Source organism: Macrobrachium rosenbergii, chromosome 43 (assembly GCF_040412425.1).
Source record: "Macrobrachium rosenbergii isolate ZJJX-2024 chromosome 43, ASM4041242v1, whole genome shotgun sequence".
NCBI classification, from domain to species: Eukaryota; Metazoa; Arthropoda; class Malacostraca; order Decapoda; family Palaemonidae; genus Macrobrachium; species Macrobrachium rosenbergii.
In genome coordinates this window covers 10,316,685-10,388,773 of record NC_089783.1, presented here as the reverse complement: position 1 = coordinate 10,388,773, position 72,089 = coordinate 10,316,685, and positions in this window count along the sequence as shown.

Sequence of the window (72,089 nt, the reverse complement as noted above, 5' to 3'; positions counted from 1 at the left end):
TACCAAAGGATTTTTAACAGTGTCAGACAAATTTAGGTGAGGCCTTTGCAAGTTTACAATGCTGGGATATGAATCACAAAAAATTTCTTTGCAATCTTTTAGAGTTTATACATTAAATGAACCTAATGTTTAGTGTCTATTTAGGATTGACTCCTATGCTATTCACCTGCCATATCAATCTAATTTGGGACAGTTAAATTGGTGAGTGTTACTTGAGAAGTTTACCTGAAGGACCACACAAACCTTTGAGAGCCTAAAACTGGGTCCCTGTTAACCTTCTTCAGGAGGGAGTTCTCAACTGTAAATTTAATGCCTTTTTTTTACACTTATGAACTTGGTTCTTAGTTTTCTTTAGCCCTAGTCTCAGTTTGTGGCCATGATACTCAAAAGATGGTATGAAGACCCTATAATGTTCTATTGTATGTTGCACTTTTGACCTACAACTTCAAATTTATTCTGTTTCGTATTTTGGTTTTTTTTTTAGTTAAAAAAACTATATTCTGTATAAAGAATTTCCAATGCTTTAAGATATGTTGCTCCTTAGGCCTATAGGTTCAAAATTGTTAATTTTTCAGTCTTTATTTTTAAAAAAATAACTATTCTGAATAAATTTGTAATGCTTTAAGATATTGCTCCTTTGGTATATAGGTTCAGAGTTGTTAATTTTTAGTCTTCTTTCTTCACAGACAGCTTTATATTTTGTCCTAGGACTGCATTGAGGTTGGAAGAGGTCTGTTAATGTCTGTGGCCACTTTATAATGTTTTGATTTTAAACTTTTAAGGTCTGTTTCTTACAGTAAAATATAATTTGGACTTGGCCTAAGCTTATAATACCAGTTAGAGTTTTTAGACATTGCAATATTTCCAGCATATGAATTTAGTTTGCATAACTTCTGGCCTGCAATTCTTTCAATTCTGTTTTATTTATTGCATAGCAGAGGAATAATTTATGTTGAAAATGCTTAGATTTATAGTAACTTGTTTTTTGAAATGATTTAAATTTTAAAATCCTTTATAGTCAGTGAATTTGGCCATTACTGCACTATGGTACATCTCTAAAGTGATTTATATATGGTTGGTGTACATTTGAAAAAGGTTTCCTGTATGTAATTTGGTTGCTGTTAAAGAGAACTTTTTACAAGTCATAAGTTAGCTTTGCTCTGTCGTCAGAAATTCCTTTTGACATAAACATGGACTTCCATATTTAATTCTTGAGCAAGAATTCTTTTGTAGTTACAAATTATCAAGGAAGGCTTAGCATAGGACTTTGTATTGATACGGTAATACAGTGCATTAAGGTGGGTAATTGGTAGACCCTTTGGAATATTTTAGATATTTTTACTTGATTTTGTATAGAAATTTATTGTACAATATACAAAATACAGTACAAACTGTATTGATAAATTAGTTGAGGATTATGAGGGTATTTTTTAGATATTTATATATTTTTTACTTGTATCTTATATAAATTTAGTATAAAATGTACAAAATGAAACTATTTATGCTTTAGGTAAATACTGCATTATGAAGGCAGGTCTGAATAGTGTTGTTTACATTCCAATGTCAGAGTAATTTTTTTGTAAAAATATCTTGGGTCGACAATTTTCACGGGTGCTACAGTGGACCCCCACTTATTCGCGGTTCTGGATTCTCTGCTTCACCTATTCATGGATTTTTCTGTGGAACATATACTGTATACACATTATTCATGGAAAATTTGCCTATTCGAGGTATTTTTCATAGAGAAGTATTCACTAATTACTGTATTTTCATATTTTTTATGATCAAACTATTAAAATACTCAGGTACAAGCATTTTTGGAGGGTTTTTTGGTGTTTGAACTATCAAAATAGGCAGTTATAAGCATTTTTAGAGGGGTGTCAAGTATTCGCCAATCGTTGAGGGTTGTGGTAGGCCTATGCATCCCCTGCAAATACCAGGGGTCGACTGTAAGTGAATGAACTAGTACTTTAAATCATGGTATATAGAAAAACATTTAATTCTTAATTTAAATCCTGGAGTTTGATTAAAGTGATTCAATTTAGTTGAAAGATTTATATATTGAAAGTATTGATATGTCAGTTTCTATTAAGACAGTTCGAAAGCAAAGGAAATTTTCATCATTTGAAGACCAGTGCCATATTGTCAGAAGGATGAATGCATAAAAAAAAGTATTTAACTTAGGTAATTTAAGATAATTTGAGAGAATCTTGCTACAGGATTAAATGTGATTCCATGATTATGCCAAAGGGAAATCCACCTTGGAAAGTTGATATTGCCATTAATAATTTATTAATAACTGATTGTAAAGTTGATTCTCTTCCAGAGCGTAGTTTAGTTGAGCTGAAATCTTTAAATGAATAAGAAAGCCTGTTTTCCCATCACCCAAAGGGCTGGTCTTGTAAGACTTGTGCTGGTGCTAATTGAGTCTCTTAGCCACTGCCCTGTTACCAGAGGCGTTAGACCTATAGGAGCCAAAAAGCCCGGAATGATAATTGTGGTTTAGTGTCAGTTTTCTCTAAATGGAAATGATAATTGTATATGACAGCTTTTTGGTTGCTGGAAGCATTTTGTCATCTGGAACAGTCTTCAAGTTGGTTGATATTGACTGGAATAGGTCTATAAAATCAGTTTCATAAGACTGTAGAGATGGCTGTAGCTTAAGACTGTGTTTTTTACATTTTTGTATCTTGCTTGTAAAAATTTGTTACTTAGTTGGTTTATGTAATTCTCAAAGATGTTTTTGTCAGGAACCAAAGATAATTTTGGACATGAGCTTGATGTTGAAACTTGAGTCACAGTTGTAACTTGGCAAGTTGTTAAAATTTTCAAGTTTTGCTTAGCTAATTTTGAGGAAAGTTGCCTTTTTAAATGATGACTGGTAAGGGAACAAATGGATTAAGATTTTTTAAGGTTTTTTAAGACTCTTTCAGTGATCTAAGACTATTTTTAGTAATGATATTTCTCATTCTCTTTGAAGAACTGTTGCCTTAAAAGTTGGTTCCATACTTAAATTCTGACAGCCATGCAATAGTCCTGCACATGAAAAGTAATGTTTAAAAACATGATTACCTAAAAGAACTTAATTAGCTCTACCATGTAAAGTAAAAGGCTTCCTTTTTATATCAGGTGTCTTACAGAGGTTTAATTAGTTGTTGCTTTGTAACCTGATTTCTATAGTGAATGCATAAACAAGATGGTGAGTCTAGTTCTATGAAGATGGAATATTCATATAAGGTAAATAATCAGCCAAAGATCTTCCACACGGCTTTGTGAATAAAAGTATTTGGATAAACTTGTTATGTTCTGCCGTTAAGATGCATAACTCACTGAAGTATGAATTTATTCCAAGTATACCTTTTCTGGTAATCATACCTGTATTTATAACTAAATGAATTGATTACATGGAAATATTTCTGTTTTTTTTGTAATATATCTTTATTAATTTGATCTGAAGTTGAAAAATTTTAATGTATGCTCAGTGAGACTTGAAAGATTTTCATGCAGTACCGTATTGAATTGTGATGAGATTGGAGTAATTCACTTTTAAAATCTATTTACTGTATACCATTGCATCTATGGGAACTCTGAAAAGCACAAAGAGTGTGAATGTTAATATAATTAATTTTAAGGACTTTATCAGTTTATAATTGTACCATTGTCCCATTAAGGAAAGGAGAGTTTTGGAACAGAAGTTTTTATACTCAGGCTATCAAAAACTTTCTAGAAGGGAACTCAGTATCACCTGATACATGTCCAAGTGTTTTGCACGTCTTGTGCAATTGACCGAGGAAGAGTGAACATGCATCTGGTTGCATCATTTCACCAAGAAGTGGTGCAGCAATCTTTGTGTTTTATTAATATTGTCTGTGCATTTATTGTTACTTCCTGCTAATCTGTGTCAAATGGTTTTAGCAAAATGGCCATTATCTGAAATAGAATTGATGGTCCCAGTATAAAAAATTAAGGATCTGGCAAAGTTCGGGGTCGTTATCTGAACTAATATTTCATGAGATTATTTTCTTTATGATATTTACAGTCTTTTGTTTATGCTTTGAAAGTCATCCCCAATGGGCTTTTACTAAACACACCGCAAAGGTGGATACATACAGGGTTAAAACCCTGTTGGGGAGGTCACTATCTAGGGAAGATAGAAGTTAAGTTACCATTCACTGTTTTGTATAGAAATTATTGTTGTGAATTTATATGAATGTCACAAAAAGCTTTTACAGTGTAATGTTGTCACAGGTGTGTATTGATGTTTCTGAAGATAGGAGATGAAATATGTGCATATGTTGTTGGACTTTTCAAAACCTGAGTTGTTGTTCTCTACAAAAAATGTTCACTGGAATGTCTGTCTCTGGGAAGTTTTGATTATAGCCAAATGTTGTGGTCTCCGATTCCTAAGTCTTAATAATTTGTCTTCAGTGTTCCATTTCCTCATATTATTGACGGTTAGACCTAGTGAGTGACAGTGTTTGTGTTAAGTGAAGCTCTCTTTGTAGTTTGGGCTTGCTAAGGTTAGTGTCATTTTCATGCAGACTTTGCTACTCCTAGTTTAAGACTGACAGGTGGCCAGGCTTTTAGATGGAAGCCTGGTGCTCTGGAAACTTGTTACTCCCTGTTTAAGTCTGACAAACTGACTAACTCTTAAGTGTTTGGAAACTTAAGTTGAAACTGAGTTGTTGGTTAGTTCTTTCAAAAAATAAAGCGTACTTTGGAAGCCTGTAGGCAAGGGTATTCTTTAAGCTAAATTATAGAATGATAGCTGTTCATGTTGTCTTTGTAAGAGAAGTCAGGAAATCTTATTTAGTCTCTTTTGCTGTTGTAGTTTGGACTTTATAAGACTTACTTTATGAATTCCAGTTTATTTAGACTTTCCTTATGAATTTCAACTGATTTTAGACTTAATTTATGAATTTCAGCTGGTTTTAAATCATATGAAGTTGGTAATGATAAGAATTTCATGACAATTATATCTGACATTATGTTGAGGTTCTTAGAGCTACAGATTTTATGAAAGAGGAAATAAAAAAAAAAAAAATTTCTCTTAACGGAAGTTGGATTGGCATTGGTATTGATAACAATTAATAAATTTTTAATCATATTGTCATCAAAGTAAGACTAACAGATTATAATTAATACCACAGATGTTCATGTTTTAATTATTATAATTAGAAAGTAATTCAAAATAAACCACTGAGTCTTACTGCTAGGCTCATAGACTCTGCTGAAGGATTTGTTCATAAAAAAAGATTTGAAAATAAAATATGTAAAGTTAGAGAGGTTTAGACTACTAAGTGACTAGGGATGACCAGAGCCAGAAAGGTCTTTGAAAAGGTAGTAGGCCTAGATAGAAAGTCATAGAAGATGGGGATTTAGTCTATGAAAGTCTACGAGGCAGGAGAGATTAAAAGATTTCAGTCTATGTCTTACCTCAGAGAGAAAAAACTAACATAAAAAATGGATAATTGTGGTTATTACAATCACTGGAATCTGTTAGGATTTAAAGAGCTGACCATAAGCCTTTGTCAAAGGATTTTAAGAGGATAAGAATTCCACCCATTTACAGAAGGCTTTAGTGTTAGGCACTCAACATGTACTTGAATATTTTTGAGTTGAAAGGTTGCTGTAGGCATTCATTCAGCTGTACCTTTTAAGAACTTGGCAGAACTTGAGAGATTTTTTGGGAACTTATCTGAACTTAAGACATTTTTATCAGAGCTTGAGACATTTTTCAAGAACTTATCAGAACTTAAGACATTGTCCAATACTCTATCAGAACATTTGACATTTTTTCAAGAGCCTAACAGAACTTGTGACATTTTCCAAGAACCTAAGAGAACTCGAGACATTTTTCAAGAATTTCACAGAACTTAAAGACATTTTATAAGACCCTGTCCGAACTTAAGACATTTTTCAAGACCATATCAGAACCTAAGACTTTTTTCAGGAACCTATCAGAACTTGAGACATTTTTCCAGGGCATTTTTCGGAGACATTTTTCCAGGACATTTTTAAGGGACCTATTAGAACTTGAGACACTTTCCAAGAACTTATCAAACTTACGACATTTTCCACGAACTTATCAAACTTAGACCCTATCAAAGTTGAGACATTTCCTAAGAACTTATCAAAACTTAAGACAGTTTCCAAAAAACCTATCAGAACTTGAGACATTTTTCAAGACCCTATCGGAACTTAAGACATTTTCCAAGACCGTACCAGGATTGAGACATTTCCCAAGAACCTATCAGAACTTAAGACATTTTCAAAAAGCCCGTCAGAATACATTTTTCAAGACCCTATCAGAATTGAGACATTTCCCAAGAACTTATCAAAACTTAAGACAATTTTAAAAAAACCTATCAGAACTTGTGACATTTTTCAAGACCCTATCAGAACTTGAGACATTTTCCAAGACCCTATCAGAACTTAAGACATTTTTCAAAAACCTATCAGAACACAAGACATTTTTCAAAAACCTATCAGAACACAAGACATGTTCTAAGACCCTATCCAAACTTAAGACATTTTCCAAGAGTTTAACAGAGCTTGAGACATTTCTCACCAAGAAGTTATATGAAAATTGTCAGATTTCATCCATTACTAATATCTTAAGAGGTATTGGTTCTAACCCAATGCTGAAGGATTAAAAAACACTTCAGTCATTGTTTTGGTTTAAAACCAGTGACACTTTTGAGACCATACAGGATTATTGGTTGAAATCAGGGACATTTTGAAACCATACAGACTAATTGAGATGCTTCATCAGTAATTGTATGATATCAAATTTCTTACCAGTTCTATTTACATGGGTATAGCTCAACATCTCTCTCTCAATGATTCTTTGTGTTGTATTGGTGGTCTTTCTTGGTGTGATAGAGCTTGAGGTCAGGAAACCTTTAGATTTTAGTGAATATATTTATTCAAATGATCTCAAGACTGCCATTTTTTCCTGTAGATTCTTGTTCAACAATTTTGCTGTCCATATCTGCTGCTGTCGGTACAGAAACTTTTTATTTAAAGATTATATTGGGTAGAATATTTACTCAACTTATATACTGACACTGTCATTTCTTCAGTAGAAGTTCTTGAACAGCAAAATTTTAATGTCAGTAGCTCTCTTTGGCCTCTTAGAATCCAAACTCATAGAGTAATGTGACCTGTTCCTATCTCAAGGGATTACAATTTCACAGCTCTCAACAGTGTCTTCGCAGAGTGCACTTTCACCTCCTACAAAGGATGCAAGGATATCTTGCCTCTATGATTGAGTCCTATTTCCACTCGCCATTTTGAAGGACTGGTTGTGTCCTCCATTCCAGAATTCACACGACGTCCCTCTTTGAGATGGTGTTTCAACCTGTTTTAAAACTTATTTTAATTGTCTAATATTTATGAATTTTATGCTCTATATTTTATAGGATTTAGTGTCCTCCATTCCAGAATTCACATGAGTTTTGTTCCTCTTTGAAGTGGTCTTCTTCAGTCTGTTTTAAAATTGACTTTAATTATGTAAGATTTATGAATTTTATATATCTTATATATCTTAAATCCATTCTGAATTCTCTCCCTCCATTTTGAAGGACTTATTTGGTACTTTGCTTACATATTTTTGCCCTGGATTGACAAAAAATCGGAGGGATTTATTCTTGCTGTAATTTGTAATTCTGTTTAAAATCTCTCTCTCTCTCTCTCTCTCTCTCTCTCTCTCTCTCTCTCTCTCTCTCTCTCTCTCTCTCTCTCTCTCTCTCTCGAAGGATTTATCTTGCATTTGTGATGGTAAATCCTTCTAGATCTATCTTCTCTGGCATGAGGGATTTAATATTGCATTCTAGGTACCTTTCTGTCTGTTGTGAAGGATTTATTATGTGTTTATGGTTGTAAATCCTGTCTAGATTAACCTTTCCTGTGATGAGAGGTTTAATATTGCATTTTGAGTACTTTTTTCTATGTTCTGTACCTTCACTGGCATGAGGGATTTAATATTGCATTCTGGGTACCTTTCTCTCTGTCCTGAAGGATTTATTAGGTACTTAATCGCTAGTAAATCCATTATGGATTTCATTCTGTCTTGTGTAAACAAGCTGGAAGTCCCTACATTGTTAAATCCAGTTTAAAAGTGACCAAAGTCTGCCTCAAATAAGTTTAATCTTCTAACTCTTTTGTAATCCATCGTAGATTTCATTCTGTGTTGTGTAAACAGTCTGAAGTTTGTTTTAAGTAGTTTGAAAGTTTTAAAATCTAGCTAAATAAAGCGTTTTATGTTGGTTGTGTGACCAACTACTACAAATCTATACTAGGACATACCCAACTTTGTGTTAAATTTCTGTTCTTTGAACTCTCAGCAGAAACTCTTTCTCCTTACTTATTAATTATCCATTTTATTCAATGGGAGGTTGAAGTCAGTGGATCAAACATTCTGCAATGTTGTGCTGGATGGTATTTAACATCTATTCTGAAACAGACTTAGGTCTAGATGCTGAGTGCAAGTTGTGATTCAGGCATCAGCTGATAAGATAGGTCTATTGTTATAGCTTCTGTTGTATGGAAATTCTGTTTCCTGTTTGTTTTTCTACAGATGTTGTAAGTTTTCCTTGTTTAAAGAGGTTGTTTTGTCACAGTTTCTTTGTAAACAAGAGTGAACTTGCTTACAATGCAAGTTAATAAGGTGTTACTCTTGTTCATGAGCCAATACAGTTGCCAAGACTGTGTTTTATTCAGTTGTATTTAAGTACTGGCTCATTTTGGTCAAGTTTCCTTTAGTTTGATATGTAATCCCCCCCCCCTTCTCTCTCTCTCTCTCTCTCTCTCTCTCTCTCTCTCTCTCTCTCTCTCTCTCTCTCTCTCTCTCTCTCTCTCTCTCTCTCTCTCTCTCTCTCTCTCTCTCTCTCTCTCTCTCTTCTTGCATGGTCTGTTCCTTTTTTTACAACAAGGAAAGCATTTATTGCAAGAACTTCAAATTTCTCCAGAGGAAAGATTTGCTTTGAATAGGCTGTCATAAAATTGTTATATATAGCCTACGTAACAGTTCGTCTCTATAATTTCCATGTTGTTTAATGCGTGTTTGTATTTCATTTGATATCATTTGGTGGATAATGTATCTTGCTCTGTCTGTTTTGTGGTTGGTTCTTGAATGAACTTGGTTTTTCCATAGTAAATTTGGATTTATAAAGGCCTGTCCTTTGTTCAGTACTATTGGCCAACCTAGTCTTGTCAACAGAATGAGTATTGACTCTGTTCCTTGAACAGTATATATTTTCTGACTTTTATCAATCCTTTTCAGTGTCCAAATTCTTGATGGAATGGAAAAAAAGGGGTGTTTGGTGAGGTTACCAAATTCTTTCATACAATTGCCCATTTTGTTAGTGAGAAAGTTTCCAACGATGATTCCTTCAAGCCCTATTTGTAGAATAGGATGGAGATTGATTTGCATAACAAATTGTATGACAAAAATATACTGTTTTTATATATATTTGATTAGGAATTGGCATAAATGCCATTAGTAGGAAGTGTTTGGTTTATCTGGCCAGCACAAGAAACCCAGAAAAGTTTTGACACAAATACATTATCCAATTTCAGTCTTGGGTCCACATTTTAGTGACTAAGATATCGGCTTGTAGTTCTGGGATGGTATAATTCTCCTATTCCTGTCCTTCAAAGGCCTGTTCCTTGATTGGCTTGTTAATTTAAGTTCTGTGGAGCTCATTCATAACTCTGCAAGCTCAGAGAGAATGTCTTATCTTTGGGGGAGTAGATGAAGATTTTAGGTCTATGCTCTGTGAAAATATGCTGTCTGCTCTTTTGTAAATTTGCAGTAGTGAGGATTTACTTGCAATAGTAGAATCCATATTTGCTGACAAATTTGTTCTTGAATTATTTGAGCCATATCTTTCTTGGAATATGCTGGTATGTCAGAGTTAATTAGGACAAAAAAATATGTCTTTAGTTAAGTATTTATGCATTTCTTGAGGCAAAGTAGCCGCTTGTACAGAAAAATGATTAAAGAACCAAGTGCAAATATTTTTAAGCCTTTTTGATTCACAGAACCGTGAGAAATGACTTTAATGCACAGACGTTTTAATTCAATGCCAAGGTCAGGTTGTCCCACAAGAGAGGAGTATTTGGACCATTACTTCTGGTATGGTGATGATACATTCGTATATCTTCAGAGCCTATCCTTGATAGGCCCCTGTTTACCATGCTAACTCGTCAATGTAGAGGAATGCGACAGCAGTCCAATCAGAATCAGGTACCTTATTGGCTGGGGTGGAGCTTTAGGTGTCAGGGTAGTACCCTGCATTGATGTCATCACCTTTTCCGAAGTCTCTAGCTCATACGAGAAGCACTGTGTGAATCTAACTCTTGGACGTATTTGGTCTTACTGCTTTCTAGGGAACTTTTGTTATCCTGATATAATAAAATGCACTTGAAATAAGGACTCCTGCCTACAATGGTGACTTGGGACATTTAAATAAACTGAAAAGTGTCTGATTATTAATGGTATTTCATTCACATTTAAAGTACTCTTTTGAAACTTTCATTTTGGTGTATCATTTTGTAATTTTCCTTAAATAAATGACCATATTCACAAGCTTCTGCTTCAAATGTCAGTCATAACTAGTCATTACCAGGCCTAAAGATATTTCACAGCCAAGATAACGTAAGATAGGCCTATGTTAATTTTAAGAACTTGCATTAAATAGGTGAAGATATCCACAAAAAGTATTGTAACCTAGATGTAGGCTTAGTATTGTAATAAGTGACTTTCAAATGTTCCTGCTGATGTAGTGATATTAAATAGGCTGAAGGTTTACTACTGCGTAAATCACACGAATTTGAATACAGTATTACTTCATTCACATGTCTGATTGAGCACACACTTAAAAGTAGTTCATATTCAGGTGAGCTTAAAAGAGATATATATACTTTAAAAGCTTTGAAATACTCTCCTTATAATCAAAATGTTTAACATAAACATAGGGAAATGTTTGCTGAATACAGAAGGCTATATTTGAAATAGTCCTATGTTCTTTGGTGAATTTTGTATCACTGTAGATCAAAGTTACTCTGTTTGCCAAATTGACACTCTCAGTCTGTGAACGCTGGCTAATTCTAAGCTTTCAAATATTTGTCCTCATAAAGCTGGAGCTTCGGTCTAGGCCTGTGCATAACATTATAGAAGTTTGGGTTATATAACAAAACTAGAAACCCTTGACATTGTGTAAAAACATCTATATGAAACCTTTCGGTTTGGCAGTATTACTTAAGGACTTTAGTAATGTAGTCTTGTTTTTAACACACTTTTCATGTAAAGTAGACCTATTTTTAGATGTCATAATGCTAAGTAGGAACCATTTTGGCTGTTCTTCAAAGGGATTACGAAACTAATCATCCAAAAGTGGTCTTAGATCATTGAAATGAGTTCAAAGTCTTCATTCCACTTGTTAGTTGAAGCAGTCACTTACGAGGTAGATTTGCTCTCAAGTTAGTTAAGTTGAACTTTTTTTCCGAGGTAAAGCTACAAGTGTGATGCAAATTTTCCCACAGTTCTTCTGTGTCCAAGATTATTTCTGGTTCTGTGGTTTGAACACTTACGAATTTCAGCCAAAGTAATGCTTAAGTTCATGATGACTTTACAAGTAAGAAAACAAAATGTAACAGTCTCAAGTAATAAATCTACCTCCGACTACAGACTTTTCAATAAACTATTGCAGTCAAGTTGAACCAATTGAAGATTCCAGAGTGTGAAAGCTGTGACTGGCAGTTGTCAAAGTGCAATTTAACTTTCCATTGGGGGAAAACAAACTATGAACCACTTAAATTTTCTGTGGACTTTGGTTACACATATAGGTCCTCTGGTTTACAGGGCTGAATAAAAGTGCTCATTTTTGCCAGCATTGTGTGTTTTATGAGGCCAGCCCCTATTTTGGGGGGGACACTAATGTACAGGTGAAAAAAATTTTTTTAAAATTTTTGTATTGTATTTTAATTTTTGTATTGTAATATTCTTTGTTTTTGACTTACGGGGAAATAATGTATTGTAATATTCTTTGTTTTTGACTTACAGGGAAATAAAAGAATGTTTCAAGTTCTGTTTTTTTAGAATGTTTTTTATTGGTCTATTTTGTTGAAATATACATTTTCTTACACTTGTTGAAATACTTTCTGACAGAGTACAATAATGGAAATTTCATATAATACAGGATTACAGCATCTATGAAAATCCATAACAGATATACATCATAATATACTATAATTACAGCATAGAAAATAGTCTATATATCAGTTACAAGCTAAAAATGTCCATTCAGAAAAATGTTTTCTCAAATTACAAAATATGATACAAGCTCATTTTCAACTGCAATTTAGACATTAAAACCAAATTTGAGGATTACAGTATAGATCAGTTCCAAGAGAGCCTCTCTTTTCATTGTGAACTAACTTATCCACAAAAAGAAAGAGACAATGTCTATGTCTTGAAACTGAGTATTATACTATAATCCAGAAACTTTAGTTTTACATTATAAATTACGTCTTAGTTACAAAAGTACTTGATTGTGAAAACCCCTAATTTTCAATAACATATGACAGCTAATTTTTTTTTTTTAACCTGGGCACTTACAAATGAGTCAAATACCCATGCTGACTCAAATATTAAAAGCATATGTCTAATTATATAGAAAAATTGCAAAATTACTTTGAAGCTGAAAATTTTGACAATTGCAAAATTACTTTGCAACTGAAAAATTTGACAATTTTAATAGAAAAATTCCAAAATTACTTAGAAACTGAAAAATTTGATAATTTTATACAAAAAAATTGCAAAATTACTTGGAAACTGAAAAATTTGACAATTTTAATAAAAAAAAATTGCAAAATTACTTGGCAACTGAAAAATTTGACAATTTTAATAAAACTGCAAAATTACTAAACTGAAAATTTGAAAATTTTAAACTGAAAAAAAAAAAACTAAAAAATAACCAATTTAACATATAAAATTCAAAAACATGGCTTAAAAATATCTGGCAAAATTGCAATCTAAAAAAAAAATCCAGCAAAATTGACAAGTCTAATAACACCATTTTAGTAAATTTTTGGTCAAAAACAAGAACCTTTGTAGTCTCTTCTATGTAAGTTCCTCACAGCCTTAGGCTTCACTGAAACTGTCAATGATTTGAGAAGAAATTGCTCATTTGAACTACAAAATGGTGCAAATTTGAAGAGGTTTTAACCAATACTATCTCTACTAGCTTCTTAACAAGGTTTGATGTACTTCTTAAAAAAGATTAAGTTCTCTATGGGGATATTTGTTCCCCAATGTATACTACTACTGGGCAAAAAAGCACTTTTCCATGGTTTTCTTAAATGGTTCTACTACAGTAAAAACTGTTCACTTTACTCACACATATTGAAGCCACTTTGAACCTGAATTCCTAAAAATTGAACGACTGAATCATAGCAACAAACCACCTTTTAGATTCTGTGCAGTCGAAAGAACTAGAATTTAAAACCTGTCAACAAAAATGTCAACTGACAGAAAATGGACAGTTAAATTTATATTACTTGACAAACTTTAATGAAGTTATGTTTTGATGAGGAAAATGGATATTTAAAGTGCAATACTTTCACCATTTCAGAATATCCAACAGTAATGACCTACTGGACAAAGTTGGTTTAGCAATTTTTTTTTTTAAAGCCTTTTCTTTGTACATTTCTACCTGACTCCAGCAATTTCTTTTAGACTGAATTTGCTACAAACTTCAAGACTTGAGAGTGTGTGTTTCAGAGCAATTTTTCAACACTGATCTTATGTTGTGGCTTTCATTTACATCAATATACTTTTCAGCAAGTACTGTATGAGATAGATTTACATAAAAATATATTTAAAAGTTACGAGCAATTTCTTCTACACATTTACAAACCAAATAAGGGTATTTGTGCATGTTTTGGCTTTTCCCAGATTCTTCACAAAACAAGGAAGCTATCAAGTGGAGTTTATCACTTATCAAACATTTTTTTTTTAATTACAAAAAACCTGAGCACCAAATATCAATTCTAGAGGGTTTGAATATGTACTTTTTTTTTGCAACTTTCTGCCACAAGTTCAATTTGAAGTTTTATAGGTTTGTGGGTTTTAAAAAAGGCATTGAGACAGGGCACCCAATGGCCTGATCTGGCATAGCCCAGGGTAAGCCAAAACTGAATTGGGAAACTTTTACTTCATGAAAAGAAAACAAAAGGTTATAACAGAACAGTAAAAGAATATAACACATCTGTTGCTCATTTTTGCCCGAAAAATTACAATTCTGGGCACTAAGATTAACCCAAGAGTTTTATTAATCAATGAAGTAAAACTTCCTAAGTTTTGTTCTTTACCAAAGACTATATTTGAAGATTTCACTTCTTCAGTGAAGTGGAAATTCAAAAGTTTTGTTCAACGAAGTAAGTGAGTGCAGTAAAAAAGATGAGTCCTACTCTTCAATGAAGTAAAAAAGATAAGTCTTACTCTTCAATGAAGTATAAAAAAAGAGCAAGTCTTACTCTTCAATGAAGTAAGAAAGATAAGTCTTACTCTTCAATGAAGTACGAAGAGTAGGTCTTGCTCCTCAATGAAGTAAAAATAGAGTGCATCTTATCTTACTCTTCAATGACATAAAAAAAGATAAAGTTTTACTCTTCAATGAAATGAAAAGATAAAATCAAGTCTTGTTCCTCAATGAGCTAAAAATTTGGGGCAAAGCAGAGTACAAAATACTATGACATCTAGTTAGGAAGACAAAATGGACTGGCCAAACAGCAAAAACCTGAAAGCAACACACCTTAGGGCCCAGGGACCTGCTGCAAAGACACAAGTTCTGTTGTCTAAGGTCTGCATAAGGTAAACTGCAAATAAGATCCACTAAACAGTACAGTTCCCCTTTTTTGACAGCCTAAGAGTCAAACAAGGGGAAAGTATACTATGACAAACATAGAACCTTATGAAAGAGGGAAAGAAATTGTCAACAAACCAAAACTTGTGGCCTGGGAAGACCTGTATCTTCACAGAAACTTTTGACCAAGTTTCAACTGTGACAACTTGGTAAGTCATCATGTAGAAACGTTGAGGAAAAAATAAGATTTATACTACCTTACATATATTACATATGCACCTCATGACAAAAGATATAAGAAAAAGACAGAAAACTGACATCAAATTTTAGACTTTGTGCCTTGGTCAATATGTATATCATAAAACAGCAAAGAGACTGATATTATACAATACCATGAGTAAAATCCACAAGAAGCAAGAGTCATTTGTGGACAGAAAGAAGATTACTATCATGTACACCACATGCAAACTGCATGTGGTGGTCTAAATGAAAATGAAAGTAAAATATACATAAGTTAAGTAATTTTACAACAAAAAGGAACAAACAGACTTCAAAAGGGATTCCAAAAACACCAACTATAAAAATACTATGAGAATTATTTTCAGTATCAGTTTAACCGGACCACTGAGTTAAGAGGAAAATTTGAACGAAAATAGCAAAAGGAATTTAAAAAACTAAGGTACAGTAAACGGGTTACTCAAGCAACTGCATGAGAACAACAATTACTGTTTGCCATTACCACACATCTGTGTGGAGCAAGGCAAAACCCACAAAATAAGAGGGTCAATTATTCTTACAGCATCTTGGTAACAATGAGTATGCTCTGTAATTACAGAATATTTATCAAGCGAAAGGTCACTCCTCTCCTACTTTGCAAAGGGAACGAAGATGGCTAAAATATTTTACAGATGCCTCAGAAAAGAGCACAAAGCTATACCTACTGCCTCTCTCTCTCTCTCTCCCTTATCACAGAAGGCCTTACATTTAGATACACATAATGGACAGCGTTCCATCCATATTTTGCCCCAATAAGAATACCACCACCGTACCAATTTTAACCAAATATTAAATGAAAATATGACAGCCCTTATTAGTACACTTGCATCTCATCTTGTCAAGTAGCTGAAGATGCAGACTAGTATCTTTCAATGACGACTTACTTCTCAGTTAGCACCATTTCATTAGGGGACGTAGGGGACAATTAAGCAAGACGTTTGTGCTAAAAACACAGATTGGCCGGAAGAGGCTAAGAGATGCCCGACAGTATGTTTTTGTGACTTCTCAAATTGAGGAACCAAAAGGAGGAACCAGTCTTACACTATACCATGTAATATCAAAACAGTTCCAGGTCCAGTGCTATTGTACAAAAAATGAAAAACTGGGACAAATACATAGTGCCATGTCCTGTCAGACCGTTTCAGGTCCAGTTTGTCAGAGGTTCTGGTGTACTGCACATAAAATTGGGACATATTTACTATGTCATGTCAAAAAGTCCTCGGTCCAGCCTGTAAGTTAGTGTTATTGTACCAGAAACTGAGAAAAATATACCAGGTGATGTTAAAACAGTTTCAGGTCCAGTCTGTCAAAAGTTCAAGTGTTATTGTACAAAAAACTGGGACAAATACTATACCATGTAATGTCAAAATAGTTCCAGGTACATTCTGTCAGAAGTTCAGGTGTTATCATACAAAAAAAAAAAAAACTGGGACAAATACACAATACTATATAATGTCAAAAAGTTTTAGGTCTAGTCTGTCAGAAGTTCAAGTGTTATTATACAAAAACCTGAGACACATATACCATATCACATCAACACAGTTTCTGGTCCAGTCTGCCAGAATTTCAAGTGTCATCGTTCAAAAAAACTGGGACAAATATACCATGTAATGACAAAACAGTTTCAGGTCTAATCTGTCACAAGTCCAAGTGTTATCGTACAAAAAAAATGGGACAAATATACCAGGTAATGTTAAAACAGTTTTAGGTCCAGTCTGTCACAAGTTCAAGAGTTACTGTACAAAAAAACTGGGACAAATATACCATGTCATATCAAAAGTTTCAGGTCCAGTCTGTCATAAGTTCAAGTGTCATCGTACAAAAAAGTGGGACAAATAATACACCACGTAATGTCAAACAGTTTTAGGTCAAGTCTGTCAGAAGTCCAACTGTTATAGTACAAAAAACTGGGACAAATAATACAATGTTCATGTCAAAAAGTTTTAGGCTCAGTGTGTCAGTACTTCAAGTGTTATAGTACAAAAAACTGGGACAAATAATATAGCATGTAATGTCACACAGTTTTAGGTCCAGTCTGTCAGAAGTTCAAGTGCTGTTGCACAACAAACTGGAACAAATACTATACCAGGTGTTATTGTGCAAAAAAACTTGGACAAATATGCCATGTGATGTCAAAACAGTTTCAAGTCCAGCCTGTCAGAAGTTCAAGTGTTATCTTACAAAAAGTTGCAAAAACAAAAGTGACATCCTTGGTTACTCACAAGACACTGGCTTCCTTTCTCCCTCAAATATTATTCATTCACAACAGCTAAATGCACATATATTAAACAACACTTCTAAATGCCACATTAATATTTAATCATTTATTATAAATCTCAAACTAATGAATTTGTTTCTAAGTGCTGACTTTATCACTTGGGTGCTTAGCCAAGACACACACACACACACACACTACCCTCAAGTGAAGTTTTTCGAAACAACGTGGGTACTTCACTGAGAAAATAATGTCAAAATATCAAGTTTTACATAAGCTTCCAAAGATTTTACCCGTTCCTCTTAACTGCTCAAAACAGTAAAAAGATGCATATTTTCTATAAACATGTGTGATGGGGAAAAAAACTATACACAGTTTTAACACACCAATATCTGCTGACATTTCTCAAGTTTCAGATTCAAAGGGAATTCTGTCAAATTTGAAAATAATATTACAAAGATGCAAAACCTAGGAGCTATTAAGAAATCAATTCCAAATTAAATTATATAATTCGATAGCTGAGACAAACTGTGTTTTAAGGCTACATGGAGTATACACACAAGAAGCTGTATTCAAAGTCCATACTTTAAAAGAAGCTACTTTATCAAGCTATAAAACTTTTTTAAATGATGTAATACAGATACTTAAGGGGTCTGGTTTTCTGATAAGTAACAAGGTTCGTTAAGTAACAAAGACTATGTTTAAGCCTGCACTTGAATATTTTCTAGAGATATCTAACAGCTTAAAGGAATTCCATGTAGTTTGTAATCTAAACTAACATTCAAATCAAGATATATAAACAAGTGTATCACTTATTTATATATCACTAAAATGGTAGCTGAGCAAAACGCAATCACAGAAGTGTAGCTGGTAAGTATATGAACTCTGGGAAACTGATTGAAACTAATAAGATTTGCCTACTATATATCCTATGACACTGGTTACTGCATTTGAGCAAAAATTATCCTTGTACATACAAGACTACCAATATAAATATAGCTGATATTGAGCTGATGAGAACTACAGATAAACTATGTACTCTGAAACATGGCTGCATGAAACTTGTCCCAAGTTTTAAGTGAAAGGAGATAAGATTACAGTATAAACCACATGTGCCTAAGTACATCTCTCTCCAACACTTCTGTTAATGGGACCATTATTTCTACACCTCTACCAGTAACAAATGTCAATATTTTTTAATGAACTTTAAATTTTAATAATACATTCTAGCACATTAGAAAAATGTGATCTTTAAAAATGGAGTTGCAACTTGCTGCTCAAACTCTACTTTCTTGACAGTTTCTTGTAAATTCTAAGTGAAGAATGGTGCCTGACTTGTCTGGTTCATGCTCACAGGTTGTAGACGGTTTCCTGAAGAGATGAGGAAGAAATTAATGACATAGAGAGACATTAAACTTAAGAGGAATTAACCCAAGAACTGCTACAAGCTTCTTGAGCAGCTGTATGGAGGACTGTTGTAAGCCTCTTGAGAGTGCCATTTTCTATCTCTTCTTACAAATTCCCTAATGACATTACTTAACTTGTATTATTTTATAAAACTATTTGTCTGGTAGAAGTTTTAATGCTTAGAACTTTATTTTACCTATATACATTTATGTATAATAAAAAAATTTCCCCATAGACTAAACTGAACTTTTTTGCAAAGGAAAATAGTGAAATGTAGTTCTTTTCAGTCAAAACCTTGTTTTATATTTTTACGTTTTTCCGTGGTTTTAGTTTGAAATATGCTCTGTGAGACAGGTAGCAACAATTTAAGTTAATTTAGCCTTGTGATTCTGACTTCGTGGGTACGGGAAAACGTAAAAAAAAAGAGGAAAACAAAGGAGAATTTCATATGAGCTTAGGGCTCTTGTTACTGAGGGAAATATTACGTAAAACACGTGGGCAAATTTAAAGGAGTGTATTTACATAAATGATATCAGTACGGGAAAGAGGAACTCAAGTAGATTACTATCCTGAAGGAGATTCCTACGGGATTGAATGAAACTGGGGATTCAGACACGGTCCGAGAAGCTTCCACGAAATAGGATCCTCTGAAATGAGAGATATGCACATTATACGCCAGTAATGAAAATAGACAAAAGAATAATGAATTGAAGCTGCACTGAGGGTGCCAAAGGAGTAATAAAGACTTAATACTGCCGATGCAAGAGGCGCACGGACATTAGACAAGGGAGATTTCTGGCTTTCTCTTTAAGAAAATATTACAAGACAAAAGCGTGACTGAAATGGGGCTCTTCCAGGGCACTTTACCTTAGCAGATTTTCGAGGGCGTGTAGAAGGCGGTCCGTGGATGACTTGCGATTTCCGAGGACGAGTTTCTTCCACGTGGTGAGATGCAAGGGCTTCCGTAAAAGGGGCAAGGCGATGGGGACTCCTCGAAACTCCAAGCAATGGCGTGTGGGCTCGAGGAATACGGTCGAAGGGCGCGAGGAAAAGTATACTTTGGGAAGGGCCACGTGGTTAGGATGCAAGGGCATCGGTGGGGCCAGGTGTTGAGGACGTCTTCACAAGTTCACTCCATATCTTCCAGCCAGCGTGTGTGTCGAGACCTCGTGGGCTTTTTCCTTTATCCTCCTATGGGGCAGGGGGCGTCCATCACAGATGCTTTGACTCATTGCACCTGCTGCCCGCAGGGAGGTTTTGGCCTGTAGGAGAAACGCCCAAGCCAGATTACTTTTGCCTCGAAGGAAAGATCTTTATCAAAAATGGGAGCGCCTTTAATCTTTTAAACCCTTGTTTTTAAGTCGATAGACAGATGGTCTATCGATCGGCCGGCTGGCAGTAAATGAAACACAACAACAACCAACAACAACAAAGGAGGGGGAGGGGGCAATTTGCTAGCGAATTCTTGCTAATCATAATACCTCCCCATACAAGATGATGTACATACCTCCTTCGGGTGTGTACATCGATATTCAAGAATGAGCGGCAAATGCTTTACATTACTCTACATTCTGCCTTGCAATGAACTTTACTCTAAGGGTTTTATGAAGCTGAGACATTACTTTTAATAACACATTGGGACAATTTTCGTTAACAGAACGCAAAGTGATTTAAACACTTGCAAAAGAATAATTACTTTAGATTTGGTTACCCACTGTAACTTTATAAAGTGACTCGAACAATTGTGAATTAATTAAGATTATAGGACCACGTATATGAGGCTATGGCCAACAAATGAAAAGAAATGGTTATTGTTCAAGAATTAAAATACACGGTTACTTAATTTTAGATAAAAAGCATGCGGTTAGTACAATCTGCCTTGAAGAGGCTGTGTAAATGAAAAACAGCGTTTATTTTTGTAAATGACATCCCCTTCTACGCGATACTGTAATGACTATACATATTCGCATTGATAATTTATCTTCGTTTTAACGTACTTTGCTTAGCCGGCCCCACACGGATTTTGACAGCCGTATGCGGGCGAGAGTATTCGCGAGGTTTTAATTCGCTAACCTTAAACTACGCTAATTTTATGCGTCCACTGCCTACTCAATGTTATGACGGGGCGAGCAGACAAAAGATGTGGGGTAGGACAAACAGCAATCTTGGAAGGAATGGAAGGGGGAAAAGGGATAATAACAAAAGGAAAATTAGCAAGACGTTACGAATGAAAACTTGACCGCATATGAAAGGCGGGACACATCTCTCAGAGCTTACGAAAGGGGCATTTAAATCACAAGGGCAAGAGTTTATGACTCGCGATTCATTAAAATAAAGATAACTAAATGACTAAAAGAAAGTAAATGATATTGGCAGAAGAGCTAAGGGAAAAAGAGTGAGGGTTTTATTGTGTTAGGGGGGAATTTATCGTCCTACGCCTATAAATGACGGCCCGGACTATCCTTTCAGTCCCAGGGCGGGAAAAGCGCACCCGAAGGGCGCGACTCCTTCAGGAGGGGCTGACACGCGCGCCCGGTGCCAAGGTATGGGCGCAAGGGCGTGCCACTTCTCACTCTGTTATTCTTAATGATTTATACATTGTGTGGGGAATGGTATCCCGTATTTTAATTGCCTCTTGTGGGGATAATTTAAGGGAAGATTAATAGAAGGTGATAAGAGATAGAAGTTCCTGAGGAACGGAGGAAGATAGAGGAGGGTCTGACGTCCCCTTCTGGATTAGGGGTGCCAAGACCTTCGAAAAATGAAATGGCGGCACAGGTGCCATGGGAGCTCTAGAGCTCTTTGTAAATTACCTGGAATGTCCCACGCCCGTGGTAATTTCGCCTCGAGTCTTTCTTAATGGGACAGTCGTCCTCGGCCGGGAAGCGGAGGGCCCGTGACCGGAGGGCGGCACGGAGTACCACCTGGGCCTGCTGATGCGACAGCTGACGCAGGAGTGTTCCGTGCGGGTTCTACCATGATCCGTCGCGGCTCTTGTAGTTCATCGGCCAAGTGAGATATGGCAGAATCCTGACTTGCAATTGCGTCGGCGACGGGCTGAGGCAGAGAGGAGGCGGTCGGGGTGGCGTGAGCGGCTCGCAGGTAACGATGACCAGCTCAGGCACGGGTTGCGAGGCCGCACCTGCAGGTGAGCTTCGCGGTGGTCGGGAGGAACCGTCTCTCTGACCGGCGCTGGTAGAGGTGCCAGGCCGGGGAAGAGAGGGGTCCTGAGTTGGATCCCGTGAATGGAGATCGGCGAGCGCTCTGGCGCTGGCACTAGGGCAGAGTCAGGCGCTATCAGAGGTTTCTTGGGCTCGTCGGTCAGGACGGACGAAGCTTGGCCCTGCTCGGGGCATGCAAGTGGCACCGGCAGGAATTTGGCATCTCCTGAAGGGAGATTTGATTGGGGCCCTGGCACTGGCACTGAGGCAGGGCCGGGCACTGGAATGGGATCGGGAACCGATCGAGGGGGCCACTGTACATTGTACTCAGGTGGCACTGGTGGGGACTGCACGTCCTTCTGGTACCCAGGGGGCGCCAGTCTTGGCTGAGGGAGAAGCGGGGGAGGATTACTCGCGCCCGCGGAATGATTCGGGGAATGTGGACCCCTAGATTGTCGTGATTTCGGCAGGGACTGGAAGTCCTGTCCCAGGATGACGTCATAGCCTCCGGGGAGATGGCTTGCTACTGCAAGATTGCACATTTTGGATTGGTGAGGTCGTGAGACTCTCAATTGGACCGTAGGGAGTATCATCTTAAATTGATTTATTCCCTGATCCTGGACGAGTTTTCGTCTATTGACGATAGCTCCGTAGGGAACTCTGTCCCTCCGGATGAGGGAGATTTGTGCGCCCGAGTCCTCGAAAGCAGTGACTCGGCGCGCGGGCTCGCTACCTCGTGGAGGGGCCACGTATACAGGCCCTTCGGCGGGAGGGCCTAATGACTTGGGATCTGTGACGGCCAAGGCGACGGTGGGGGTATTTGATTTATTATTGCGTGGGCATTTTGCCCATGCGGGAGAATGGCCATAGACCTTGCACGCCGTGCAAAAGGTCTGGCTAAAGTCTTTCCGCGCTGCCCCTGTGGAGGGCGCAGGCGAGTTATTTGTCGGTTTTCCGGGAGAGAGAGGAGCCGGTTTCTTGTTCCGGCACTGTTCGAAGGAATGCCCCGTTTTCTTGCAATAATGGCAAGTTAGGGGCTTGCCCGAGTTCCCATTTTTGTGGGAATTTGAACCTCCGAGGAGGGACGGGGGATTTATCTTCCGCCCCATGGATCCTTCTTGAGGGTGGTGAGTTTCCCACATGTCTGCTATTCGGCAACACTCGGTGAGTGTTGCTGGGGCTTTTTCCACTATATGAGTGGCGAGGGCAGGAGGGGCGTAGCGCAGGAAATGCTCGAATTTAAACCGCTCGAGTACCTCGGCGGTGTTAGTGACTCCTTCGAATCGAGCCATTTTGTCAACGCCCGCTCCGAATGGTACGCCCAATCGGACCAAGTCTGGCCTGCTTCTCTGGGGTGCTCTCTCCAACGTCTCCTCCACGGCTCGGGGGTAATCTCAAACGCCTTCGTAACTGCTTGGCGACGGCTTCCCAGTTTCCCCGATCGTCTGCGGGAAGGGCGTGGTAGGCAACGAGGGCCTTTCCGCCCAGGAATTTAGTGAGAACAAGGGAGAGTTCGCGGGGAGAGATCGCAGCACTCCAGGACTCGTTCGGCCCTTTCAAGCCATACTGCCGGGTTCGGACTCGGTCCATTTTGGCATGAACGAGTGAGCTTGGCTGAGGGCACTCATTCCCGCGGCAGGGGGCGGGGGGGTGGCGGGCTGTCGTTCTAGCATCTGGAGCTCGTGGGCGCGCTGTCGCTCTCGATCTTCCCATTCTCGTTCCTCCCTTTTCTCTTGGGCGATTCTGTCTCTCTCTCTCTCCTCACGTTCTCTTTCCCTCTCTGCACGTTCTTTTTCCTCCCGTTGTTCGTGAGCGATTCGTTCTCTCTCCTCTCGTTGTTCTTGGGCAATTCGTTCCCTCTCTCTCTCTCTGCACGTTCTTTTTCCTTCTCCTGCTCTTGGGCAATTCTTGCCCTCTCTCTCTCTTCACGTTCTCTTGCTCTCTCCGCCTTGGCATCGTCCACTCGCTCTTGAACCCATGCTCTCAGATCTTGCCCCGATAGTCCCATGTCCTTCCCAGCGGACATGTAGAATTTGAAATCCTCGTTTTGTTGGGCTCTGGTATTAGCCATCGTGGAATAATGGGTATAGGATATGTCTGAAAAGACTCTTTGTTAAAATTGGATGTGTCTTGGAAAGACGTGGTTGTTCTTGGCGAACGAGTTTTAATATGCGTCTCGGAAGACGTAGTTGGATTTTGTCACGCTCGGACTTGGCCGGCTGTAGCGTGAAGTTAAGGAGTTGTTCTAACGAACTAGAATGATCAGTCCCGTAAGGGCTTGGATGTGTGTGAACTACACTATATAATGTCTCAAAAGGACTTAATTTTGGGTTCCCGCAGGAATGAGAAATTCTCGCCACGTGCGACGTAGAATTTTTGTATGAGTCTCTGAGGACTGGGGTTTGGAGAAATTCTCGCCACGTGCGACGTAGAATTTTAGGAGTCTCTGAGGACTGGAAATTCTCGCCACGTGCGACGTAGAATTTTAGGAGTCTCTAAGGACTGGAATTTGTAGAAATTCTCGCCACGCATCTGACGTAGAATTTTAGGAGTCTCTGAGGACTGGAATTTGGAGAAATTCTGCGCCACGTGCGACGTAGAATTTTAGGAGTCTCTGAGGACTGGAATTTGGAGAAATTTCGCCACGTGCGACGTAGAATTTTAGGAGTCACTTAGGACTTGGAATTTGTGGAATTTGGAGGAATTCTCGTCACGTGCGACGTAGAATTTTAGGAGTCACTTAGGACTTGAATTACGATTCGTCCCTTAGGACTTAGAAATTACTAACGGGAAACCCAAAGAAAAATGTTTGCTGGGAAATGAATGGGGAGAAAAAAATGCTACACACGCGGGCATGGGCGGGGTGGGGGTGCAGGTCGTTTGGCCAACACCGGAGGTATTTTTAGATTCTGGGTGAATGAACCTGTATATTTATATACCGTCTGGGATTCCGGAGAATTTCACAGTCGTCTGAGAGGATAACAGTACAACGGCCTAGTAATTTTCCCTATAAGCGGAGTTTAAATTTCGCTTTCCTAACACCTAGCTCGAATTCTAACTACACTGAGAGAATTTTCAGCAATGCAAGCTGACTTCGTCGTATCCCACGTGGGAATTTTATTCGCGCCTAAATAACAGTTCGCTAATTCGAAATGCGAAGTAAAATTTATCACAGAGGAATTTCTTTCGCACTATTCCTCGAAGCAAGAATATGGCAAGGATTTTAACACAGAGGAATTTCGCACTATTCCTCGAAGCAAAGGATGGTTAGCACTGGTTATTTCCTAACTACCTATCCTGAAAGGCATGCATTAACGAATCTAATACGGCGGTTCTTTTCTCTCAGTGATTACATGCGTCCCTATTTCTAATTCCTAGGAACAGTCACGATTGTAAAAAGGTTTTGCTAAGATAAACACATTACTTACGTGGAATTTTCTGGATCTGTGTGCTGGTTTTACACAAAAGGTTCGTAATTGTCTCGTACCCAGCTTAGCTTTGCTAATAGCTGATCTGGCAAGTTGCAAATGCAATAAAGGAACACTAGGGGATCTGCAACTGCAAAACGAGATCTATGGCCAGGTCGCCATTTTTACGTTTTTCCGTGGTTTTAGTTTGAAATATGCTCTGTGAGACAGGTAGCAACAATTTAAGTTAATTTAGCCTTGTGATTCTGACTTCGTGGGTACGGGAAAACGTAAAAAAAAAGGAAAACAAAGGAGAATTTCATATGAGCTTAGGGCTCTTGTTACTGAGGGAAATATTACGTAAAACACGTGGGCAAATTTAAAGGAGTGTATTTACATAAATGATATCAGTACGGGAAAGAGGAACTCAAGTAGATTACTATCCTGAAGGAGATTCCTACGGGATTGAATGAAACTGGGGGATTCCAGACACGGTCCGAGAAGCTTCCACGAAATAGGATCCCTCTGAAATGAGAGATATGCACATTATACGCCAGTAATGAAAATAGACAAAAGAATAATGAATTGAAGCTGCACTGAGGGTGCCAAAGGAGTAATAAAGACTTAATACTGCCGATGCAAGAGGCGCACGGACGATTAGACAAGGGAGATTTCTGGCTTTCTCTTTAAGAAAATATTACAAGACAAAAGCGTGACTGAAATGGGGCTCTTCCAGGGCACTTTACCTTAGCAGATTTTCGAGGCGTGTAGAAGGCGGTCCGTGGATGACTTGCGATTTCCGAGGACGAGTTTCTTCCACGTGGTGAGATGCAAGGGCTTCCGTAAAGGGGCAAGGCGATGGGGACTCCTCGAAACTCCAAGCAATGGCGTGTGGGCTCGAGGAATACGGTCGAAGGGCGCGAGGAAAAGTATACTTTGGGAAGGGCCACGTGGTTAGGATGCAAGGGCATCGGTGGGGCCAGGTGTTGAGGACGTCTTCACAAGTTCACTCCATATCTTCCAGCCCGCGTGTGTGTCGAGACCTCGTGGGCTTTTTCCTTTTATCCCCTCCTATGGGGCAGGGGGGCGTCCATCACAGATGCTTTGACTCATTGCACCTGCTGCCCGCAGGGGAGGTTTTGGCCTGTAGGAGAAACGCCCAAGCCAGATTACTTTTGCCTCGAAGGAAAGATCTTTATCAAAAATGGGAGCGCCTTTAATCTTTTAAACCCTTGTTTTTAAGTTGATAGACAGATGGTCTATCGATCGGCCGGCTGGCAGTAAATGAAACACAACAACAACCAACAACAACAAAGGAGGGGGGGAGGGGAGGCAATTTGCTAGCGAATTCTTGCTAATCATAATAATATAAATATATTAGAAACATGCACAACAAAAAAACATATAACGGCATACTACAAACTCATCTACACAATACAACATCATATACTGTTCAATAGGGGAAATAAAAAGAGTGGCAACCCCCAAAAACCTATGTCAGCATGTGGTTTCCTAGTGTAAATTATGGCAACTCCCAAAGGTTTTTGTTCTTCTTCAAGTATCTGATGAGTGATTATTTAAAATAAAGGATAATATACATAACAAGCAGTATGAGTTACCATGATAAGTGTTTATTTTGTATTGGCAATGTCTAAAGCTCTATTTTGATAACAATGAAAGAGACTTGCATTGTTTTCTGTGTTCTTGTTTGTTTGTCACTTTTTTGTCGCCATGACTGGACGTCCTAACTACCATCGGAAAAAGGAGACTATGGCTCTTTTGGCAAGCACTGTGAAACCACAAAGACAAAAAGGAAAATCTGCTTCTCAGAAGAGACAAATATAATAACACAAAGGAAGTTGGAAGAAAGAGGGGTGTGAAGAGAAGTGTTAGTGGAAAATATGTACCTTAGGAAAAGGAGCAATACCAAAGTACTTCCTCCTCCATCACATTGGCACCATCAAGGCGCACACGTGATGCAATACCAAGTGCATCAACTCCTCCCCCATTCATTGCTCAAAACCGTCATTTACGGAATCTAACACCTAGCAAATTCTTACCTATGTTATCTACCGAGGACAAAACAGATGAAGACACAGATGATATCAACTGTGGAGATAGTAATAGTGGTGAGACAGGGACCTCAGACAAAAGCAAAGATGGTTTTGAAGCAAGATTATTTCATTCAGATGGAGGGCACATTGAAGAATGTGAAGAGGAGGATAGCGAAATTGAAATAGGTAACGTATCTGAAATACGAGAAGGAAATATTCAGTCATATTTGGTCAATGTCAACTTTATCCCTGACATTCATCCCTTTGATGGTAATTGTGCTGGTGTACCCAGTGAGTGGCCTTGTGATGACGCTGCAAGAGAAAGTGAACATTTTCTTGCGCTCTTCAATGGAGAATTAGTTGACCTTATTGTCTGTGAAACTAACTAGTATTACCAGTGGATAATGGAAAATTTCTCTTTCACACAAAATTCAAGAGTTTATACAGATAGGTGGATACAGATGCCCATGAAGTGTATGTTTACTTTGCATTATTACTACTGATGCCTCTAACGAAAAAACGCCTTACAAGACTACTGGAGACAAGACTCTGATTCCTACCCCAATTTTCCCCAAATTCATGACCTGCGACAGATTCTTGCTGCTGACTCATTTCATGCACTCTGCTGACAACAGGAATCCAAAAATTAGCTAAAACATTATAATGTAACAAGGTGTGTATTAAGGAAAAATACGCTGTCCTCTACCAGGTCCAACAACAAGCCCATTAAGCCCAACTCACTTCCCACCCATGTGCGACTACTGACAGACCCACTACCTGTGGTACTACCGCACCACCTATTCACTGGGCAAAATGTCATGTCGCACAAAATTAACTTTGACGGTTTATACCAAAATAATAAAGAGATAGAGGGAAAAATATTTTGATGATACATGCATGAAGCAATTACAAAGGCGTTGGTCCGGTTATGTATTAGATTCTGAACAGTAGCATTTTTGTCAAGATAGCCACAACACTGGACTGCTGTAAAATGACACTGGCGCATTTCTCGGGCTAAGATCTAAGATAGCTATAACCAAGCCCTAAGCGTCTTATACCTAAGCCCCTGTTACTAACAGGGTCACAACACAGTGACTGTAATTTTTTGTTCAAGATATCTGGATAAAAATCTGTTTAGTAACAGCTACAGTAAATGTTAATATTAGATTACAATGCAAAAATCACTTTAAAAAATGTGGCCTAGTTTCAATAAGCAAAATACAATAAATAGTTCTGTAGTTTAATTACTATCATTACTATTATCGCTACTTGGGTATAGCTGTAACAAATATACAAGCATTTCAACATTTTCCCATAATCAGGTAAAATTTCCTACCATCAACACTGTCCTACCAATCTCTATTTGTATTCAATGCTCAAAGTACTTCCCTACTACAGTAAGCTCAACTTTTCTAAAAAAAAATAGCCACTTGCCATTCTTATAAGGGAATTTGTTACGGTACTTATTGAAAACCAAACCATTTTACACAATACAGTAGAACTGACCCATAATTACAGGAAAACACTAGAAAATTAAACTGGTCTTGTTTTATGGAACTTTAAAATTTCATAATGCTGTACCAAGATCCTTTCTCCAAGTTATGAATCCCAAAAAACAGTGACTTCCCTAACTATTCAATTATTGTAAATACAGTTATTTTATTCTGGGGGAAAGAAAACTCCTACCCTCCTACCATACGCATCCCCTGGGTGGTGGATGGGGATCCCCTATGAAATAAACTCTCGTAGGGCTGCACTGAATGTATCAAATACTGTAAATATATTCAGTGATGTGTCAGGACAGGCCTAACAAACCGCTAACTTAGGCTTTATCGCTCGAGAAACTCAAGGATTAGTTGTCACACGTAAAAATAGGCGACAAAGCTGGAATCGTCTTAGGAAAAATGGCAGGGACAAAATGAATGTTACTTGCAGATGCAGTACCTTAAATGTTGGCATTTATAATAATAATAAGGAAGATGAAATGCTAGATACGATGAAAGAGAGAAAACCAAATTTATTACGAATGGCTGAAACCATCCATAGAGGTAACAGCGCTGGTCAAGACTTGGGAGATGGTTACGTACTGATCTGTTGTGGAGTAGGTGCTGGAACTAGAAAACATGGTGACTGAAAGACTTCTGAGTTGCACAATTAGGATAAAGAATAAAAACTATAATGTACTTCACAGCTATGCCCCACAACAAGGCCACACACAAGAGAAAGATAACTTCAAGGAGCTTTTGGATTTACATCTGGAGGAACAAACAGAGGGCATTAATTTAATGCTGGGGGATTTTAATGCCAGAGTTGGCTGTGACAGAAGAGGAATAGAAAATGTAATAGGTCCATTTGGAGAAGTAACAAGAAACAATGAAGGTGAAAACCTCATAGATTTCTGCATGAGAAATAATTTAAAGATCATGAATGGCTTCTTCAAACACCAGGATTCACAGAGATATACAAGATATTGATAGAATCAAACAACAGGACAGTTTGATCAGCGATCAGTAATTGATTACGTGGTCACATCAGATAAAAGGCTCGTAGAAAATGTAAGTGTTGCCAAGAGTTTCCCTTGACTCTGATCAATAGACTGGTGATAGGAAAAATTAACATTCCTTCTGTAAGTGCTCAGAAAACAGAGAAAAGTTATAAAAACAGAAACCCTAAAAGATCTAGATATTAAGATGAGATTTGAAAGCAAGTTTTCTGAGAAACTGCAGCAGTTGGAGCAACGAGAATGGGACACACTAAAAGAAAGCACCTTGAAGTTGGAGAGGAAGAACTTGGCTGTAGGTATGTGGGAGGTAGTAGGGAAAGGTGAACAGTTTAGTGAAATGAAGATGTAAAGGAAGCAGTAAAAATGAAAAATAAGAAACACAAGAAATGGATGAAACAAAGAAACCAGCAGACGAGAGAAGAATATGGATTCTTTATAAATCAAACAGAAGAAATTACGAGATTAAAAAGATATTTGCAGTTGCAAAATCATACAGGAAGGATAGAACAAAACAATATAATATAAAAGACAAATATGGAAACACTGGCATTGCTGAAGACCTTAACAAAAAATGGACCAACTATTTCAGCAACTTACTGAACATACCATCGGAAGAGAGAAATGAAGAAGAATACTTCTTTCAATTTGATAGAGAAAATATGGTAGATGTGATTACATATCAAGAGTTTGATAACTTGAGAGAGATGAAAAATGGAAAGAGCCCTGGGTATGATAATATGCCAACTGAATTGTTTACAGAGGGAGCAGACCTGGCAAAACAGATATTGTATGATTTAATTCTATCATTCTGGCTAGAGAGTAGTTACAGAAAATTGGGGAAGACATATTACTGTGCCACTTTAAAAAAGTAAAGGAGATACTGGTAAGTGCAAAAACTATAGAGGTATAACACTCATACGTCATACAGCAAAACTTTTTGAGAGAATTTTAGATAAGAGAGCACGTTGTATCATTGAACCTCAATTAGACGAAGAACAACATGGATACAGAAAGGACAGAAGCACATCAGATCTCATATTCACCCTGAGGCTTGTCACTGAAAAATCACGAGAATACAATAGGTCACTGCATATAGCTTTTATTGACCTAGAAAAAGCATTTGACTCAGTACCTCGAAACAAATTATGGAGATGTCTGGGAGAGGTTTATGGACTGGATGGTAAGCTGGGGGCTGCAATAAAGAGCACATACGAACCATGCATAAATAAAGTAAGGACTGGATACAAAAATGATAAATGGTTTAGTGTAACAACGGGTGTCAAACAGGGAAGTTTACTTTCTCCACTCTTGTTCATCACTTACACTGACTGTTATAGAGGACTTTAAAGAAAGAATTAACATTACAGGAGACATTATGCCTTTTGCATAGCTTTCTGGACATATGACCAAGAGGAATTAAAAGGAGCACTGGTATGCTTAAATGATTGTTTAACAGAAGCGGGACAAAGAATGAATATAGGAAACACAAATATCAACAGTCAGCAAACCTCAAGCACCAACAAACATCACGATAAGGAACACAGTGATAAAGGACACTGACTCATTCAAATATCTAGGATGTGTGTTTGCAGATAAGGGTGATAAGAACATAGAGGAACTCACTGAAAGAAGAAAGAAATATAACAGATGCTCTGGAGCTCTTTATCCAACGATGAGAGATGCGTATGTACCGGAGAAGTAAAGAAAGTGATATTTGAGGGACTGTTAACACCAATAATGACATATGGATCAGAGAGCTGGACAATGACAAGTAAAGACAGAAGTAGGGTCCAAGCCTCAGAGATGAAAAGCCTGAGAACAATAATAAACAAAACAAGGAGAGACAGAATAAGAAATGAGAAGGTTAGTAGTAATAGGAGTGGCACCCGTGATGAACAAGATTCAAAGGGGGCAGCTGAGATGGGTGGGTCATCTAATGAGAATGGATGAAAATGGAATTGCAAACAAAAGATGGAACTGCATACCTGAAGGAAGGAGATCGAGAGGTAGACCTCGTAAGTGCTGGAAGGATGGAGGGGAGGAGATCCTGGCAAAGCACAACATGCCAACAATTGAAGAGCTTAGAAGAGATGGAATATTTGAAGACAGAAGAGACTGGAGAAGACAACTGACCCCACTGACAGGCTGTAAGCCAACCTGGGAGTGGATGTGAAGTGAAGTGAAGTGAAAGTTATTTTATCAAAATTACATTAACTAAGACTTTTGACACAGACATAATTACAATTCAGACAGATCGATCCCTTTTCACATGGAACAAGCCAACAGGGCCCACTGACTTCAAATTCAAGCTTCAAAAGAATATCGTGCTCATTTAAAAGAAGTTACAGAAAATAACAGGAAATTTAAGACTCAAATTTCACTGTTAATCTCACTAATCTGTCCTAGGCCAAGGTCCAAAACTTTACACTGCATCAAAGGTTCTGTGAAAACATACCTCTCAATCTATAGTTTTGATGCCAACTGAACAGCAATTTCCATCCAGCCCAATTCGAAAATTTCTTCAAGGATGCACATTGTGTGTTTGCCAAACTGCTTCAATTGCAGAACCATTACCAAACTTCTCTGGGTCTTTTTATTCAAAAGTTGTCAATCATTCCATTCCAGAAGTGCACACTGTGGACACTCTGAAATGCCACGAGAGAAGTTAATTAAATCATTGAAAACTAAGGTCTTTTGACTACCTGGTAACAAAGTAGGGATACAATTAGCACGCCCTTGCCTAAAGTATCCTATACTCAGGCTTCTGTTACAAGAAGGGGCACAGATGAGGTCTGTAGGACTTTCTGAAAGATATCTTTCAATAATTCCTTTCAATCTCTACAACAACAACTATTTTACATTTAAAAAGTTTGATCTTCACTGTAAATTTCACTATATTAACAAAAGATTTTTTAAGGCAAATAAATTATTATTTTTCACTGTAAATTTCACTATATTACCAAAAAGCTTTTTTAGGACAAATAAATTATTATTATTCCATCAAGACTTTCTAAGAAAAGGAAAAGTTACCACCATCTGAAGTCAACCTCTTTAAGAGAAAATCGAACATCATTAAAGTTACGTACCTGGGATGGGCTATAACCTTGGTAAGAGTTTGGCCCTTACTGGATGGGTTAAATATACAGTATATATTAAGCACACCCCCAGACCAGGCAAACTTTAAGGTTGCCCAGTTTAAGAAAAAACACATCAATGGAAAGAGGAAAATATGCAAATGCACATAAAAATATGCTAATTTTACCAAGTTATACATGTTTTTTCTAATTTATTTTATTGTAATTTTAATTACAGCTCACACAATATCTTAACAGATAAGAACTAAAATCAGTAACAAATTCTGAGTATATTTATTGTAAAATATTCACAAATTTACTGAAATGGGGAGATGTGGTACCTTTTTGAGGTATAGCCTACATGCTTTTCTAATATTTCTTTGCACTTCACTTTGCAAAATTAGTTATAGCTGAACTACTATCATAAAAGATAAGAACTAAAACCAACAGCAATCCCTAGGTATGTTTATGAGCAAAAAAATAAAAAGACGCCCTGAAGCTACGGAGTGGCAGTACATCCCCCATAAAATCTCAGGGCTCACTAATCTAAAACTTTTGGTTACATGGTAACAAAGTAAGAATACAATTAGCTATGACCTAGCCTAAAGTATCCTATACACAGGTTTCTGTTACAAAAAGGGGTAGTAGGACTTTACAAAAGGTTATACTTCTATAATTCCTTTCAATCTCTACAACACCAACTCTTTTACATTTAAAAAGTTTGGTCTTCAATGTAAATTTTATTACAAACTTCAATGTAAATTTTATTACAAACTAACACATGCTTTATAATGCGAATAAATTATCATTATTATTATATCATTCCACCATGACCTGCTAAGAACAGGAAAAGGCACCACCATCTGAAACCAACCTCTTCAAGAGAGGAGTGAATATCATTAAAATGAAGTACCTGGGATGGGCCATAACCTTGTAAAGAGTTTTAAAAATTTCCCGAAATCTGGATGAAATGAAATCAGAGAGAACTTGTGGATTTAAGGATAAAAATCAATCATTTATTACTCTATTTATAATGTGAAAATCAATTAGTTCTCCTTGCTGTCATTTTTCTAGCATATTGAATGGCTACTACGGCAAACTGGCCAAAATCAAAATATATTAACTTCATAAAGACTTCATTTAGAACATTCTATCAAAGCTTGTTACTCAACTTCAAGAAAAAGAAAATGACTTGCATATATACTGTACTATGAGGGGTATATCAGATATATTTCAGGGGATTAGAAATGGCTATCTAATGAAAATCAAGAACCACAGCATTTTTTGCTGCACAGCCAATAATTTAAATCAGATTCAAATGGCTGTAGCGATGAAATTTTTCTGAATTTCTGAAGCATACCACAAAAAATTGCTGAACTTTTTAACTCTCAAGGATTAGGACCTAGCACCAGCAATTTGAGGCACTATACCTGTACCTTTAAAATCTCCAAGCAATCTAGTGAATTTATAGTTAACTTCAATAGCAATTCTTTGAAAACTAATTTTACATATATAATAAAAATCCTGAGGGAAAACAGTACCACGCAGGGAGTTTTCACTTACTTCGTATGTGACCACAGCCAAGATGCTCCCTGGCAGATCTTTATGTTTTCGTTACTTTTCCAGCAGTCATAATTTTGGTGAATGTCTTCTCCCAATAATTTTTTCATTTGTCTTCTGTCTACTTCGCAAGCCACCAGAGTACAGTACCTTTATTCGGTGATGGTTTCCCATTTTGCTCACAAGGTTCTGTAGCAGAAACCTGCAAAGGTTAATTCTCTATGAAATGAGTATAACTGCCATAAATATGATATGATATAGCCTAACCCTCCCACTAATGAGCTGATTAAGATAGTTTTCCTAGAGCACTGTAGTATAAAAAGTGAGCCAGAGTAAAAAAATACCAGTTCAAACTTTATCATAAAATTCATTTATAAAATGGCAGCTAACTTTCTTACTTTTTTAAAATTTTCAGCTGAAAACCCTTATGAACAGAATCACAGCTTATAATAAACCAAAGGGACAGAATCACAGCTTATAATAAACCCAAGGGGGCTCCAAAGGGGAAATCAGCCTGCAGAGAGAGAGATACAAGTTATAGAATAGAGTGAAATATAGAATTTAGGCCAAAGGCGTAGCGCTGTGACCTACATGGTCATTCAATGCTGAAACGGAAATTGACAGTTAGAAGATTTGAAAGGTGTAACAGGAGGGAAACCTCCCAGTTGCACAATTGTTAGGAGAGGGTGGAAAGTGAGATGGAAGAAAGGGATTGTGAATGGAGGTACAGCAAAGGAAGGAAAGGAGTTGCAGCTAGGGGCCGAAGGGACGCTGCAAAGAACCTAAGTAGTCCACAGTGCACCGCATAAAGTGCACTGATGGCACTAACCTCCTACAAGGAAGAAAGGGACAAGTTATAGGTAAAGGTGGTAAAAAAAAGGTAAAGGTGGTTAAAAAAAAAAAAAAAAAAAGGAAATATGATAGAACAGAAAATCAGACCAAACACCTGAATTCAGGAGACATCAACAGAGAGCAGGAATGAATTATCTCCTCACTTAATCATTTGGAGACCAGAATATTCCACAACTGCACTAGGAGGCAAATTATCCAACATTCTAGTTATAGCCAAGATAAAACTCCTGCAACTAGGGAATGTTAATTATATGACAAATGGTAGCCTGGAATGTCATTTTTGCGCTCGGCTCAAATCTACAAATTCAATGAATACCAACTCCTCTTGCAATACAGCATTTTATGCAACCAACCTTTTAAATAGCACTGTGAACATACCAGATGATGTCACACTTACTGGAAGGTTTAATCAATTTTGTCCTTAAAGTTAATGTACTGTAGTATCCTATGCAAAAACTTGTTACTTTGATAGTTAGGTATGTTAGCTTTGAAACAAACTGGATTCTTATTAACTGTACAAAACAGGTTCCTGTATTAATGCCTTCCTAAAGAATAATTGAGACCCATAAATCATAAGTTCAACACCAATTTGGAATAATAAAATTTTCAGCTCTACATTCTTTTGACAGAAAACCATTTGTCTGAAATACTGAAAATTAAATAACATACGGTTTCAGCTTCATCCATTATCTTGATAAACTGTCTTTGATTTTACTAAGAACTTTACTAGTGAATAAGAATTAATGATATTGGTTTTAGCCATTTATATTTTCTGTTATGCTTGATATTAACTATATATTTATTTCACTTTAATTAGGAAAAAAAAAAAAGATATGTCCCTTACCATTTAGCAATAACTGGCTGCATAATGATGATGTATAAAATTTGAACTTCCAACTGCTTTGTCCAGATGTGATGACCAGAAACCTGAAAAACAAGATGTAGGCTATTATTAGTAGTATTAATTGAATCAAATCTACACCCTAGCAGATGGATTATGGAATGGAATAAGGAATATAAAATTTAAGCATTGAAAGTCACTCCTTGGCAAAAGGGAAAGACTAAAAAGGTTTTACAAGGCATAACAAAAGGAAAACCTTGCAGCTGCGCTATGAAACAATTGTTAGGAGAGGGTGGAAAGTTAAGGCGGAAAAGGAGAATATGAACGGTAGTACAGCACAGTAAAATTAATTGGTGCTACTTTGGTTTGTTATATAAGCGTCATGAATCTACTATGATATGCGATCTTACACTGTTTATTGCTAGAATATACTGCCTCTTGTTCATGTTTTCACGTTCACCTCCGAGGTGCTAGTACTAAAAATGGTGGAAGCTCCTTGGGGCATTGTGTTTAGTACTAGCCCCTCTGGGATTCTTGACACGCAGATAACAAGCCAAGGAGCAACAATTAATAATAAGGGTTCCAGCTAGGAGCTGAAGAAATCCTTCAAAGAACCTTAAGTTATCCAACAGTGCATCACGTAAGGAGCGGTGACGCCTCTACGCCACTATGGGGTAGCAGATGGATTACAACCGGAATCTCTGCAGGCTAGGAATCTTGACAAATAATGCAGCAAGCCTACAGAGTGAACTAATTGACCCTAAGACCTTCTGTCCCTTCAGGAACATCTTGAAATGTCACTATGCCTAAAACTGTCACTAGTTAAAAGCTAACCTGACCCTGCCGAAAACTTAACTCCGTTTTAGGCTCTACAAATACAAAATGGCTAATCTTGAAGCTATTTGTTGAGTCAAATTTCCTCAGTGTACTGTCTAATATATTTCAGCCCACAGTTTTCACTTGACTACAAAAAACAATTTTGTCTTGACCACCAAAACACGGCTACAATACTTTGAATATGCATGCAAAACAAAGACATCACAGTTCTAACTTAGAAAGGAGGATAAACTCTGGAAGAAGTGTCATTACAGGTATACGTTATTTCCCAGATACGATATGCAGAACAAAAGACTCTTTTTCTGCAATTAGTCTCAGCCAACTTGACAGCAACATTCATAAAGAACTAATAACAATTTTAATGCTTAGAACTTGATATAACAGCCCTTGTACAGAGCTACCTATCAAAATATTTACCTCCAAGAACTAATCAAGATCCTATTACCTAAATGTCGCCAAGATAACCAAATGTGCTGAGTGCTGTACACAATTAATCTACAGTAGCACCTTAAATTAGCAGACACTGTGGGAGTTTGGCTTTCTGATATGTAACACTGACCCTCTATTATAACCTGCACTTGAATCTCGATACCTTACACTTACCAAAAAAAAATTATGATAATTTAGCCAACAAGCGTAGAAGTTTATTAAGTTGATGTTACTGAATGTTGCTGTATCAAGCGTGCTGTTAAATCTGACACTTCTGGAATGCACAGCAGGCTTTAGCACTGTGTAAACCTAATAAGCCTAACTATTTCCCTCTTGAGTTCCATACTTGTATATACAAAATACTGTACATATAAAACCAAAAAATAACAGTTTTTAATGTAAATAAACTTCTGCCTGCATTTTTTACTAAATAACATGTAGTTTTGCACTTGTATTGACACTTTAGTTATCGATGGGTTAATGAACTTCTTTCAAGATTATCAAATCACATAATAAAAAAGTTCAAAGCTATTCATAAACTTACTAATTTCAATGGCTGACTCCAGTCCCATCTCGAAGGCCGGATAACATCGTACCAAGACATCAACTTCTCTTTCTTGGCATGAAACTGGGAGTCCAATCACTTCACTAAAGTTGTTTCTATCTAAACTGTAGTGAAATGGCTGCATGTCTTCAAGCAAAGCCTGGTCAGTGACCCTGGAAATGAAAATACATAAACCACCTATTAACAAGAGTTGATACAAATAATATATAAGTAAGTCTTAAACTGCAAGGATTGATGACCACTCACTGCAGTTTTTTGTTATACTGTGATAAAAACTGCTGAATCATTATTTACCTCTTTGGCTCAGAGTTAAAAAAAAATCATTAATGCCGTATCCTTCTATACAAAAAACACATTTACCTTAAAACTTTAAATAACCATAATAATGCCCAATGCAACTCATAATAATTAGGCCATTAGGTTAAACGCTCAGAACATGAGACACTGTGACATTTCTCTGCTGTTTGGACACTTCCAGAAAATGCGTTCGAACGCACCCCCGTCAGCATCAGTGAGACTTGTGCCCCCTCTACACAACGTGCCTAGACCTCTACGTTCCTATCAAAGTAACTGTCTTCTCCTAAATTATGAAATAATGGCACAATTCTGATTAAATAGAGGTTCGTTAAGATTTAGCCATGCGCAGTGCTAACTTACCGGCCACGACCCTCTCGAAACTTTTCCTTAAAACACTTTAAAAATGGACAAGTGACACCATCTCGATATTTGCAGTCACTTGTGTAAACAAACTGCCCATTTCCTGTGTTAAATCTGCAAAATATTTGTACCCATAGGCGCTGACACTGTTTCCTTGACATCAGTGGTAAACGCTGGCGTTATTGGGGATTGGATGGGGAACTCGAGCGAATTTTCGGGATGCTAGAGTGCTAGATAACATTTAAATAACTAGGTAGCTAAACACCAGAATATGGTTATAAATTGAGTAAATGAGTAAAATTACGTGTTCGTTATAATTTGTTTGAAAACATTTGGGTAAATTTTTACAACAGTTCCAACTCCATTTTTCTAAAGTAATTATGTATTTTCATGTGTTTTAATGTGTTCTGAATGGTTATGATAGTAATACATTGGGGAAATGAGTTGTTTTTGAGTTACTAGCCTATACACCCCTACTACATCCAACAAGGTTAGGGGCCCTTTGGGAATGGGGGGTTTTGGGTGGGGTAAATCACCATGGACACAAAACAGCATTTGAAATAATGAATAAAATGAGGTAAATCATAGCGTACCTAGCAAGCCATAGTCAGGCAACGTAGGCTAGTGTAATGTAGCCTAACAGCCCTTAACTGCAAGGGGGTGGCGGAACGGCGCTTTGCACCTTATCCGCATTAATAAGGATTCTTGGCAGGCACGTATATATATACTGGCAAGAGGTAATGTTGCGCTGCGCGCGCTAGCCACAGGGGTTACAGAGGGTAAATCATGTTACAATATTATTTTAAATATTATAAATTTACCTTATTTGGATAGACACAAACGTTTTGATGGGTTATATCCAGAACAAGATGGTTGTGGCTCATCTACAGTGTCGTCATCAGAAAATGATTCCCTAGGTGGTGCAGGTGGCTGAATGTCACTTAAAGGTGGATATAATTTAGCAGCTTCAAGTAAAAATTGGTGTAAAACTGAACTGTACTGCTGCAGGTAACACTCCACGTTGTCTTTAAAAATCAATGCATCGTGTTTCATTTTCAAAGAAATCGTGAATTAAGCGAAAATAATCAGTTACAAAATGAACACAGACTGGACATAACCTCACTCTATGCCAGACTTCAACCAAATGACAAGCGAAAATGTCTGACACCTTTAAATTTTCATCAGGTCAGGTGACTACCCACAATGCAATTTTAAGGGGGAAAAAATTTGCATCAGAACCACAATGCAGCTCTAAACAAAAACAAATTCGCATCAGAGCACCAACTGTGTCCGTGTTAAAGTAAACAAAACACTTAGAAATTTTTCAAGGAAGGAGATTATATAAACATTCATATCTTGAATATGGTTTATTTCCCCAAAAAGTGTTCAGAGACAAAGTTTAATTATTTTTTATGCAAAATGCATCTATAATACTATAACTATTATAGACTGAGTTGGAACTATTGTAAAATAATACCAATATTTGTTTTTGGAGCAAACCAGATTCCCCGAGACACATTTCAATGCTTTTGCTGTGAACATTACGATGCAGCTATTTTTCGCGTTTTCCTATTTTTTTATTTATTAATATATATTACCTACAGTGTAAGTTTTGTCAAATATAATGGTGTTTTAAGTAATAATTTTGAATTTAAAACCTTGATTTCAGTCCTGTATTTTGACATCATGACATTTTGACTCTTGTACTAGTTCTAGCTAAACTGCCATACTCAACTTTCTTGCATTTTTGCCAAAGTGGTAAAACACTCATATGTACACATTATGTGTTTCAGAAGTACACACAATAATATGTACTTAAATAAATGAAAAGTCCTAACAACAAAATACTACATTTCTATCGTAAACAGTTCACTAATGCGTTGTCTGTTCTCGGATGTTTGTGGCAGCCAGATGTACAATAAGGCTGGAAAGTTGTTCCTGCCACGTTTCGCTACTTTGATGGAGTACAGTACTGTGAACAAACATTCTCGCATATTTTAAGTGTTATTTTGAGTGAATTAAGGGTAATTCTAAGCCGGCTGTCCACGGTGAGCTAGACTGTGGCAATTGGCGTTTTTCTATGTTATTTTACTTGCTTGACAAAAATTTAAAGTAATATTTTGTCGGCCGGCTGTAACTAAACTGTAATTGACCTTTAATACTACACGACTTGAATTGCCTAACGCAGGGTAGGTCTAAGCCGGCATTCCGCGGCAAGTGCCCCCCCCCCATAGATAATACGGCAAAATTGTAACCAATAAACACCTGTAGGGTACATTAGGTTGGTATTTTTACGGGTGTTTACTGGTTACAATTTTGCCGTATTAGGTATGGAGGGAGGGGGGATGGGGCTTGCCGTGGAATGCCGGCTTAGACCTACCCCGCGTTAGGCAATTCAAGTCGTGTAGTCTTCAAAGGTCAATGACAGTTTAGTTACAGCCGGCTGACAAAATATCACTTTAAATTCTTGTAAAGCAAGTAAAATAACATAGGAATACGCCAATTGCCATAGTCTAGCTCACCGCGGACAGCCGGCTTAGAATTACCGAATTAAGAACAAAATGTGCATAATTACAATCAAATAAGCACTGTGGAGCTTCAGTTGTGATTTCAGTAAGGATAAAACCATGGATTAAATGTAAAAATGCATTTCAGTTCAACCAGATGACAGATGGGAATTCCATGTCCCATATTTTCACTAGTATAGGCAACAAAATGTTTTATTGCGCTGATTACAACTAAAATCTTGAGTGATATCTATAAACTTTACATATATACGCAATTAGTGTCAGTACACCGTTAAATGAACGCTGGGAAGGAAGTGTCCAATCGTCATTTATTTTGTCACAGTCTTTGGGAAGACGCCATATTGGATTCAAAATTGCCTTCAACGCCTATTTTACGAAGACTTCACATTTTAGTTCGTATGGCAGTTTCCTATAGCTCAACTATGGCAGTTTCCTATAGCTCATTTTGTTAATGAAGCTTCAATCTTTTGAAAGGTTTAATTTTTTTGTTATTTCTCCAATTAACTATTGAGAGAAAAGTGAATATTCTGACACCCATGTGTCTCAACCCCCGATCATTTACCCGATGCTAACTTCTGACACTAGGCTAAATAGCCTACAATCTTGCCGAATAACCTACAATTTTGTCTAATGAAGACTTTAACAGCAATTTGTCAGTTAAAACAGCAAAACTATCTTAAACCTTAAGCTATTCATGCCTTTTAGTCCATAGACTAACCTATTAAGTACCTTGAAGAATTAATATTGGGCTATTAGTCCATACTTATTCACATAACCCCCACAATATATGGATACATATTTTAATGCAGTTTTGAGTATATTAATATAAATATAATGAAAGTACGAATATATTCGTCATTTGGGTCATGATTAAATACGCCTTGTTTGTCCTTAACCGTAACCCCCAAGAGCTAATAGGCTATGATTGACTTCCACCAAAATCCTAAGTTGGAAATGTTAATTTTAGGGGTGTAACTATAATTATAATCAACGTTATGGGGTAATTACCAGTGTAACTTGATTCAAATGATACTATCGAGTCACTCCATAAAGGTATTTAACGTCGGTTTTACGCTTAAATATAGTCAAGGTAGAGCCGGTTACATGGCGACTGGGCATTGCTTCCTCTCTCCTTAAACTTGGCGCTTTTAGTATTCGTATTTCACTACTATTTCCTGCGTATTTAATCCAACCATATTTATACATACTTAATTGTCGACGTACCTCACATTCATGACGAAATAACGGCAAATACACTAAAAATTATCAGGTCACTTTCCAAAACTTCATCCGCAACGATAACAAAGCAAAGTGTCAAAGAGCGACGTCACATGGGGGAACATGGCAACGCGAGAGGACGCGGGGAGAACACTTTGGGAAAGCAGAGAAATTAAAAAAAAGGAAAGCAAAAAGTAATTTAGACAAACTTATTCAATTGAAAAAATAATTAAGAATAAAATAAATAATAATTATAATAGTTAAATTTATTTGACAGTATGCGCTAGCCAACACGCTACAATAATAAAAAATCTTTAAAAAGATGGTCCCCCTTTCCTATTGTTGAGTCACCTAGTTTTCGTACAAAAGCAGAGAAAATAAAAAGAAAATACGAAGATAATAAATATATTACGATCTATTTTGCTGTATTTTTTGTCAAAATTAATTAATAAATATCAATAAATTGAAGGTATTTAAGCTTAAAAGCGCGCAAACTCGCTAAAACCACTCGAAAACATTAGAAAGCTGCCACCCATTTTGCTCGGGGAACACTTCCTAGCTTTCGAGTTTGAAATATTGACGATCAATAACAAGTAATATAAAGTTTATGAACAGTTAATGACTAATAAATTTCACAAATTAAACAAAATAAAATGCCTAAACATTCTAGACTTTTTTAAAACAAAGTAAACGATCTTCTTTTTTGCATTCAGTACTTTGGCTCCTCTTCAATGACACCTTCATCTTGCGTCTCATTTATTTGGATATATCTACATATAAGATGTTTATTAGCATGCCTATATTCTTATTGCACTGTATACGTAAATAAAGAAATGCAAAACATATTGGAAAAGGCGTTTTTGCGGTAAAAATTAATTAATTTTATTAGAATTTTTTATTAAAGAAAACGGCATTTTTAGTGGGAACCTAAGTAAAATTATAGGATTTCTAACTGGAAAGGATTTTAGAAAGTTATAAAAAGGTTTTTCAGCGGTTTGTCGCTCAAGGGGAACACAAAGGCAACGAAGAATTATCTATAAACCTAATTTAAAATATATCTGAACAATTATACTTTGAAATGTGTTAATTTTGACAATAAGCCATAAAAAACTGCCAAAATCTAGGTCCAGTTTTCGATAATTTCTCGCAGAGAACAAATAACCAACTTTCATTTTCGGGAAAGTACAGTAGGATTCTGTTAACCGAAACTGTAGAGAGAGAGAGAGAGAGAGAGAGAGAGAGAGAGAGAGAGAGAGAGAGAGAGAGAGAGAGAGAGAGAGAGAGCTCGGTAATATCATAACTCTATTAAATCACAAGTTTAGTCTTCCCTACTCACATGTTGTAAAATGGAAAAAAGATTGAGGAGGAACATAGGCCTGCTACATTTTGTTGCTGCTGAGAGAGAGAGAGAGAGAGAGAGAGAGAGAGAGAGAGAGAGAGAGAGAGAGAGAGAGAGAGAGAGAATGTGCGCGGGCCTGCAATCAGAACTCGTCGAAAAATGATTTTTATATATATATATATATATATATATATATATATATATATATATATATATTATACGTAGTTACTGAACATCCATGATGTCTGAAATCATTACAAAATCATATTTTCATCGTAAATCACAGAACTGCTGTTTCATTTTGAATTTACGAATAAAATTACAAGGAAATATTGATAATTTTTCGAATTTACTCAAATCCTTTGCAAGGAATCGACCGCAGGCGACACCTGAGAGTTTCAATGTTTTCAGTTTAAACCTTCAATATTTATTTTGAATAAATTATTATTATTGTTATTATTATTGAAAATGATGGGTGTATTCTGCGAATTTATCTTAGACAGGATCTTTTCTACTCTCCTTATAATTCACTTTTCAGGCTCAGCGATGTTGGTCAGGAACTGGACAATATTCATATCGGAAAAGGACAATGTGAGATGAGGAAAGTGTTTTTATAGAATTATTTGTTAAAAAATCTGTAGGTTTCTTCATGGTCTCATTCCGTGGTTTGGATTCTGGATTCTTTTCTTATTTCAGGTTTTAGTACCGTCGACATGTTTCTTCTGGACATGGTTGAGAAGGATCTGGAGAAACAAGGCGCTCGGGTCGGTATTTATAGGGGGTTCTTGATCGGGGCTGAATTATGATTGGCTGCCCGGGGCAGGTCGTCTCGGGCGGAGCCTGTATTCCCGTGTTGATGTTCGGGGCTCGTCTTGCGTGTGAGCAGCACTGCAGTGCTGGGGAGAATTTCAGCTCTCAGACGAGGAATTTTGATTCACTCGCTCGCTGTTGGGGTCGTTCGGTGCAGGTCTCCTGATGGCCGTGGGGAGGAGAAAGGTTTCCCGTGTAATGTTGAGGGTTGGTTTCCCCTTCCCAATGTGCAATGCTTCCAGGGGGTGCAGATGGCGGTGGCCCATAGTTTGGCCAATTATTTCTATATTCGGGATTATGTCTTTTCTTGTGATTCTCTGGTTATGGGCAGTTCTGGCATGGTTAAAGATGGCTCCCTCTTGGGCAAGGCAGGAAATCCTCTTGGAGAAATGTATGGTGGTCATAACGATGTATGAGCCGAGTCATCCTCGGACGGGCCATGAGTATTGGTAGACCACGTTGGTTTCGTCCAAGGGGTCCTGCTGAGGGGCGGCTGGATTGTTACGCATTACCAGGCTGCTCATCTTTTTGCTTTTGTAGTAAATGATCAGATGAATATTCTTATTGGGCCTTAATTGCCACTATATCTCTCGGCAGAGGCCCCTGGACAAGCGTCTTGAGATCGAATATCTCATGGATACTTTCCAGAAGCAAGAGGGCCTTGGTAACCTCCTGTTAGAGGCAGAAGGAAACCAGTCGGACACTCCAGTGCTTTATTACACGTCCAATCAGTACAGAGGCGTGACTGCAAGTAAGGTGCAGACGCGCGGGAAACATTGGCGCCAATTCCGCTCTCCTCCTGACAACATACATCACACACAATCAACCATCCTACATCCCCCCCCTAAGATTATGGCATGGCAGAATGGCAAAATATTAAATGAAAATAATAAGTAAACATGTATTAAATGCATATATATAGACAAAGAAAGCTGTAAAAGGAAGATCCCATAGGACAAAAGCAATGGTTAACACTGAGTGTCACAACATACAAGGACATGCATGGCAACAATATATAGTACATGCATAAAATATGTTTGCACAACAGAATTTCTATCCAGTCCAGCTTACTGAAAACAAAAGATAAAATGAGCATAAGGGACAACAAAATGTAATTGTACAAGGTGACACAAGCACAAGCATGGGTTAACGCTCGATATCACCCATGACATACTCGCCCATCCATGAGGGTTGCACTGTGCGCCTTTTTGGACGAGGTGGAGCAGGTTCCAGGCTTGGGGAATGGCTGAGGACGTTGGGGTTGCCGTTTTAACACTTTCAGGTGCTTCCTGTTTCTAAGTGACACCCGACCGCTTCCATCCAACCTAATGAGATACTGTCGGTGGCCCTTAGACTCCACTACCAACCCAGATCGGTCCCAGGTTTTGGTTACAGGATCCTGCACTCTTACCCTGCAGCCTACAACCAGGGTAGAAGCTCCCTGGTACCAGTATATGGTGGGGTCTCCTCTTGGGACTCTGCCATTCAGCTCCCTCCGCTGAATTATCTCATCCCAGTGTCTCTCCACCTTGTAATGCTGTCTGGGTGTTGGCACTCCATCTCTGAGCTGCCTGCCGATAGCGAGCTGTGCTGGGGACTTGTCAAACCCCTTAGGGGCTGTATTGAGGTACTGAAGAATTGCCAGGGATGCCTTGTTGCAATCGAGGCTGCCTCCTTGCCTATGTTAGACCTGATGATCCTCTTGGCAGTCTTGACTGCTGCTTCGGCCCTTCCATTAGACTGGGGGTAATGGGCTGACGACAGGCGTACCGTAACCCCCCATTTTCTGAAGAATGATGTGGTCTCTGCACTAATGAGGTTTGTGCCCCCATCTGTCGAGATTAGCTCTGGTGCTCCCCATCTTGTGAAGTATGTCCTCAAGACTGATATAATTCTTGATGACGTTGTGCCATGTGGGAAGTGTGCCACTTCCAGCCACCCGGTGAGCCTGTCTGCATAGGCCATGTACATATGGCCCTCCAACTGTAGCATGTCCACCACTGTCGACTGGAATGGGTATTCTGGGGGTGGTGTGAGTACTAATGGTTCAGCAGGTTGTGATGGAGCATGTACATCACAAGAGGCACATCCATCCCTGTGGCTCTGCAGGTCGCCTTCCATCCCTGGCCAGTAAACTGATTGTCAGCCCTGCGGGAGCATGGAGTCTACCCCTGATGTCCTGCATGAAGGCCTGTAATGACTTGACGGGCGAAGTTCCTCTGGGATGAGCAGACGTGGGCATCCTTGTTCGTAAGTGTAGACTATCAGGTCTTCTACCATAGATAACCTGTCCCTAACTGAGTAAAACTGACGTAGGCAGGCCACCTCCTGTGCCTTCTGCCGGCACCAGTCATTTACTGCAACTTTAGCTGCCAGCAGTTGGTACACAGGGTCTTTAGAGGCTGCTTCTTTGACCCTCTCCTCATCCAGTATGAGGCATTCTTGCTCAAGGGCGGTGGCCGAAGCAGCGACAAGGGCAGCAGTCATATCCTCTTCAAGTTCAGAATCCTTGTCATCTGGTTCGCAACGGAGAGCAGGGAAGCGTGATAAGAAGTCAGCAGCGCAATTCCTCTTTCCTGGCAAGTATCTTACTTGGAACCTGTATTGTAGGGTCTTCTCCTTGAGACGGAAGAGTCTTGGGTTTAGTATATCCTTCAGCTCTCTATCACCCAGGAGCTTGACCAGCGGGCGGTGATCAGTCACGATCAGTAAGTTGGGGCAGCCCAACAGGAGTAGCCTGGCCTTCTTGAGACACCATGTGACAGCTAAGGCTTCTCCCTCAACAGCAGCATACCCAGCTTCAGCCTGCGACAAATGGCGGCTCCCACATAAGGCAATACGCCACCCACCCTTGCAGCAAAATGGGGCATCAGCAGAGGCACAAGCACAGTACTGCTGCAGGATGACAAACCCAATCCCATCCCTGCTCCAATCTGTTAGGGCCGCTGTAGGTCGGGATTTGTCATAGTATACCAGCCCATCCTTGGCCAGCTTGCATATGGCCTCCTGTGCTTGGCGGAATCTCTCTTGTAGGTTGCTATCCCAGTACACATTCTTGCTTGTAGACTTCTTCAGGAGGTCTCTAAAGGGTTCCATCAGCGGGGCAGTGGCGAGGAAGGGTGCCAACTGGTTGACAAAGCCATACCATGACCTGATGTCAGTGACAGAGGGGTTGTCTGGCATAGGGAATCTCCGTATGGCAGCTAGACTCTCCTCTGTGGGCCTGTAGGAATCCCATCCCAGCTGGAACCGACGAAGTTCACTTCTCTTCGGCAGAAACTGAATTTCTCTGGCTTGAGGGTTATGCCCTTTTTAGCACACGTGTCCAAGAAATTATAGGTGTGCCAGAAGGCCTCCTCGACGCTGTTGTCATACAGAAGAGTATCGTCCACACATTTGTGTTTTTGGGGGATGTCCTTGATGGCGTCATCAAACCTCTTGGTGTAGGCATCTGAAGCTGAACAGTGTCCCATGGGTGTTCTTCTGTACCGTAACGCCCCAGGGTGTGATAAAGGTTGTGAGTCTGCGGCTCTCTTCATCTAACTCCACCTGGTGGAAGCCCCAATGCGCATCTGCCACTGTCTTGAAGGAATGTAAAGGCACCCCAGAGATCATGTCGAAAGGAGCAGGGGTGTGATGCGTCTCTCTCCTGCAGGAGGCATTAAGGCGTTGAAAGTCCACAGTGCGGCGGGCTGACCTGACTTCTTGGCAACAATGACCATCCTCGCACACCATTCTGTTGCTTCACCAGTGGGTACCTCCTCAATGATGCCCTTCTTGATGTCCTGGTCCAACTGCTTCTTCACTTCTGACTCCCAATGCTTTGGCACTGATGCTGGGGTGTGGCATGCATAGGGGGTTGCCCCCGGCAGTAGGTGAATGTGGTGCGGCTTGCCCTCCATGACTGGGAGGGGCCTCTCTGTATTGAAAGTTGATGATGAAAAATGGCGCAAGAGCCACTGCTCCAACTTTGGGACGTTCTCCTCCACTGGTGGAAAGGGCATGGATGAGGGCTTGGGCAGGGATGGCCCAATGGGTGTGGGGACCTCATGCTCCAGTGCGAGGCTCGCTGACACTGGTAGGTGGTGGTGGGAAAGACTGGGGCACGAGGCCAAGGTCCTTACAAGCAGCCAATGAAAGGAAGCAAGACCTTGCAGACTTGATAAAATACACTTCTTGGACGGTTGTCCTGGCACCGTACTGAATGCGAAGAGGGGCAGTCCCCATACACTCCAATCGAACATTGGCAACATCACGTAGGCCCCTGCGGTTTTGTGAAAGGGCAGGTCTTTCAATGAGGGTCGACAGCAAAGTGGGGCCTGCAACACACACTTGGGCCCCCGTGTCTACCACAGCCTGTACAGGCTTGTGACCCTTAGGCCTAGGCCCATGCACTGATGAGGACACTATCACTTGTATAGTAGGCTGCACACTGGGTTGTACCCCGGCGGTGACCGCTCCCAGTGTTACTGACGAAGCAGGGGCATCACTCACCATCTTCTTCTTGCTCCTACAGAACCATTTCAAGTGGCCAATTTTTTTGACAGCCATGACAAACACTATTTCTCGCCGGGCACAAGACCTTCCTTGGCTCATGCTGCACTCCACAGTTCCCACACATACGAGCATTGATGGAAACTGAGGACCTCTCACCACTCTTCACCGCTGCACACTCAGGGGCTGGGGTCTGTCTCTCCACATCGGCCGCACGTGGCTCTTGATGCCATGTGTCATGCTGGGGCATGGAAGCATCTTTGCGGGCTGCCTCATATGTCGCACACACTGCCCTTAAGGCATCTACACTACAAATGGAATCACACGACCTATAGAGGTCTCTTTTCAATATCTCATCCCTTAGACCTACCATAAGCTTCCTAATAAGCATATATTCGGACAAATCGCTATGACAGCTAGGACACTGGAAGCCACAATCCATGGCTTTTTGAGAGCACTTTGCAAAATATTCACTAATTGACTCCTCACGTCCTTGCATATACACAAAAACTCAGCCCAATGCACGGCCTGGTTGAAGCACGCAGAACCATGGCCCCTATAGCATCCAAAGCCCTTCTGGAGACAAATTAGCCCACTGTGCATCACTATACCTGGCATCCAGTGTACGTTGCAACTCTGGGGTGCAGTGAAGCCTAATATGTTGAACTGCATCCGTTGGTTGAAGCTTATATAGCCTAAGCCACTGTGTCATGGACCGTTTCCAAGTCCTGAAGGAGGCCGACGACATTTCCAAAGCACACTTCTCTGGTAGTGGTGGGGCTGGGGCCCTGGGACTGCTCTGTAGACACAAGCCACTCGCCATTGTAGCCAAGCGGTCATTAAGGGCTTGCAACGCATCTCGCCCTTCGGCAACCACATGCTGAAGAGCTGGTGATCTTGGCGCTACTCCAACGGAGTACTGTGGGCACCCTGAGGATCGCCGTGCCCTCCTTTGTCGTGAAAGACGGTCTCCTGGTGTAGACATCCTTATCCTTTTACAACATCCTACTCACTGCGCCATGTTAGAGGCAGAAGGAAACCAGTCGGACACTCCAGTGCTTTATTACACGTCCAATCAGTACAGAGGCGTGACTGCAAGTAAGGTGCAGACGCGCGGGAAACATTGGCGCCAATTCCGCTCTCCTCCTGACAACATACATCACACACAATCAACCATCCTACACCTCCAAACGACTGACACCCTTCAACCCCTCCTGTTGGCTGAGGCCCTTACCGACCGGGGCGACTACAAGAGTAACGTCATCGACCGACGCCTGAGGGAGGCGGCAAAGCAGTTGAAGGATAGGGAGGACATCACCATAAACACCGAGGAATACCATCAGAAGTTGGACGAAATCCTGGCGGACAGCACCAAATTTCGAAGAATTACTAAAAACCCTGTCGATGAGATCAGGCGGGAGGCAATAAGGATCATAGAGACGGTCAACCGTTATCATCCAGATGTAGGTTGAAGTCACCACAAATCAGTATATTTTTGTTATCAACTAACAAGTCAAGGAAGTCCCTCAATTCATCTAGGAACAATCTCTTACTTGTGCTTGGTGGTTTATACACTGTTATGACTTGCATGTGTTTGTTTATGTGTGTAATTTTCGTGTTGGTGTATTCACATGTACTGAACACATTTTGGTTCATTATAGTTACTTTGTACACTTTTTTTTGACAAAGATTCCCACTCCACCACCGCTTTTTTCTCTCGGTACATGGTAAAAGTTGTGACCTGGGGTTATTTCATTTATTTTAGAATAATTACGTAAAAGGGCCCGCCAGAGAGGGAATTATCCATGTGGAGGGCTGTACATAAAACCAAAAAAGTGAAACAAAGTGAAGCAACACCCTGCTAAAAATGAGAGGACGAAAGGTATACAATGAATGCTTTTAATGATATGCTCACCAGAATTTAAACTATTACAAAATCTCGATGTTCATCTATAATTTGATTGATGCTAACAAATTTGAACTATTGCACTCACTTCCCAAACACTACATCACCAACGCCACTAACACTTTCTTCTGAGGAGTAAAGATGATCCTGAAACAAAAGACGAACAATCGGCGCATTTTTTACTTGTTTTATATTTTATCTCCTGAACTTTTATTCATTGCATTTACAGTCTCCATTATCAATTATTTTAAGCTCCATATGAACATTCTTGAATGTTCATATGGAACAAGATTTTGCATTTAGTGAAAACAATATATTATGCAAAAATTAAGTGTTCTTTATGTATAAGACTACCATTGAATTGCAAGTTAGGTTTTCTGTAGTGGAAATTGCTAACGTTTTCTATGACTACTATTTCAATGGTCAGGGCAACATCGCCACCTTTTCGAGTCGACTTGTTTTCAATCCTGTAGTTTTATGCAGAGGACGAGATACAGTTTTTACAGTAATATACTGTATCAGATCATATTACTTTCCCTCAGATGATTATTTTCTGTGCAAATCTGGGAGTAGTATCCTCAAGTAGAGTAGTATCTACTTATAGCTAGTAAAGAAAATAATATCACAGTTCATTAATTCCTACACGTTCGTGAATTCTACCCACGAATATGAAAAGCAGCACTAGAGAAAAACAGCTAGGCCTCTAGTTCCAACACTTACTGTAAAACATTTAGCACTGCATAGCTGGGATCGCTAATAAGCTAAAGAATAAAAGGCCATTAATTGATAAATGGAAGAATTTTTAATCAAGTACGCACTGCTGCTGATGTATCGATTACACTGTTGCAATATCAATTCCATGCATCTAAAATTCACGCAGTTAATGAGTCCTAACACATTCCAATAAATGGGAGATATCGATCGGTAATTGTAGAGGGAGTCAATCGATAGAAACTTTTGGGGTACATAACCAGTAGGAATGGCAAAGTATTTATAAGATTACAATGGCAGAAGATGGTGCTAAGAGTGGGAAGTATACGCCAAGAGAATTGTAAAGAAATATTAAATTACGGACTAGGCACAAAGCAGAATGCTAAAACAAATTAATCTTATGATCTAAGGCCACATCCAAGTTTTAGCTACCTAAACATTATTTTCTTCTGTTGAAGCCAAATAAAGAGGCTATGGAATGAAGGTCTGTGAGAAGTCTAGCATACTCGAGTTTAATCCCGGAAGTCAATGGTGATGGTAGCCTAGGGTTACAATTTGTTGGTCTTCAGTTCAGGTTAAGGTTCTGAGTTGCGGTTTTGCCTTTGTAACACTCTTGCAATCATTTTTGCATTCATTATTAATTCCTAAAGACAATTTTTTTTATCAAAATGTTAACTATTTTGAGTATCTTATATTTCAAGCGGTCTGCTAAGAGACACTTGGAACAGACCTTTTCTACAGTTATATATGAGGAAAAGACCCCAGGAATTACTTACGGCGAATACCATTTTAGGCCTACAGCGTCATAGCAGATTACAGTATAGAGTTGCAAGTGTTTTTGTTCGGTAGCATTAAACTATAAAAGAAATTTTTGTATGGCAGCCTGGAATTTTCTGCTTTATTGGCAGTAACATAGAAGCTGTGGAAGACAAATAGGAACGCGAAGAAAAGCCGAGGACATTTTTCGTATTCACAAAAGCAAAAAGATAAAAGTAATAGACACATCAAATTAGTTTAAAGTACCAATGCTAGGTAATGGAAAAGAACTCTAAAACTCATTTGTTCATTATTAATCTGTTTTGGTTTTATAATGTAATAGACCACTTCTCATTCATTGTCTTAGTAACTTTCTACAGATGTAGAAAAGGGAGAATAGTCAAAGAGTGTCAAAGTCATATGAGAAAAATAAGGAAGAAATAACTTCATGTGCATCTACGTGCAGGTTAGGAATTGTCTGTAAACAGAATTTGAGCTCAAACAGGTATTAGTGCAGTCATAACCAATGTTATGCCCGGTGGTGCTGAAAAACTGTTGAATTTTGTCCACCGTTATTGAATAAAATAGAATGTTAAGTTTTTCACAGATGGAGTACAAAGAACACGCGAGTGAGGTGGTCTATATGTGAACATCTTTTTATGGCAAGACATTTTAGGTTCTGATGGCAATTATCATGACTTCATTGGCGAACACTTACTTACGTGCATGTAATCACACTGTTGGATACGATTCTGAAACTAAAATGAGAAAGGCAGACGTACTGTCAAGGCTTCAAGATCTGTAATAAATTTGGCAAATATTGACCGTGAAGCGTTTGTAAGCAGTTTGTTAAGAATGCTTTCTTCCTAGAGCTCAGTTGCTCGCACCACGTCTTAGGGAACAGACTGATATGCAATATGCTTCAGTTAGATCTGAAAACAGGGAAAGCAGGTATCGAAGAGATATTGTTCGTATAGTTACTACTGTCTTTGAAATTCTTTGACATATGGTTGCACAAGTGAGGACAAGAAATTTCAGTTTCCAAAATACGTCCACTTTGCTTCTACTCTGATTAGGGCACAGAATTTCTTTTGTAACTGGTTTGAGACAATTTTCAAGACTGTTCACGGAGTTTTTCCTTCGGTGGGTGCATTAGCTATTCCATAAGGACCATTAGCCTTTTTTTTCCAAGCACATATGAATCCCAGAGAATCTATTGTTAAAAATCTTTACACCGGAGGTGTGTTCATACCATCGTGCTCTTGACAGAAGCTGACTACAGGCTGATGATTGACATATTCATTCAGGTCATTCACAGAGATCACCCAAGTTGCTTTGTAGCCCTGCTGACAAATACAGATTTTGCGCAGGGTAAAAATAGATTTACGTACACGAGGCATACAGTCAATGGCAGAAAGAGCTAACACGGCAAAGCCTTTGCTTTGTGCCATGAAAGCGTGGACACCCATTAACTCTTTGGTCATGTTACTCGCAATGCCAAATAATTAATCTCGGCGATTAGAACTGTTCAAATGATTCTTTTAACGAAGGAACAGGAGCTTCCTGATATACTGTTAGCGCTATGACAATGTATTTCGGGAAGCTTTACACAGAGAACATTAAATTTGAAGTGCTAGAGACCAATATCTGGAGATGAATCCATTGAACGTGAGAAATACTTAGCCTCTTTTGTTTCAGAGATGATAACTCTGAACAGTTTGTTCCATTTTTTCGATCAGTTCATCATAATATAGGGATGGTGATGACGCGCAATGTATCCAACTGAGTCAATAGACCCAGCGATCCAAGAAAAAGTTTATAATGCTTAGAGAATAGCAGTTAACTTTGATAATTGCCACACTTCTTCATGTTAGCTCTACATAAGAACGCACTGTCAAGTTGATAATGGTAAACCTACGAGTATTATGATGCCCTGTGCAATTTTCGTCTTTTCATATATGAGATTGCTTTTTTTTTAGTCATCGTATTCATCTTGAATAAACGGATTGCCGTGTTCAAGAACTAATAGCGAACAAATTAGACAGAGGTCCTGTTTGGAAAAGGGTGAAAAATAAAAGCATCCTTTCCACTTTTTCATTACTGACTGAACATTTGTAAGTATCAACTTCCATGGGCTAACATTCATTTAGACTTCTGTATATAATTAACTAGAATGGCCTAGGAAAGCGCTTATTTTTGCAAAATATTATTGCGATTTTTAAAATATTATTCAACTTTGCGACAGGAATTTCATCCTAGTTCACCAGGAATCTTCACTCATTTTTATCAACATGACTTCCTTTTCTGACGGGCTCTTTCTGAGCCAGTTTCTGATATCATTACATAAAGCAAGCTACACACATATCTCAAATCTCTTTATAGCAACTCCATCTGTGTCGTTTACCTGAATGGTCCTTCTAAACTGATAGTGGTTTCACGAGTGTTTTTCTAAGATCCCTTTCAAATGGTGCAATCAGTAAGAATCAAAATCCTTTGAACTAGTTATTCACGCCACTCCTATATATCCGAGCTAAATTTGTTCATTTGTTGCGTTTGCGATTCATGGTTTAAAAGCCGAGAACTTTTCCAAACGATTATTCGAGACCTTTCAATACGAAAGTGAAGGACTGGTTGGTGAACGACCCAAGCGCATTGCCATTCAAGTAATCCTATAAAAGCTTAATCCGCACTGCTTTCATTGGCATAATTGACTCCTCTGATTGATGTTTCTTTATATTCGACAAAGGGACATCTTACTTTAATTGGCAATTACTTATTTATTTATTTGCTTTTCTCTGAGGTCATTCCTTTTAATTTATACTGGTTTTTCGCTTTATAAACATTCGCATGTTCACATAAATCTTATAACAGCCATATGACGAGGGAAATGTTGTTGAGTTTGTTCCACTGACTAGCAAATTCACTTATCTAAAAAGGAAAAAAGGCTCCTGGAAATTGAAAACAAAAGGTAAAGACGAGAGATTCTGTAAATATTATAAGTACGAAATGGGCAGTCATGAAGATATTAAATTTTTGCAATTTCTAGTTTCACATGATGGGCTGCTAATGGGAAAATGAACTTCACTAAAGCATGACCTGTGTAATGGGGCCATTGAAGGGAAGTTTCAGTATTTCTCCAACAATATCCGAAGCTACTGCCCAAATTGTTTCTTTTTAAAAGAAATGAGACGAAAATGATCTCTCTCTCTCTTGTGTGGCTTTGTTGGCAATGTCGTTGCCTTTCATCTGGAAGACCTGGGTTCGATCCTGATGTGAGTCAGGAATTTACATCTGTTCCATACGTGATTGTGTGTTGATTATTTCTATCATATTGGCTTAGAAGGGAAAATTCGAGTGAAATGCTGCCGACTGGGTCACTGCTGAGTCGGGAAGTTGGGAAAAATACACTGGTATGCGAGGCAGCTATCCTGCCCAGGTAAAGCCTTAGGTACAGTGGTAATTAGGTTCCAACTTCTTTTATGACTCCTGTGGCTTTGCTGGAAGCGTCCTTGCCTTTCATCTGAAAGACTTGGGTTCAATCCTGATGTGAGTCAGGAATTTATTTCTGTTCCATTGCTTGGCACATGATGGTATCAGCGGGCACTTTGGTGTCGCCCAGACCACCCATGCCATCGAGGGAAAGTTCTACTGTCCAGGCTTGCAGAAGACTGTCAAAGCTTTCGTAGCCTCGTGTCCAAAAGTGCCAGATAACCGGAAATCCAAGCGAGGTCATTCCCAAGGCTCCTATCAAGAACATTCCCTTCGTGGGCGTCCCCTTTCAGGATGTTGTCATTGATTATTTCTCGCCACAAGAACGTATCAAGAGCAAGACAGGAAATAACTACTGCCTCACAATTATAGACAGGTTCATGAGGTATCCCAAGGCTATTCCTATCTGGAGCGAGAGCTCCAAGAATGCCCTCAAGGCCCTCATTACCTTCTTCTTCGGTTCGAGTTCACTGCAGCGATCCAAAGTGATCAGGGGCGACACTTCATATCAAGGGAGTTTTGTGACAGCATGGCCAGCCTCGGTGTCAAACTCATTCATTCGACCCCTTACCACCCAGAAAGCCAAGAAATTGTCGAACGTTTCCACCAAACCCTTGGTGCTACCCTGGCAAAGCTTGAACATGAGGGAGAAGCAACCTGGGAGGAGAACCTCCCCTACGCCCTTTTCGCTATCAGCCATTCTCCATCTGAGACCCTAGGGTACACCCCCTTTGAGCACTTATATGCACACTCTACTCAGGGGCCCCTCAACATCCTGTACGAGGCCTGGGCCAACCCAGCAAAGGCAAACTGGGCGGAGGACCTGCTCAACATCCAATGAAACCTCCGGGCTGCATGGGTGGTTGCCCAAGCCACAGAGGCTGCGACTCAAGAACGAGTTTGACAAGATGGCCAGAATCCATTTGTTCAACATTAGGGACCAGGTCCTAGTCCTCCAAGCTGGAACCACTCACCCCCTGGAAACCCAATTCACAGGCCCTCACAAAGTACTAGGAAACAAGGGGCCTTAAGTTAAGTATACCTTAGTTTAACCAGACCACTGAGCTGATTAACAGCTCTCCTAGGGCTGGCTCGAAGGATTAGATTTATTTTACATAGCTAAGAACTAATTGGTTACCTAGCTTATTGTTGAATCCGAACCACATTATGACAAGAAATGAATTTCTATCACCAGAAATAAATTCCACTAATTTCTTCATTGGCCGGTCGGAGAATTGAACATGGAGCCAGCAGAGTGCTAGCTGAGAACGGTACCCACCCGTCCAATGAGGAACAACAAGGGGCCTTAAATTACTTAGTAGACTGTGGGTGGAGATGAACCAAATGGCTCCATGTCAATCTGCTCAAACCCTACCTGACAAGAGAAGAAAAGGAGACCAAGGATGACTCCCCGGCTCCCGGGGCACTCATAGGCACCATAACTGTGACGATGCCCCCTTCAAGAAACTCAGAAGTTCTCCTTAGCCTCGAATTTATCACTCAGGGACTTGAGAATCACCAACGAAACGACATACAACAGCTGTGAAGCACATACCCGCAGATAACCCAGGACCATCTGGGCTGCACTGATGTCCTAAAGCATACCATCAACCTGCTGGATGGTGTTATGCCGATTGCCCAGGGCCACTAAATTGTCAATCCAGAAAAGGCAAAGAGAATAGAAGAGCAGGTGCCACTCCAGCTCGACCTCGGCCTTATTGAAACAAGCCAAAGTGAGTGGTCCTCCCCAGTAGTCTCAGTACCGATGGAGGGAGGAGGAGGAGACAGTCTATGTATAGATTATAGGAAGCTGAATGAAGTCACCAAGCCTGAACCTTACCCTCTCCCATGGATCGAAGCATGCTTAGACAGCCTTGGCAGTTCTCCTTACCTGAGCAAAATAGATCTGGAAAAAGGATATTGGCAGGTACCCCTGCCAGGGAAGTCGCGCCCTCTGACTGCCTTCACCATGCCCACTGGATTCTACCAATGCAAGGTGATGCCTTTCGGCCTCAAAAATGCCCGTAGCTGTTTTCAGAGGGTGATGAACAAAGTCCTGGCAGGAATCAAGAACTGTGTCGTCTATCTCAATGACATCGTAACATATGCCAACACCTGGGAGGAGCACCTGCAAATCCTAGGCCAAATCCTTGCCGCCCTACGCAAGGCCAACCTAGTGATCAACCTCAAGAAATGTAAGTTTGGCATGGCCAAAATAACATATCTCGGTCATCATGTGGGAAACGGCAAACTGATGCCCAAGGATGCTAACATCCGTGCCATTTGAGACATGCCTTACCCGAGGACCAAGCGGAAAGCTCAGCAATTTGTCGGGATGATACAATACTTCCAATGGTTCATTCCAAATTTCGCTGATGCTGCTCCCCCTATCACCAACCTCTTCCGAGAAAAGCAGCCTTTTCGTTGCACTCCAGAGTGCAAGAAGGCATATGATCAACTCAAGATAGTCCAGTCATAATTAATCAGCCTGTTCTCCACACCCCGACTTCGAATGACCCTTTTGTATGGCGGTTGATGCTAGCGGCATCGGCATTGGGCTGGTCATGTTCCAAGAAAAGGACAAGATTAGGCACCTAGTAGCCTACTCTTCCAAGAAACTCAAACCAGCTGAGACCAGGTATAGCACTATAGAAAAAGAACTTCTGGGCATGATCTTGACCATGAAGCAACTTGAATCCTATCATGTCAATCATAAATTCCCATTGACTGCGCCTCTACTGATTACAACCCCCTTCAGTATCTCATGACTTTCTGAAACCAGAACAAGCGGCTTATGTGTTGGTGTCTCGACCTCCAAAATTACAATTGGAGGACTGAACACGTTAAAGGTACTGATAATAAGATCGCTGATGTCCTTTCCAGGCATCATAAGTAATGGCTTAAGTAATAACCTGTCACACCCCCCACCCCCTGCATAATGTGGCACTCCTGCCAGAGTGAAGGGTCATGTTATGCCCCTTTGAATTAGCCTTTCCTGAAAGCGCAAGATACATCCTTCCTTGATCTATCTTTTCCGTGTACTTAAATTAGTGCCAAGAGGCACCCGCGGCCTTAGTGCCATGCCTGGCACTGTGCCAGTCGTCCCCAAGTACCGTGGAATCACCTAACATAAACCCATGAGTACTTTGTTCGTGACACCTCATCAAGGCAAGCTAACTGCATGACTTTGACTACACAAAGTTAACCTTACAATTAAGTGCATGACTAACCTTAGAATTACTTTAGTGATAATATTTATAAAACTGTTTATGTTGTTATTTTGATTTATATAATCATGAAATATTTTACTAAGAATAATTGCTGCCTTAGAGTAACAACAGCTCATAACCTATGGAATTTTATCACTAGCAGCACCTCATTCTGCTTTAACGTAAATTTTGAAATTGATGTAAAATCTTTTGCAGTAACATGATTTAAGAGAAAACCTAATTTTAAGATAACAAGTGTAATCAAGGGAAATTTAAGTATAGATAAAGCGTAGTCAGTCGAGTTAATTTATTTGTAGACATTAGAACCCAATTAAAGGTGTGACATGTGAACTAGAGGGGGAGTTACTACGAAGGGACACCCTTCCCAAGCTAACTCTCCTGCCTACCTTCACAGAAGGAAATAAACATAAAATATAAACCTTTATGCTTGTAAGAAGAATAACGTAAAACAAAAGACTGTTTTATTCTGTTCGAAGAAAAACAGTCATTTTCATCATATTGCTGACTGACAGGAAGGCAATGGAAAACATTTGCCCCATCTTAATCTCAAACTTATTGGTCCTTAGACACTCCTTAATCTCCTTCTCTTTGGACCTGTGACTGCCTGAATACTTCTGTTTCCAGGGACGAAGCCGTTTGGAGACAAATCCCTGCTGTAGGCTAAGATGAGCCGGTGGAGAAGATTAACTCAAAGAGAGAATTCAGGGGCACTTAGCAACTGACCGAGTAGCCCTCTGCCCTGCCATGTGGAGACTGGGTCAAAGAAAGTGTGCCAACAATCTGCGGGTGCAATCATAGAAAATGGAGCATCAAGAAAGAGTGGGAAGTTAATTCTCCAAAGGTGATATAAGGAGCCACGTGATCTGAAGACAAACAGAGGCATCTTGGCTGTGGTACCCGAAAGCAGCTTCCCCTTGAACCCCGCTCCTTCTGGGCCATATTCCTGACACATGGCTTTGTTGCTCAAGCCCAAGTTTTTCTACCAATGAATGCCCCCCTTTAATTCCTCCTCCATTCTTATCTACAGCGACGACAACTCCACAACAAAGGTAACGTACCCTGATCAGAGGTATTTCTTAACCAGTCACAAACTTATTATCCTTTACTGAATTTTCCGTTTCATTTTTGAAGTGCAAAATTTCCATGCTAGACCTGACCTCATTGTTTCAGTGCATTAATTTACTTGTAAGCGTTTCAGTGTCGTAAATCGATATACTTTGGCACCTTCTGTGCACTTCTCGCCTTTTCCTTTGATTATGCTGTCTCTTTCCGTCATGTAAACTTGTGCATTCCCCATTGCAGATAGATGCTTGCTGTGGAATCTTCCCTTTGATTGTGCCCTACTTGCTGTGGTCCCAACCACGGCCATTGAAGTGGATTTCTTCAACATCTTCAATTATTATTTGTCAATGTAATTTAGTTATTTAGCTGGACTTTTCCCTGCCTCAGTTAATCCCCGTTCTTCTGATTTTGTTGTTAATGTAAATATAAGTGAATTTAAAGTGAACCTAAATGTTTATCCACAACTTCTCCCTAGTGAGTAACAGCCTTCGGCTCAATTTCTTTTCTGCTATGGCTGCCTGCTCCCAAAGTAGTAATCAGATATAACAGATTTTCCCATGGTAAGTGAAGTATTCTCTTAGAAAAGGTATAAAGGTAAATATCCTGCTCAGAATCAAATCTCCCTCACAGGCAAAATCATAATTATATTTATATATATATATATATATATATATATATATATATATATATCCATATATATATATATATATATATATATATATATATATATATATATATATAAATATATACTGTAATGGCCTGCTTCGACCACCACACACTCAATACTGTCAATAATAGGTTCAAAATTTGCTAAAACAGCGACGAAGTCTACAATGGGTGGAATCGTGCAACTACCACAATGCGTGCAAGAAGATTGAAGGGGGTAAGCAAACACTGAACCTCATAAATACATAAATTAAATACACAACAAATAACCTTAATTAACAAAACCGAAACACACACGCTATTATGGAAAGCAGGCAACACACTCATACTGGAAAGGTAGCCCAGAAAGTAAGAGAGGAATGAAAAGAAGCGGAATATCCTAACGATATACACTATAACTTATTATACTAATAAGGACTTTAATCTGACGTCGAGATCTCCTCACCGATGACAATACCAAACTCCACGTCTGGAGCTATCTCAGGTTGGCTGGAATAATAAGGCCCAAACAAGTAGCAGTAATGCCCAAAATGATGTGATCACATCAAGCTGATGACCTCACCATGAAAAACGGGTACCCTACCAGATTGCAGTGATGTCCCTCTGACAGGTACAGAACCAGAGGCGATGATAAAATGATGAGAAAATCCTTCAGATGCTGGAAAGGATAGCTCAACACAGGCAGCTGCAAAGACCAAGGGCAGGATATCGAAAAACATATAATAATTGTGCAGGGCAGCAACAGATCAACCAGACGCCTCGAGGAGATGACTGTCTCTCCGTCTTTGTTGGCACAAGACGTCAACTCGCCGAGGGGGCGGGGGGGGGGGAGGCTGCTAAAGCGCCGTTACTCGAAAAGAGAAAGAGAGATATAACAGCTTGTTTAAAAATAACAGGCCGGTGAGGAGGATAAACAATGCCCTTACTAAACGCTGCCCAAATGGCTTAATAATAACATGTCAATTAACTTAATTAATTAATACAGAAAAAAGTCAACATACTGACAGTACATATAAAGATATTCTCTGCAACCAATGCTATTGACTTCAATAGAAATTATATACACACACACACACACATATATATATATAGTATATATATATATATAATATATATATATATATACATATGTGTATATATATATATAAATATATATATATATATATATATATATATATATATATATATATATATATACATATGTGTATATATATATAAATATATATATATATATATATATATATATATATATATATATATATATATATATTTATCTATATATATATATATATTTATATTATATATATACATATATATATATACATGTATATATATATATATATATATATATATATATATATATATATATATATATATTTATCTATATATATATATTTATATATATATATATATATATATATATATATATATATATTATATATATATATATATATATATATATATATATATATATATATATATATATATATATATATATATGGTTGGGCACCGTTGTTACTTTAAGGGACTCATAATTAAGCTGAGCCTTGAAAAACACTCACTGTGGACAGCCGTAAAATCTCACTAAACATATGAAAGCTAAAATAACCCATAAAAATAATGGAAGGTTGCCAACTGAAGGTTCTGATCACTACAAATTCTACTTTATTGCGCACAAATTATGGCATTTCAAATAACAGAATACTGATTCCACTCTTAATAAATAAAATCAATGCTAGAATTTAACAGCACATCAAATTACTGATTCTACTTGCAATGAGTAAATTACTGTTACAATTTACAGCACAAAGGAGCCATCGGTTCGAGCAATACAGATTTTGGTTTCTTGCAATAATGCATGTTGCTAAGCTGGCCCGCAGTCGGGCAGTATTCTCCAAGCAAGTTGGATGTTCAGGAAGACGAGGGTGAACGATATAACACGTCTCTGGAAACAGAATAATCCCAGATAAAGCTTCGTGGAATATGGTTTCTCTCAATAGCAATTACAAGCACATGGCAGGAATAACTTAAGGTTCACTATGATCAAGGGACGATTAATTCACGGAATTAAATCATGCAGGGAAGCACTTGAACGCTGGATAACGGGATATCAGAGAGTATTTACTGGGGAGAGAAATTATGAAACAAAATGAAATGAGAGATTCAGGATAAGGAACAGAGAACTGGTACTTCAAATGCCAACAGGGTGTACCGTGAGTTGCATTGCAATATGCACTTTGCAATAAGGGTGGGATGATCTGCAGTATCTTCCTTTTAGAATTCAAATGGCCGCTTGTGGCTTGGCTGCTTGTAGCCTAGGTGCCAGTTCACAGAAAGAGTGCCATGCACGTGTCACGGTTAAGAAAGCAGCAAGACCTTTCTTACTGACTGAAAGGTGGACTGAGCAAGGCTGAGGGCGATGGGGAGTCAGGCTGGCTTTTATGACTTCCTATTTCGCCTGAAAGGGGATGCTACTTTCTCCAGCATTTGGACACTGGCTGACCTCTGTAAATAACACTCGAGAACCAGTAAACAGCATACACAGTTGGAGGTAGATGAAAAAAAAGATTCAAATCTGGAACTTTCGATCTCCTTAGCATTTAAGTGCTTCCCAGTGAGTAATCTAATTTCCTACTTGGACCCAATGCAAATGGCACCTTAATAGTGCACCATTGCTCTTCTGTGTGTAGGCTCTGGGTGGCCAACCCTGAAAGCACAGGATTCTAGCCCTTACACTAAGTAAGCAAAGAGACAATGCAGTGGAAATCTGTATAATATATATATATATATATATATATATATATATATATATATATATATATATATATATACATACATATAATATATATATATATATATATATATATATATATATATATATATATATATATATATATATATATATATATATATATATATATATATATATATATATATATATATATATATATATATATATATATATTTTACGTTTTTCCGTGGTTTTAGTTTGAAATATGCTCTGTGAGACAGGCAGCAACGATTTAAGGTAATTTAGCCTTGTGATTCTGACTGTGGGTACAGGAAAACGTAAAAAAAGAGGAAAACAAAGGAGAATTTCATATGAGCATAGGGCTCTTGTTACTGAGGGAAATATTACGTAAAACACGTGGGCAAATTTAAAGGAGTGTATTTACATAAATGATATCAGTGCGGGAAAGAGGAACTCAAGTAGATTACTCTCCTGAAGGAGATTCCTACGGGATTGAATGAAACTGGGGATTCCAGACACAGCCCGAGAAGCTTCCACGAAATAGGATCCTCTGAAATGAGAGATATGCACATTATACGCCAGTAATGAAAACAGACAAAAGAATAATGAATTGAAGCTGCACTGAGGGTGCCAAAGGAGTAATAAAGAATTAATACTGCCGATGCAAGAGGCGCACGGACATTAGACAAGGGAGATTTCTGGCTTTCTCTTTAAGAAAATATTACGAGACAAAAGCGTGACTGAAATGGGGCTCTTCCAGGGCACTTTACCTTAGCAGATTTTCCGAGGGCGCGTAGAAGGCAGTCCGTGGGTGACTTGCGATTTCCGAGGGCGAGTTTCTTCCACGTGGTGAGATGCAAGGGCTTCCGTAAAGGGGCAAGGCGATGGGGACTCCTCGAAACTCCAAGCAATGGCGTGTGGGCTCGAGGAATACGGTCGAAGGGCACGAGGAGAAGTATACTTTTGAAAGGACCACGTGGTTAGGATGCAAGGGCATCGATGGGGCCAGGTGTTGAGGACGTCTTCACAAGTTCACTCCATATCTTCCAGCCCGCGTGTGTGTGAGACCTCGTGGGCTTTTGCTTTTTATCCCCTCCTATGGGGCAGGGGTGCACCCAACACAGATGTTTGACTCATTGCACCTGCTGCCCGCAGGGAGGTTTTGGCCTGTAGGAGAGACACCCAAGCCAGATTACTTTTGCCTCGAAGGAAAGATCTTTATCAAAAATGGGAGCGCCTTTAATCTTTTAAACCTTGTTTTTAAGTCGATAGACAGATGGTCTATCGATCGGCCGGCTGGCAGTAAATGAACAACCAACAACAACAAAGAAGGGGGAGGCAATTTGCTAGCGAATTCTTGCTAATCATAATACCTCCCCATACAAGATGATGTACATACCTCCTTCGGGTGTGTACATCGATATTCAAGAATGAGCGGCAAATGCTTTACGTTACTCTACATTCTGCCTTGCAATGAACTTTACTCCTAAGGGTTTTATGAAGCTGTGACATTACTTTTAATAACACATTGGGACAATTTTCGTTAACAGAAGGCAAAGTGATTTAAACACTTGCAAAAGAATAATTACTTTAGATTTGGTTACCCACTGGTAACTTTATAATGTGACTCGAACAATTGTGAATTAATTAAGATTATAGGACCACGTATATGAGGCTATGGCCAACAAATGAAAAGAAAGGTTATTGTTCAAGAATTAAAATACACGGTTACTTAATTTTAGATAAAATGCATGCGGTTAGTACAATCTGCCTTGAAGAGGCTGTGTAAATGAAAAACAGCGTTTATTTTTGTAAATGACATCCCCTTTTACGCGATACTGTAATGACTATACATATTCGCATTGATAATTTATCTTCGTTTTAACGTACTTTGCTTAGCCGGCCCCACACGGATTTTGACAGCCGTATGCGGGCGAGAGTATTCGCGAGGTTTTAATTCGCTAACCTTAAACTACGCTAATTTTATGCGTCCACTGCCTACTCAATGTTATGACGGGCGAGCAGACAAAAGATGTGGGGTAGGACAAACAGAGATCTTGGAAGGAAATGGAAGGGGGAAAAGGGATAATAATAACAAAAGGAAAATTACCAAGACGTTACGAATGAAACTTGACCGCATATGAAAGGCGGGACACGTCCCTCAGAGCTTACGAAAGGGGCATTTAAATCACAAGGGCAAGAGTTTATGACTCGCGATTCATGAAAATAAAGATAACTAAATGACTAAAAGAAAGTAAATGATATTGGCAGAAGAGCTAAGGGAAAAAGAATGAGGGTTTTATTGTGTTAGGCGGGAATTTATTGTCCTACGTCTATAAATTACGGCCCGGACTATCACTTCAGTCCCAGGGCGAGGAAAGTGCACCCGAAGGGCGCGACTCCTTCAGGAGGGGCTGACACGCACGCCCGGTGCCAAGGTATGGGCGCAAGGGCGTGCCACTTCTCACTCTGTTATTCTTAATGATTTATACATTGTGTGGGGAATGGTATCCCGTATTTAATTGCCTCTTGTGGGGATAATTTAAGGGAAGATTAATAGAAGGTGATAAGAGATAGCAGTTCCTGAGGAACGGAGGAAGATAGAGGAGGGCCTGACATCCCCTTCTGGATTAGGGGTGCCAAGACCTTCGAAAGATGAAATGGTGGCACAGGTGCCATGGGAGCTCTAGAGCTCTTTGTAAACTACCTGGAATTTCCCACACCCGTGGTAATTTCGCCTCGAGCCTTTCTTAATGGGACAGTCGTCCTCGGCCGGGGAAGCAGAGGGCCCGCGACCGGAGGGCGGCACGGAGTACCACCTGGGCCTGCTGATGCGACAGCTGACGCAGGAGTGTTCCGTGCGGGTTCTACCATGATCCGTCGCAGCTCTTGTAGTTCATCGGCCAAGTGAGATATGGCAGAATCCTGACTTGCAATTGCGTCGGCGACGGGCTGAGGCAGAGAGGAGGCGGTCGGGGGTGGCGTGAGCGGCTCGCAGGTAACGTTGACCAGCTCAGGCACGGGTTGCGAGGCCGCACCTGCAGGTGAGCTTCCGCGGTGGTCGGGAGGAACCGTCTCTCTGACCGACGCTGGTAGCGGTGCCAGGCCGGGGAAGAGAGGGGTCCTGAGTTGGATCCCGTGAATGGAGATCGGCGAGCGCTCTGGCGCTGGCACTAGGGCAGAGTCAGGCGCTATCAGAGGTTTCTTGGGCTCGTCGGTCAGGACGGACGAAGCTTGGCCCTGCTCGGGGCATGCAAGTGGCACCGGCAGGAATTTGGCATCTCCTGAAGGAGATCTGATTGGGGCCCTGGCACTGGCACTGAGGCAGGGCCGGGCACTGGAATTGGATCGGGAACCGATCGAGGGGGCCACTGTACATCGTACTCAGGTGGCACTGGTGGGGACTGCACGTCCTCCTGGTACCCAGGGGCGCCAGTCTTGACTGAGGAGAAGCGGGGAGGATTACTCGCGCCCGCGGAATGATTCGGGAATGTGGACCCCTAGATTGTCGTGATTTCGGTGGGGACTGAAAGTCCTGTCCCAGGATGACGTCATAGCCTCCGGGAGATGGCTTGCTACTGCAAGATTGCAAATTTTGGATTGGTGAGGTCTTGTGACTCTCAATTGGACCGTAGGGAGTATCATTTTAAATTGATTTATTCCTCGATCGTGACGAGTTTTCGTCTATTGACGATAGCTCCGTAGGGAACTCTGTCCCTTCGGATGAGGGAGATTTGTGCGCCCGAGTCCTCGAAAGCAGTGACTCGGCGCGCGGGCTCGCTACCTCGTGGAGGGGCCACGTATACAGGCCCTTCGGCGGAGGGCCTAATGACTTGGGATCTGTGACGGCCAAGGCGACGGTGGGAGTATTTACTTTATTATTGCGTGGGCATTTTGCCCATGCGGGAGAATGGCCATAGACCTTGCACGCCGTGCAAAAGGTCTGGCTAAAGTCTTTCCGCGCTGCCCCTGTGGAGGGCAGGCGAGTTATTTGTCGGTTTTCCGGGAGAGAGAGGAGCCGGTTTCTTGTTCCGGCACTGTTCGGAGGAATGCCCCGTTTTCTTGCAATAATGGCAAGTTAGGGGCTTGCCCGAGTTCCCATTTTTGTGGGAATTTGAACCTCCGAGGAGGGACGGGGGATTTATTTTCCGCCCCATGGATCCTTCTTGAGGGTGGTGAGTTTCCACATGTCTGCTATTCGGCAACACTCGGTGAGTGTTGGTGGGGCTTTTTCCACTATATGAGTGGCGAGGGCAGGGGGGCGTAGCGCAGGAAATGCTCGATTTAAACCGCTCGAGTACCTCGGCGGTGTTAGTGGCTCCTTCGGAATCGAGCCATTTTGTCAACGCCCGCTCCGAATGGTACGCCCAATCGGACCAAGTCTGGCCTGCTTCTCTGGGCTGCTCTCCAACGTCTCCTCCACCGCTCGGGGTAATCTCGTACGCCTTCGTAACTGCTTGGCGTACGGCTTCCCAGTTTCCCCGATCGTCTGCGGGAAGGGCGTGGTAGGCAACGAGGGCCTTTCCGCCCAGGAATTTAGTGAGAACAAGGGAGAGTTCGGGGAGAGATCGCAGCACTCCAGGACTCGTTCGGCCCTTTCAAGCCATACTGGTTCGGACTCTGTCCATTTTGGCATGAACGAGTGAGCTTGGCTGAGGGCACTCATTCCCGCGGCAGGGGCGGGGGTGGCGTGCTGTCGTTCTAGCACCTGGAGCTCATGGGCGCGTTCTCTCTCTCTCTCCTCACGTTCTCTCTCCCTCTCTGCATGTTCTTTTTCCTCCCGTTGTTCTTGAGCAATTCTGTCTCTCTCTCTCTCCTCACGTTCTCTCTCCCTCTCTGCACGTTCTTTTTCCTCCCGTTGTTCTTGAGCGATTCGTTCCCTCTCCCTCTCTTCACATTCCCTCTCCCTCTCTTCACGTTCTCTTGCTCTCTCCGCCTTGGCATCGTCCACTCGCTCTTGAACCCATGCTCTCAGATCTTGCCCCGATAGTCCCATGTCCTTCCCAGCGGACATGTAGAATTTGAAATCCTCGTTTTGTTGGGCTCTGGTATTAGCCATCTTGGAATAATGGGTATAGGATATGTCTGAGAAGACTCAGGTTGTCTGAAAAGACTCAATTGCAGGAATCTGAAACACTCAATTGTTCAGACTGCAGGAGAATGGATCTGTCCGAATAAGACAGTTGATTAGTAAGTCTGGGGAGACTTTTTGTTAAAATTGGATGTGTCTTGGAAAGACGTGGTTGTTCTTGGCGAACGAATTCTAATATGTGTCTCGGAAGACGTAGTTGGATTTTGTCACGCTCGGACTTGGCCGGCTGTAGCGTGAAGTTAAGGAGTTGTTCTAACGAACTAGAATGATCAGTCCCGTAAGGGCTTAGATGTGTGTGAACTACACTATATAATGTCTCAAAAGTACTTAATTTTGGGTTTCCATGCAGGAATGAGAAATTCTCGCCACGTGCGACGTAGAATTTTGTATGAGTCTCTGAGGACTGGAATTTGGAGAAATTCTCGCCACGTGCGACGTAGAATTTTAGGAGTCCCTGAGGACTGGAGTTTGGAGGAATTCTCGCCACGTGCGACGTAGAATTTTAGGGGTCTCTGAGGACTGGAATTTGGAGAAATTTCGCCACGTGCGACGTAGAATTTTAGGAGTCTCTAAGGACTGGAATTTGGAGAAATTCTCGCCACGTACGACGTAGAATTTTAGGAGTCTCTGAGGACTGGAATTTGAGAAATTCTCGCCACGTTTTAGGACGTAGAATTTTAGGAGTCACTTAGGACTTGGAATTTGTGGAATTTGGAGGAATTCTCGCCACGTACGACGTAGAATTTTAGGAGTCACTTAGGACTTGAATTACGATTCGTCCCTTTAGGACTTAGAAATTACTAACGGGAAACCCAAAGAGAAATGAATGGGGAAAAAAAAAAAAATGCTACACACGCGGGCATGGGCGGGGTGGGGGGGTGCAGGTCGTTTGGCCAACACCGGAGGTATTTTTAGATTCTGGGTGAATGAACCCGTATATGTATAGACCGTCTGGGATTCCGGGGAATTTCCCAGTCGTCTGAGAGGATAACAGTACAACGGCCTAGTAATTTTCCCTATAAGCGGAGTTTAAATTTCGCTTTCCTAACACCTAACTCGAATTCTAACTACACTGAGAGAATTTCAGCAATGCAAGCTGACTTCGTCGTGTCCCACGTGGTAATTTATTCGCGCCTAAATAACAGTTCGCTAATTGGAAATGCGAAGTAAAATTTATCACAGAGGAATTTCTTTCGCACTATTCCTTGAAGCAAGAATATGGCAAGGATTTTAACACAGAGGAATTTCGCACTATTCCTCGAAGCAAAGGATGGTTAGCACTGGTTATTTCCTAACTACCTATCCTGAGGCATGCATTAACGAATCTAATACGGCGGTTCTTTTCTCTCAGTGAATACATGCGTCCCTATTTCTAATTCCTAGGAACAGTCACGATTGTAAAAAGGTTTTGCTAAGATAAACACATTACTTACGTGGAATTTTCTGGATCTGTGTGCTGGTTTTACACATAAGGTTCGTAATTGTCTCGTACCCAGCTTAGCTTTGCTAATAGCTGATCTGGCAAGTTGCAAATGCAATAAAGCAACACTAGGGGAACTGCAACTGCAAAACGAGATCTATGGCCAGGTCGCCATTTTTACGTTTTTCCGTGGTTTTAGTTTGAAATATGCTCTGTGAGACAGGCAGCAACGATTTAAGGTAATTTAGCCTTGTGATTCTGACTTCGTGGGTACAGGAAAACGTAAAAAAAGAGGAAAACAAAGGAGAATTTCATATGAGCATAGGGCTCTTGTTACTGAGGGAAATATTACGTAAAACACGTGGGCAAATTTAAAGGAGTGTATTTACATAAATGATATCAGTACGGGAAAGAGGAACTCAAGTAGATTACTATCCTGAAGGAGATTCTACGGGATTGAATGAAACTGGGGATTCCAGACACAGCCCGAGAAGCTTCCACGAAATAGGATCCTCTGAAATGAGAGATATGCACATTATACGCCAGTAATGAAAACAGACAAAAGAATAATGAATTCGAAGCTGCACTGAGGGTGCCAAAGGAGTAATAAAGAATTAATACTGCCGATGCAAGAGGCGCACGGACATTAGACAAGGGAGATTTCTGGCTTTCTCTTTAAGAAAATATTACGAGACAAAAGCGTGACTGAAATGGGGCTCTTCCAGGGCACTTTACCTTAGCAGATTTTCCGAGGGCGCGTAGAAGGCAGTCCGTGGGTGACTTGCGATTTCGAGGGCGAGTTTCTTCCACGTGGTGAGATGCAAGGGCTTCCGTAAAGGGGCAAGGCGATGGGGACTCCTCGAAACTCCAAGCAATGGCGTGTGGGCTCGAGGAATACGGTCGAAGGGCACGAGGAGAAGTATACTTTTGAAAGGGCCACGTGGTTAGGATGCAAGGGCATCGATGGGGCCAGGTGTTGAGGACGTCTTCACAAGTTCACTCCATATCTTCCAGCCCGCGTGTGTGTGAGACCTCGTGGGCTTTTGCTTTTTATCCCCTCCTATGGGGCAGGGGTGCGCCCAACACAGATGTTTGACTCATTGCACCTGCTGCCCGCAGGGGAGGTTTTGGCCTGTAGGAGAGACACCCAAGCCAGATTACTTTTGCCTCGAAGGAAAGATCTTTATCAAAAATGGGAGCGCCTTTAATCTTTTAAACCTTGTTTTTAAGTCGATAGACAGATGGTCTATCGATCGGCCGGCTGGCAGTAAATGAACAACCAACAACAACAAAGAAGGGGGAGGCAATTTGCTAGCGAATTCTTGCTAATCATAATAATAATATATATATATATATATATATATATATATATATATATATATATATATATATATATATATATATATATATATATGCATGTATATGTATGCATATACATATATATGCATATACATATATATGCATATATGTATATGTATTCATGGTCAGAGTTACCTGTCAGTTCATCGAATCTTTCATTAAAACTTACGTGTAGACGTCAGTTCATTGGTGGAGTCAGTCCACTTACCAAAACGGATGAACTGATGGAATTAGCCAAAGTTCTTCCTGCCGACTGCCAGGTGACTGCATGTGTGGATGGGTAAGCATTGATTTTGTGAATGTTCGCTGCTGGATTTCGCCTAGGAAGGATCTCAGCCACTCAGACCATATAGTAAGAATAAACTACATACAGGCCTAATTTATTTCATTGTTAAACCCTGCAATACTGTTTGCAGGCCGTTGTGAGCCCAAACCATTTAATCTCTCTCCCTATAAAAATGGATGTATGTACGTATGTGTGTTTGTGTGTATGCTCCACATACACTCTGAAACGCATTGAGCAATTTCAGCCAAACTTGGTATAAA